The sequence below is a fragment of the Staurois parvus genome, unplaced genomic scaffold, assembly GCF_062004578.1.
Source record: "Staurois parvus isolate SC_StPar_1 unplaced genomic scaffold, SC_StPar_1.0 ptg000061l, whole genome shotgun sequence".
Taxonomy (NCBI): domain Eukaryota; kingdom Metazoa; phylum Chordata; class Amphibia; order Anura; family Ranidae; genus Staurois; species Staurois parvus.
The window spans coordinates 649643-721731 of NW_028317857.1; the positions used below are offsets into that span (position 1 = coordinate 649643).

General features: G+C 43.0%; 1 protein-coding gene across 1 annotated transcript; it reads right to left on the bottom strand.

Annotated features, from left to right (window-relative positions):
* Positions 1–2860: 2860 nt before the first annotated feature.
* Positions 2861–59767, bottom strand: MAP3K8 (mitogen-activated protein kinase kinase kinase 8). Its single transcript, XM_089668656.1, has 8 exons — positions 59496–59767; positions 43174–43529; positions 34803–34970; positions 22815–23076; positions 19678–19784; positions 16967–17119; positions 13319–13562; positions 2861–5695 (listed from the first exon to the last, which is right to left on the bottom strand). Exons 1-8 carry the CDS (start codon positions 59518–59520, stop codon positions 5562–5564), a joined length of 1449 nt encoding a protein of 482 aa, XP_089524782.1. The 5' UTR covers positions 59521–59767; the 3' UTR covers positions 2861–5561.
* Between the last annotated feature and the right edge of the window lie 12322 nt (positions 59768–72089).

The window sequence follows — 72089 nt, forward strand, 5'->3', positions numbered from 1 at the left end:
AAAAACCTCCTCTTTGCCTACATTTGTTTTATACTTTGTATATGGGGCGCACTCCACTGGCTGATGAGGCTATTCACTAGAAACTTTGCTGAGCTTACTACCAACATCATGGATGAATCAGAGGCTGCCATCTGCTGTATTTTATGAGTAATGCCATTCCTTCAGCTGCTAAATGTAAGTGCATTTATATTTCCCTCTTTGCACTACTGTTTTCACTAATACTACACTGAAAGGTTGTCCTCCTTTTTTTCCTTTTATATCCATCTGAAAACCCAAGATATTGTGTCCATTGATACTGTGAAATACTGAAGTATGAGTTTGCACCTGACGAAGTCATCACAGAATATCTATTGAGATGCCATATACTCCTACCATTTATGTGAGTGCAGTACCTACTCTTTCAACACTCTCTAGGCGTTCCCTCACTATTTACTATGTTTAGACTGTGGTTTACTCTCTTCCTTTTTTTTATTGTTCCATGTCCAATACCTACCTTTCTGACATTTTTTTAACCTGTATCTTCACATATACTATTGCTAGACAGTGGCGCTCTCTCTCTTCCCCCCCCCCCCCTTTTTTCTGCCTTACATGTACTGGCGAGACGACTCCAGAGCTTGCATCAAAGAGAGACTGCGGCCGCTGTGGAGGTGTGTTCCTTTTCCAAACAAACACTTTATTTTCATGAGGACTTATTTTACCACTTTTCCCTAGTCTCTGATAGAGGAGCATTCATAGGCATGGACACAATGTGTACCAGATGTGCCTAGGCACACCCTAATCACACATAGTTACCAACTGTCCCAGATGACATGCACATTTTCGAGAGAGTTGTGTATATTATGCATATACACAAGTTTGAGGTTTGGGGTGCACACCCTAATGTAAAAGGCTGCTCACACCAATGGGAACATTATACTAGTTTTTTTACTCTGTTTTGTGCTGGGCTACATACACTACCCCTTCTAAGTCCTGTGTTTGTATATTGTATTCTGCTGGACAGTTTTGCAAGAACAGGGATGATTACAGTGAACTACTGACCAATTTTTATCAGCTGATCAAAGTGGGTCTATTATCTTCTAAAGAAAAAACGTGTTGTTGCTAACGCTACCTTTTTTATATGGAAATAAATCAGATTGTTGCTACCGCCATAAGTAAGTCGAGCTAATTGTAAAGGATTGAAATGCTGAGATTGTCTGTGAAAAATCACTGTTCGGTTACACCATGTACAGCTTTAAGGCATTACCAACGCATGCAATTTAAAGTTTGTATATTTTCAACATTCCCTTGAAGCTGCATTAAAAGTCCCTCTTCTCACTGTACACTTTTTTGGCATTAGCAAACGTCCCCATGGCAGTGCTCAGCTTCCGATTTTTTTTTCTTCTTTTTTTAAAAAAGTAGTTTGCCTAAATCGACAAATCCTTGGTTTACCAACCCAGGAAAATTGGCTCATCAATGCCAAGAAACTGAATGTTCTCTATAAAATGTAATCCCTAAAGGAGGCACCACAAGGACATATATCCATCATCCTCATTTAACCAGTTAATGGCCAAGTTACTATCCTATATGTTTTTAAAAAAAAAAGAAAATAATTTATATAATTATATATATAATATTTTTTTTTCTTATTTTGTCCTTAAACAGCACCCCAGTCTAGACCAGGGGTCTCCAAACTTTCTAAACAAAAATGGACAGTTTACTGTCCTTGAGACTTTAGGTGCGTCAGACTTTGGCTATTGGAAGTAGAAAAGGTGTTGACGTCAGTGGGAACAGACAATGTCCCATCTTTGGTGTCAGTGGAAGGAATTGCAGTCCATCATGGCTATCATTGCGAGGAATTGTGACCCATTATTGGTGTCATTGTAAGAAATTGCAATCCATTGTTGGAGTCAGTAGGAGGAATTGTGCCCCATCGTTGGTGTCATTGGGAGGAATTGTGACCCATCATTGGTGTCATTGGGAGGAATTGTGACCCATCATTGGTGTCATTGGGAGGAATTGTGACCCATCATTGGTGTCATTGGGAGGAATTGTGACCCATTGTTGGTGTAAGTGAGAGCAATAATGCATCATATCATTGGAGGAATTGTGCCCTATGAGCAGGATAAAGGATAACAAAGGGTCATATCATTGGGAGGAATTGTGCCTCATGACTGGTGTCATTGGGCCCGATCATTGGTGTTATTGGGTCAAATTGTGCCCCTTTATTGGTGTCAATGGGGAGAATTATGTTCCATTTTTAGTATCAGTGGATAAAATTGTGCTCCAAGGGCCGGACAAAACCAAGCAAAGGGCCGCAGTTTGGAGACCACTGGCCTAGACAATGGACATAAGTCTTTAAATATTTTTAACAAGAATATTAAATACTTTTAAGAATTAGTAGAAGAGCATTAAAGCAAGCACACACTGGCTTCAGTAGCTGCAGGCACTGTAAAGTAATTCATCCTCAAATGTCATAACAGTGATTCTGCAGTCAGGTTTGATTTCTTGCTGTTTACAGGACCTGCTGTTTGTTTACAATAGCAGGCTGCCATACAAAATTAAGGTCTTTTTTTGTTTATAGCACAAAAAATGAAGACGCACAGATGATCTAATACTACAGAAATATAGCTCTATTTGTGGGGAAAAAAGAACATACATTTCATTTCGGTGCAGCATTGTATGACTGCGCAATTGTCAGTTAAAGTAACGCACCACCGTATCGAAAAACATGGCCTGGTCAGGAAGGGGGGGGGGGGGGTAAATCCACTGGAGGGAAAGTGGTTAAAACCCACTTGCCGAGAGGCTGTATATATGTGTGTGTGGCTGGCTGGAAGTGGTTAATGCCCTGCAGATGTAACAACATCAGAATCAGAAACAGTACTGTTTTGTGATAGCATTTATTACTTTTTATCTTATACACCTACTGTAAGATACAGATCACAGTGGCACTCTAGAACGAATGCTAAATTGACAAGCCATCTAAGTCATCATGAAATGTCCCATTTATCATACACAGTATGATCTACTTAATCCATGGTGCATGTGAAACAAGCACTGTTAACCCTTTAGGTGGCAGAGGTGCGATCAACGCTCCATAGATCCAAGGGTTGCTTCGTCTTCTCTCTCATCCATCCATCAGGATGTACCAAATGTCTTGTCAAACATTAAGAGTCACATTATATATAACCATGAACTTTGCATTCCATAGGAATGTGCTCTTTATCTACAAAAACATTTTTTTTGTTAATTTTAAATACAAAACATCTGCACACAGAATTTATAATACAAGACAGTGCTAATGATTATTTGTGCAACTATTTCATCAATAAATATAGGGTGAATCAGGATTTGTGGAAAACTGTAACAAAGATAATAAACACGTAACACTTAAAAATTACATTCACCCAAAACTGAAATGTTAATTTTGGGTAAGGCATATTAGATAAATAGATCACTTGCTAGCAACATTTAGGATATCAGCAGTGAGACTTCGGCACCAGAGTCCATAGATCTGACTATGCAGACAGCTATTATGCTGAGTGCATAGAAAAGCTGTGGAGATTCCCTTATTTTCTAGAAGGAAAATGCAGCAGAAAAAGGGAGACACATATAAACACAGTAGCATGGTGTAGTAGTGGGGACCTGGCAGGGAAAGTTCACAAGGGAACCTAGCTGCTCCTGCAGTCTCCGACAGCTATAAGAGACCCTTGGGTTAAATTGGGCCACCCAGTTCTGATGCTGATGGACCGCAACCATTCCGAGGAGAAAAACTCAAGTACTGACGGGGAGGCAGTGCACCCTCCATCTCGATATTCATTGTTCTAATTTAATTGGAGTGTTCCTTTAAGATATGTAAATAATCAAAGGGATGAATTGACCACTCAGAAGCCCATGAGTAAAATATCAGTTTTTGGGTGGGATGACCCATTTAAGCTAGACCTACCAAAAATCTGTTTGAATTAAAACTGGATGTAGCTGTTGGGGGCTTTTTATCTCTCAAAATCTCTCCCTTTTGTAAATCCTGACTTTCATGCTGAAACTATGCAAAGCTGCTGTAAAATAAAGAAGCAAATGCCTCATCCAGGGGCAATGTTGTGAGATCCTTCAGGGTGCAGACACCGCAATCATGGCTGGTATATCTTCCCTCTGGTGAGTGATTCAATCTAATAGTCTAACCAAAACTGATATATTGGTTTCTTTCAAGTTAGATATTAATTAGTTGAAGTAATACCTTAAAAATTGACCCTTCATCACAGATTACTACTGTTTAAACCCAAAACAGCCTTTAAAGAATATGTAAACCCTCAACTTGTAAAACAACCCATTCAGTTTAAAACAGAAATAAAAGGCAAAAAAAAATTTGTGTACACATCTAAAAATAAGGGTGTGTGGAAGGTATTTATAATATTTTTAGAAGTGATCACATACCCTCATTTTTCAGCTGCATAAGGCCCCTTGTAGCTGGGGTGGATCCATCAACATGATCTGCCTGATCATCGGGGGAATCTCTCCACTGAGCAGGTGGATTACAGGTTTCTGTCCACTCTGCTGCTGCAGAGCAGACACAGACCCTGCCTGTTGATTTCAATGGGACAGTTGGATGGAAACGGACTGCCTGTTCGTTTCCACTCGATTGTCATCTGATCCGATCCGCTGGACAGATTGGGAACGGATCCCCATCTGTCTGTTTTTGGCGTACAGGATCAGATCAGATGCCGGCAGGTGGCAGTGGACTATTGTCCGCCGACACCTGACAGTCCATTGAAATCTATGCATGGACTGATTGGGTCTGCCTGAAAAACAGACAGGCGGACCTCATCGGTCCGTTCTTGTGAAAGGGGCCAAAGAATTGGGGCAGAAGAAACAGCAGCTCCCACAGCTAGAGAACTGACCATGCTGTGCTCTTCTGCCTAGAGTGGTCAGTTTTAAAAATGAAAGCAGCGTTACTGGCAGGTTCACTAGGGATTTCATACAAAGGAAGCAATACAAAGAGAACATGATACTTTTTCATACAAGTACATGGTACAGCAGGTACATATCATTTATATGAATTGTTAGACTTACATATTATTTAAAACAGGTTCCATTGATCCTTAACCACCACGATCAATGAGGCAAACAACTATTTCCCTGCACTTCTTTATACATATACTTGTTGGGATTGTTCCCTATACCTTGAGTGCTAGTTGCTTTAATATTTTTCACTAGCGCTCGCCTGTATACTTTCTATACAACTATTTCCCTACTTACTGAGTTTTGAATGTCTGTGTAAACACCATCAAATGTGACAGTCAAACAGAAAAGGAGAACAATAATTTAGTCGATTATGCGATATAAGCAATAAGCTTCCACCTAATTCAAGAGGCAACTTTGTAAATGTAAAAGGTGATCTGTATCTTTGTAGAGAATGATGTTAAAAAGAAACATCAAATGTGAAGTATACACTGTGCAGTTCATATCACTGCTATATACTGTACATGTCCTTCAGAAATTTCAGGTACGGTTTGTTTTTCCTTCTTCAAAGTAGCTTTTCTCAACTGTCTTCTAATGATACAGAAGTCCATTGTGCGCTTTACCGAATACTATTCGCATTCATATTCCCCAGTTGGAGGGCCTCGGACCAGGTTGAAGTAGCCAGCAAGGGCACCAAGATCAATCGAAAGTGTCCGCTGTCTCTTCTGCATCTCAGACTCCTCACTGGTGTACAACGAAGAATCTAAAAGGGAACAAAGGGTGTCAGATGGTGTCTTATTTTCAGTTTTGTTTAGTAGGACAAAGAGCAATAGGAAAAGTACATTTAAATATCAGAAATCAGCTTTCATTATTATGACTAAGGAAAGATTTAATCTGACTCCTCAAAATGGGTTACCTCACTTTCCAGATCATCACTGCCTAACTGCAGAACTAAATTGATACCGTGTATTAGCCCCCTATGGAAGATTTTAAAAACAAAAATATTTGCATGCGGCCTCAGCAAAATTCACATGTACTGGTGTACCTCGGTTTACAAACGCCTTGGTTAACGTGATTTTCAGTTTCCGAATTAAAATCCATTGAAAATAATGCCTCGGTTTACAATATTTTTTCGCTATACAAAGTGTATGTTGGTGCCAATTTGTAAAAGCAATTTTCTCTTCACTATAGCTCACAGAATTAGCTGTCACTTTCCCCGGAACTAAAGGATACTTTGTTTCTTGAGATAAAAGAAACAAACTAAAAGGAAATATTGTTTCTTTTAACTCAGAAATAAACTAAAAGGAAACTCTTTCTTTTAGCTGGGGGGAAAGTGACAGCTGATTCTCTGAGCTATAGTAAAGAAAAAAATAAAAGCCGGTAATTACATTTAAAATCCGACAATGACCTATAGTGACAGCGACTTCTTTTTTTAAACTTTTTTCTGACCTACAGAACAGATTAATTGGTTTTCAGTGCATTCCTATGGAAAACCGCGTTTCGATTTACAAATTTTTCGCAATACGAAACGTCCCAGAGAACGCATTAAATTTGTAAACTGCGGTACACCTGTATAACCACGTAGGTCTGATTCAGGAAAAAGACTCTGCTCCCTTGTTGCTCTAGAAATTTCTCCTAATATGATCTTTTTCTTCACGAGGGAAGAAATAGGTTTTCAGCCATGACCGGTGCACACTTCTGAAAATGCTAGTTACATCCATTATCTCCTGCGCTCAAAGACTCAGATCAAACGGGCATTAGTAACAACCAGCGTGTTCATCCACTGGTGATCAGAGGCTGTGCAGCTCCATCATGAAGCTGGGGAAGCTTGACAAAACTATAGAAGGAGATGAAAGAAAAAGCGCACAAACTTTGCGCATTACCTCAATAAATAGTGACTAATAAATTAAAATAAAATTAGTCACTATTTATTGAGGTAATGCGCAAGGTTTGTCTAATGCTAGTTACAAGCCTGTCGTGCTGATTCAGTAGGGTGGATTTGCTAAAAACAAAGAGTGTGCACTTTGCAAGTGCAGTTGCTCCAGAGCTTAGTAAATGAGGTAAAGCTTTACTTTGCAAAGAATACTCAATCACATGCAAAAAAAAAAAAAAAAACACACAATTTTGCTTGCACATGATTGGATGATGGAGGTCAGCAGAGTTTGCTCTCATGTATTAAGCTTTGGAGCATATACCTCATTACTTGCCATTAGTAAATCAACCCCAATGGCTTCAATACTATCTGAATCAGTGACCAAGCATGCAGGTCAGATTTTTTTTTTTTTTTTTTTTTTTTTTTTTTTTTTAAGTGAACTGCTGTAGTGTTTTGAGTCACTGGATAATTGTTTTCAAGCCATTGGACCAGCATGGCAGCAAATATAGAAGAGTGACAGCAGAAAAAAGACCAAGTGGTCCATCGAGTCTATCAAATTCTTCAAACTTTCTCGTCTGAGTATAGATTTATGTTTGAACCAAGCATGTTTGAATCCACTTACTGTTGACTGTCTTTACTACCTCTACTGGAAGTCTATTTCAAGCATTAACTACTCTCTTGGTAAAAATACTTTTTGTGATCGACCCAACTGGAACAGGGTCTCTTTTTGGAGGGGACTGCAGGTTAGCCTTTTGCCTACCGATTATGGGCCCTGGTGTTTTGAGGGGGCTCTATTCTTTGGGAAGCGTATGCCTGGGGGATCTTTTGGAGTAATTTTACTTTGGATTCAAGTCCATGTCTCTCCAAAACACAGACTCTGGGAACTGGAGGACCTGGATACAGATTTGGGGCTTCTGTGCCAAAACTAGCATTGACTACTTCAACCCCCTCCTGGACTTAGGGACTCAGAGTAGATGTTTAACCAATAGCCGCCCGGCGGCGGCAAAATGCTGTAGATTTCTGGGTGGACGCCATATGGCGTCCTCCCGGGCATGCGCACTTTTCGCGCTTGCAGACACGGCCGATGACAGATCTGAGTACCGGCCCCCGTTGCCGGTACCATGTGACCTGCTGTGACCAATCACAGCAGATGATATGAAAGTTGTATACAATGGATGGCTTCATTCATGCCATCCATTGTATACTAGTGTCTAGCTGTAAATGGTCACAGCTATCACATGCACATGTCATGTGATTAGCTGTGGCCAAATCACAGCTAAGCACAAAAAAAAAAAAAAACCTGAATGAATCGATGTCATTCAGGTAAATGCTTTCTTATAGCAAAGTAATTCTTTGCTATAAGCAAATTGTGTAGAAAAAAAAAAATACCCATCACTTCCCCAAAGTAGTACAATGTTACTACGGTAACATTGTACTACTTTGGACATGGTGAAATATGAAAAAAAAAATCTTAAAAAAAAAAAGAAAAGAAAAGTAATACAAAATTAAAAATAAAAAAAAATATTTTTTTTTATTTTCATACTGTCACCAGTCAGTGTCCCTGATTACCGCCATGCCAGTTATATGATGACGCTGTACTGCACTGGTGACAGTATGTAAAAAAAAAAAAAATAAATAGTGATTCATTTCATTTTCCAAAAAATGACAAAAAAAAAATACAACTTCAAAAAACTCACCATGCCGCTTATGAAGTACGTCGGACTGTCTACTTTGCAAAAAAGGGTCATTTGTGGGATATCTGTACTGTTCTGACATTCTTGGAGCTCAAGAAATTAGATTGGCTGTCAGTACTTCAGGATTGATCAATATTCAGATCTATACCATAGTTTGTGAACTCTATAACTTTCCTACAAACTAAAAAATACATCCTAATTTGGGTTATTTTCACCAAAGACATGTAGTAGAATACATCTTGGCCTAAATTTATGAAGAACAATTATTTATTTGCAAACCTTTATAAACAGAAACAAAGAAAAATGTGGGTTTTTTTTTTCGAAATTTTCGGTCTTTTTTTGTTAATTTAGCAAAAAATAAAAACAACGGCAGTGATTAGATATCACCAAAAGAAAGCTCTAGTTGTGTGAAGAAAATGATAAAATTTTAATTTGGGTACAATGTTGTATGACCACGCAATTGTCATTCAAAGTGTGAGAGCGCTGAAAGCTGAAAAATGGCCTGGTATGGAAAAGGTTAACCCTCTTGTATTGAACTGTATTGTTGCTGTATTGTCTCCCTTTATATTGTAAAGCACTGAGCAAACTGTTGGCGCTATATAAATCCTGTATAATAATAATAATAATGTTAATATAATCAGCTCAAAACAACCAGATGCTGAGGCCTCCTGCTGTAATGTGTTAATTATGGTGTTGTGTTTACTGTTGTGTCTTTCTCCCATTGTTAATAGAATTAATTGAGTCACCTATTGTTGCTGTCTGTTGGCTAATCCTCCTGGAGGTTTCTACATGATAGGATTATTCTTGTGTCAACTTTACCTCAATGTGTAATGTTTGTTTTCATTGTTCATGTGGGGACTGCCTCTATTTTTGAAGTGTATAAAGACCTGTATTTCTATTCAATAAGACAGTTCCTGTTTGCACCTAAGCTAGTGTCGTCTAGTTCTTGGGTGCAATTCACAGCTATAATACCTTGTTCCTGTGTTCGAGGCATGGAAGCAGTTCTCTGACGGAAGCACCTAGGTGGGGTGCCAGGCGGTCCGTCACACTATCCAAGATTAGTTTTGAACTTTCCTTCTGCAAATTGGAGGTAGGGATGCACAGATACCCGTTTTCCACCGACGAGTACGAGTACCAATACTTGTGCTCAAGTACTCGCCAATTACCGATACTTTTGCAATGTGAGCTCATACAAAATGAATGGACTCAAATCGCTCTGCAAAAATTTACATATGATCTGAACATGAAAGCGGTGCTATTCCTGTTCAAATCAAATGCCATTTCCCACACTGCAAGAGAGGAGAGGGAGAGAGAGGTGCTAAGCCGCCAATAGTGTAGCAATGTTTATCCAGTAAAAGGGTTAAAATGAGACCGTATTGTGCTCGCTAGGTATCGGGGGATTTGCCCAGATACAAGTACTCATGGAAGTGCTTAGTATAGGATACTGGTATCGGTATCTGTGCAACTCTAGTTGGAGATTGTTTTCGATCTTAGCTTTATATTGAAAATACTGCCCTTGATGTACTTATAGTGCTTTCATCAAGACTGTACATATCAAGATCCTGAAATCTCCCAGATATGCTTTATCACCCAGACCTTTCACCATTTTTGTTTCCTGTCTTTGGACTGGTTGCATCTTATTAATACTTTTATGTAAGATAGGTTATCAGAGCTAAGCACAGTATTCTAAGGCAAGCCATAGATTGTACAATTTTCTTTCCTTTCATCATGAGAGGAAGGAAAGAAATTGTTTGATTCCTCCACCACAGTGAGGGGGAATCCCTCACACAGCGCTTTTGTGTTCTGCTGGCGGGAAGCCTTCCCGGACGGCAGAACATAATGATCACTGCTGACAGCTAGAACTGTCAACAGTGATCGCATGCAAAAAATCCGACAGGATTGTACTGAGGTTGATCTGAAGTCGATGAATCAGCTCCAGTACAACCAGCTTGCCCAATAGATGAATTATATTTAGGCCGGCCCCTGCTGAACCAGATGAGATTCAATTCATATATGAATGGCTTAAAAGGATAAGTTCACCTTTGTAAACATGTTATACACACACATTTAGGGTGTAACATGTTCAGCATTTACCTCCTCTCCCCCTGAGCCCCCACTCCTGTGACAGCAGGTCAGGGAGATCCTCTGAAAAACAGCGTGGCTGTGCAGGGCATCACCCACACGGCGGCCATGCCATTCATTCACAGAGTTCTGTGAATGAATGCCTACAAGTACCGTCTTACTGATGGCTTGTACTGTAGTTCCCAGTGAACTGCCAGTGCTCCGTCATTCATTAACTGCCAGCCTGTATTTGAAGTATGGGCAGACAGCTACACAGTCTACCGGAGTTTTGACACTGCACCAGCAGAAAAATGCAAAAAAGTGCATTTATTATTTTTCTTAAAAAGGTAAACTCATCCTTTAAATGAGGTCTAACTAAAGATCTATATAGGGGAATCAGGACCTTCTGTTGGTGGTCCCCCACTAGTAATAAGAGAGATACATACATAAGATATACACCTGTGTGTATATATATATATATATATATATATATATATATATATATATATATATCTCTATCTCAAACATATCTGAAACTTCTGTGTCATCAGCAAAAAAGACGTACCTTATCACCCAAAGCTTTTGTTATATCACTTACAAACAGAATAATTAGAACAGGACCTAGCCCAGAGACTTATGGTACACCACTAGTGACTGGTCACTGTTCCGAATAAACAGCCACACTGATATCCTGCCCTTAGCCTTCTAGCAGGGGTGGACTGACAACTCATGGGGCCCCCGGACAATAGGGGATAATGGGGCCCCTGTGTCCTTGCCCAAACTCAAAAAAAGCCTATGAAAAAGGTACCAGGGACATCTCATGGGGCCCCCTACTGACCCTGGGCCTTCGGGCAGAGCCCGAGTTTCCAAATGGTCAGTCCGCCCCTGCCTTCTAGCATTTTCAAAAGAAGGTCTGAAATAACAGCTTACACATTTATCTCAAAAAAGTTTTCTTTAGATCAATATTGTCAGCATTGTAGTGAAGTGGGCAGACACTTCACTGTAAAACAGCACAAAGCTTTTTCCCTGAGTTTTCTTGTAAATAGATCTATTAATCTTTGTAATGTTTCCCTTGAAGCTGTTGCTATCTAATTTTAGCCCCAATGAACATGAATGGAAAAAGATGCCCTAGACATAAGGGCAGAGGAAGTTGCATATTGTAACTTCCCTTTTTTGTTCAACGCAAATTCCACCCGCAGTTCTCGTTCCATAGTGGTAAGAGAACAGAAAAAAAAAAAGACTCCCGGGATAATCTATTCATTTTATTGACATTGAAAAGAGCGATGGTTATGTGGAAACAAGTACCTGTAGTGACCAATCAGAATTCACCTCTTACCTGGACTCGACTTTAGTATTATTTATTTATTTCAGGTACTTATATAGAGCCGTCAATTTACGCAGCGCTTTACATATATATTATACATTCACATCAGTCCCTAACCCTCAAGGGGTGTACAATCTAAGGTCCCTAACTCACATTCATATATATACTAGTGCCAATTTGGACAGGAACCAATTCACCTACCAGCATGTCTTTTGGAGTGTGAGAGGAAACCGGAGTAGCCGGAGGAAACCCATGCAAACTCCAGGCAGATGGTGCCATGGTTGGGATTTGAACCAACGACCCTAGTACTGCCTAGTAAATGCTAACCATTTAGCCACTGTGCTGCCCATAGTAAACAGAGATCCATTTTTCATCTAAAGTCAGTCTAAAAGGCATTTAGCACTGGTGCACACTGCTGCAATTTGCCATGTGACTTGCGACACAGCCACATGACAAGTGAAAATTGATTTAAATGGCGGCAGTTCCAAAGAATGCGACTCAAGTCACAGCGACTTTTTAAAAGGTTCCTGCATGACTTTGAAGCATCTTCGAAGGAACTTCGAGTCCTGTGGACTCGGATCTCACATGAAAGTCGCACGACAATGGGGTCGAAGCAATGTGAACCAAGGAACTTTATCACCAATTCAAAAACTGATACCAGCACACCCTGCATGCAGAACGTTTGGTGTGCTTTCACAAAGTACAACAAGACTGTAGGACATACTAAAAAAAAAAAGTTTATGGCAAAGTGCAGCTAACCCGCACTGGCCACAGCGCAGTGGGGGCAATGTAAAAGCACCCTTACTTGTCTGCCAAACCAAACTCATTGAAGCGAGTTTCTCATTTCAGTGACTTTTGGATTCCATTTTCCCCCATTTCACTCTGTGGTTCCATCTGCAACCACTATGCTGTTGCAGGATAAAAGTAATAATGCAGTAGCAATGTAGGGGCCAATGAAGGAAAAGAAAAGGGTCACAGAGAGTGGGGGGTTCAGATATCCAGCACAGCCGGAAGGGTGCTAAATGTTGATGCTCTTTCAGCAAGCTTCTCTTTTCAATGCAGCATTGTTCAGCAGTGCAGGCCAAGTAAGAATTAACTGTTTGCCTTGCACGGAGCTTCTGATTTCAGCTTTGGAAAATAGAGACAGTTGCTTTATAGGAAACCCATCAGAAATGAAATATGGAGGACTGCCACTGAAATATGGAGGTTGCCGTCATCCTCACCCATCCTGCTCTACGTAGTAAGTCACTGACATGGAAGGTGCATTAGCCAGTGTTGGGCCACCTGAAATGCACATTCCCCGGGTCAGCAAAAACAAAAAGGGCCAGAATCATAACATGGCAGCCAGCACCTTCATAAGCCAGTCTGCTATGGTAGCTCCAATAATTGTATCTCAGCGGTTTGTTTTTTGTTTTTTTTTTAATGCAGACATACCTGCAATGTTTTCAGGAAGCTCGAATTCCTTTTTCATTTGTTTCTTGCGCTCCAGAAGTGCTGTGTCCAGGCTCTGGCAGCGTGGCTGGTCCTCTGGGGGAGGGTTGAGGGCCTCGTGTTTCAGAAGCTCTGCTGCAGAAGGACGCTGGTTTGGGTTCTTGTCCAATACTGAGACCAGCAGATCTCTCATGATGGGACTACAATCTTCTGCAATGTCTTCTAGTGGAGGTGCTTGCTTGTGTATCTATGGGACAAGAAGGTTTGTTTTTGGTAACACAATTATTGTAGACTGTTGTTAGAGGATTTTAATAGGCAAGACTACATTTTTAACAATCACCTAACTTTTCTACTATGCTTACATCTGGTGCACACCTTTCACATTTGCAGTATTGTTAGAGTAAGGCTAGCCATACACACTTTGATTTCTCTTGTTCAGCCCACAGAAATCGGTTGATAATGCTGAACCATGCTACACAGCATGAATGGAGGAAATCTCAGCTGCCAGCTAATGTATGCAGACAGCCACAAGACCTGCAGCTGCCTGAATTCACAAACAATGGCTGCGTTTGACCTGGTTTCCTTGATATAGAAGTCACCTTCCATTGAGTCAAATGGAAGGTTTCAACAGAACTGCCCACAGCTCAAATTTTGGCCAATTCAACAAGAATCGGCCAAAATGCAAGCTATGTATGGCCAGCTTTAAAGTGGTAGTAAAGTTAAACAAAAAAAAAAAAGAAATATCCTCATGCAAGGTAAAAGGCATAATGTGCCAGTATGCATTGCCACTAAAAATAAAATAGAGTTTACTACCACTTTAATGCTTAGGAATAGGTTTATAGGTAATTGTAGAACATCGCTGTAGTATGGGTTTCACAGAATATAAAAGCTGCCTGTTACAAGAACAACATTTTGTTTCAATGTCCTAGGGCCGTATGTGTGCTGTCATTGTAGGAGAGTACAAACATTATACCTGTTATTGATACAATCAGAGCACCATAATGCCTCTGTTTTACACATATGGTACGTGTGACATTCTGTAGAACAAGCAGTTCTTTTTAGTATTTTTTTTTTTCTTTTAGCGTGCTGTACCCTTAATGCAGAAGTTTGAATCACCTGTGTGTTTTCATATGTTTAACACTTGTTTAAAACACATTTAAAACTCATGATACACTATGTAACATTTAAAAAAATGAACTATTCTCATCTGCATGCTTTTTTTGCAATTTGCAAAAATGTTGTTAAAGCAACATTAAACTCAAAAGCAAACATTATATTGCAGCTTACCAATTCTTAGATGTGATTGGCTGCATTAAGTTTTTTCTTTTTAGTAGGCTTTTTTCCTTTATTTTCACCTGGAGATCTTGCCAGTAAGTCTGTTTTTCAACAGAACAAGCTCCTGCAGATGTTGCAGGGTTGAGAAAAACCATTTACAATGTGCTACTGACAGGGGTGCTTACTTAGAACAACTTATGTAAAACCTTTATTCCAAACGGAAAAAAACGGTTTCTGTAACTGATTATAAAGTGTTTGCTGGAATTTGGCTTCAATTTACTAGTGTGTGCAGATCTGCTAGTACATCTAACGCTCCCCTGCCCCCGACTGACAATGCTGCTGTGTAGCTCCGCTACTTCATTGTGTGTGTGTGTGTACACATATATGTATATAAAACACACACACGTGTTACTGGCCAGGTCACCAGGTGAAAACAAAGGGAAAAAAGCCTTAAAAAGAAAATTGAACGCAGCCACCACATCTACTGATTGACAAGCTGCAATATATTACATTTCTGGCTTTGGGTTTATTATCACTTTAATAGTACTATACATATGTTTTTATCTAAAACTGCATTACATAGAAATGAATGGCTTTGCATGTAAAATACAAGTAATGCACTGGGATAGAAAACACAAACTAAATTTAAAAAAGAAAATGACTTTACAAAAACCAGGGATTCACTTTAAAAATACAGCACGGGAAAAAGATTGCTAAAAATACAATAAAAATCACATCACAGGCACATCAATGACACATGTAAAAAGAACATGCAAACGTGTTTAATCGCACATATTTTCAAGCTCACAGGTGTGCATACACTCCGAAACCAACATGCAAACTTTAAACCTGTAAAAAGGAAAAGAGAAAAACAGGCCCTCAACCTTCGTTCCTGTTAAATACCACTATTCCTATAGTCAATAAGGCCTGCAATAGTGCTTCCTAATGAACGTGAAATACCTTGACAAAAAAGCACTGTATGGAAGCTCTGCTAATTAGTCTCAGGTAAACCTATGAATGCAGCATCCCTTGTAAGGTGCAAAGATACAATGCTGCTGAATAACCAGAGGGGGGCGCTCCAGGATTATATTCCCAATCAAAGTTTAAAAGCGCTACTAAACCCACAACAGTAAAATCAGTCTTTATATGCAGTAAGCAGGGGTAGGCAACCTTTGAGAGGTAGAGATCTACCTGAACAACACGAAAGATCAAAGATCACCGAGGTTCAGCTCCATTAAAAAATAATAAAAATAATAACTAGCAAGGCCTAACTAAATAGTAAGAAAAATGTAGAAACATGTAATAAAACAAATGTCACTGTAAAAATACAAACTTAGCCTACCCTAAAAATGTCAGTCAGTAGAGCAGTGGATGGTGTCAGTGAAGCAGCGGACAGTGTCAGTAGGGCAGCAGATGGTGTCAGTAGTTTTTATTTTTACATTTTTATTTTTTAAATATATTTCACAATTTCTTTAGGAGCCCTGTTGAAAAGGGGAGAACTTGGGGGAAGGGCCAGACAGCAGAAAAAAGGAGGAACAAGGACAGGAGGGACAGCGGGGGAGGCGTTTTCTAGAACCGATCTCCTAAATTTTCCTCCTGCAGCAGCTGTACGCTATTGGGAGGGCGAGGAGGAGATACTAGCTTTCAGCTGCTCCAGGAAGACAAAGGGGATTGGGATTTTTCTGCCCCCCAGCTACCCTGGTGCCCTAAGACTGCTGCCTAAGCAGCCGTATGCTGGGTACCAGCATAAGTCTGCTTGGGCAGCTGCCTTAGGGCACCAGGGTAGGGGTGGGCAGAAAAATCCCGATCCCCAGCCACCTGCTGGGAATTCAGATTGTAAAAATAACTGTCCATGGGAGGGAAGGGGGGGGGGGGTGTAATAGATACTGCAGGTGGGGGGAAAGGGGGCCAGAGGTCACTGCAATGAGGGTGGCCCTGCCCATAGCAGTGTCCTCTGCACATCACCTCCCCCCCAGTAGTGTCTTCTGCCCCCCCTTTCCCCCATAACAGTGACCTCTTGCCCCCCCAAGCAATGTCTCTCCCCCCCCCCCTTCCCCCAGCCTCCTCCACTGCTGCTGTCATCCTCGGTGCACAGCAAAGAGCGGAAGGCAGCACGGCTCAGGATGGAGGGCGGGAGGAGGAGCTGGCCAAATGAACTTTTCAACAAACTTTAACTAGTAATCAGCTGGACACTGATAGAAGTCACAAGACCCCTATATACTGCTGATGAGAAACAATGTTTAGCAGTTTATATTTACTAAAATGCATTGCCATGTTCTGTGTACTGTGGGAGACTGTATATAGTGAATGCAGGGTCCTGGGTTGAGTAACAATTTAAAGCTGGCATTTCTGCAATACAAAAGTAAACTAACTTACAATGTAGAGGTAAGAGGGATATGCTGATCGCGGGTATCTTTTCACCCAGGGTGGATTCCCAGTCTGCATGTGAATGATGGTGGCACCCATACTGTATATATCTGCCTTTGTAGAGTGTCCTCTGCACAGAACCACTTCTGGGCTCATGTAGATCTGTCAAAAAGCACATAGAGAAATGGTTTATTGTACCAATATTTAGCAGCACAGTGCTTGTATTTTGTAATAATTCACCTTACTGCACAGTCAACATGAAGAACAGTTTAAGCTGAAGTTTAATTTGCTTATATCTTGCCTTCCCTGGTTCCTCATTTCCCCTATCAACATGCTGATGAAAAAATAAAAAAAAAACAAAACACAATTTTCATTACATCCCTTTTTTTAAACCCAGCAATGTCATCACTAACTCTCTGTGCTTCTCTGTGCAATGCAGGTAGATCATGGCTGGTGGGAGGGGTCAGCAGGGTGCTGTACATAACTTTCTGAAAACATCACAGCACCTTGCCTCAGTACTCTGCTAAAGAGTCCTCAACCCTGATGCAAAACGTGGCTCGGCACCTAAATGCAGTTATGCAAATATCAAAGTTCCTTGATGGATCAATTCAGTCAATCTGGAGGAGTCGGCATTCCACTGCATGCTGAGCTCTCAGGATTGTGGACTGTGTCCATACAGCTGCTGCTTCCCAACAGACATAATAGCCACCATCTCTCTCACCCCACACACCCAAGTCCTGGGGGTCACCCTGGACTCCCACCTCTCCTTCCTACCCCACATCCAACTGCTATCTAGATCATTCAGACTCCACCTCCGCCACATCTCCAAGATACGCACATTCCTCACCCCAGACACCACCAAAACAACTCGTACACTTCCTCATCATCTCACGCCTGGACTATTGCAACTCCCTTCTCACTGGCCTACCCAAACGAATGCTATCCCCACTCCAGTCGATCCTAAACTCAGCGGCTAGACTCATCCACCTCACCAACAGCTCCACATCCGCCACCCCCCTCTGCCAATCCAAACTACATAACTGACCTGATACCCAAATACTACCCTACCCGTGCCCTCCGCTCCTCACAGGACCTCCTACTCTCTAGCTCCCTGGTCTCCTCCTCCCACGCCTGATTGCAGGACTTCTCCAGGACTTCCCCCATCCTCTGGAACTCCCTACCCCAATCCATCAGACTGTCGCCTACCCTCCTCACCTTCAGGCGCACCCTGAAAACCCTCCTCTTCAGGGGAGCCTACCCCAACCTCACCTAACACCCCACCTCACCTAACAACTAACCTCCTCCACTCCTCCTGCCACTTCTTCCCCCACAGCCATCTCCTCCTGTGCAACCTTCCCCTCCCTCCTAGATTGTAGGCTTGAAAGAGCAGGGCCCTCGAACCCCTCTTGTATTGTATTGTTACTGTTTTGTCTCATGTTCTGTCCCCCTTGCTACTGTACAGCGCTGAGCATACCCTTTGGCGCTACATAAATAGTGTATAATAATAATAGGACTGCCTGCACAGAGATGTACAGAAGACCTCTGCATCCCCCTGCAGGAAAACACAGCCCTCGTGGGGGTGCATGCTGTGGTACTCTCGTGTGAATAAGGCCTTAGGCTGTCCATATATTATACAATTTTCTTGAGAATTTTGCTTTAGATTTACCAAAAACCATATAATAATGAGGTCGAGCCTAAACAACGCTTTTAATTGTATCCAATTAGGCAGGCCCTTGTACTACAAAATTGAAGGTAAATCTAAAGGAAATTGGGCAGAAAATTGTGAGAAAATTTGTATAGTGTATGGCCAGTCTTAGTCTTGCAGCCAAAGGAGGAAGTGCAGAATGGACATGTGCGGTTCGTTTTTGTTCCGGATCGCATTTTGGACTAATTTTTTCGTTATTCGGAGATTTGGATGTATCCGAATAACGAATTACAAAAATAACGAATTTAAACAAACCCGAAATAATGAAACGAAATTCAATTTGAATTCAAATTCAAAAAGAAAAATCGAAAACAAGTGCATAAACAAAAAAAAAAAAAGTGAACAAACATGCGAAAACAAATTAAAAGCGAAGCTCCACCCAAAAGGTGGAAGTTCCTCTTTAAGGACTGGTCCTCTACTCCCCGTTATTTTTCACATTGTCGAATTCGGGTGAAATCTTTTCAATTTCGAACGACATTTGGAATTTTGTTGAATCAATTTCGAATACAAACGATTTTTCGTATTTGGGCGAAATGTGTTCGAATACGAATTACTGAAAGGAATCCTGAAAACGAATTTACCGAATCCAACTACACGAAATTTGTTAGATTTTGAAACAAAACAAATTATTTGCACATGTCTAGTGCAGAAAGTCTGAATCAGGTCATAACTCTGGTGCTAAGAAAATGCTAAAGCCACCGGATCAGAGTGACAATCCAGCAACTAGCATCCTCAGCATGACACACCATCAGGACAAATGGAAATAAATGGCTTGTTTTTCAGATGAGGAAGTGAGACAGCGGTGTGTATTTTCACAACTTTTTTCTATCATTCTCAGTTACAAAAGGAACCAACTCACTGCAAAGCTAGAAAAGAGGAAGACAGGAGCGGCCTGAAGGAGCAGACATTCCTTCCCTCGTTCCACAATGTGACTCCAGGTCTGCGGATTATTGATAGGCCTCATCTATGAACAGGCCGAGTGTTCCCAGCCACAGGACAAGGCCCAGCCAATTACCTCAGTTCCCCTCAAGTCCTTCGGATAATACAGGTCACCCGTCATCTGACTGCTGAGGCCGAAATCCACCAGGACGGCTTTTGTGGACATGAAGACAATGTTGCTCGCTGCAATAAAGAAGAGCAATAAGCAGAAGTTACACATTATACCAGGTCAATGTGCACAGCATTACTCAGCAACAGGTAACCTACAAAGTGCCAACCTACAACAACCAACTTACCTCAAGAGCAACAAATACAGAAAAGCCAGGAGGCCATCCTAAAATGTATTAAAGTCTGATTTTCAATGACCACTGATCAGGTGTTGGGGTTTACTGAATGTTATTATGTACTCTCTACAACACAAGCCTGAACATATACAGCAGCAGTCGCTAAATGGCAAACCGCGGTCCAGGAGCGGCCCCAGCAGTGTCCCCTTCTGGGCCGCCAGCCCACAACGACAGATCCGCCGCTGAGCAGGGCGGTCGTCACGTCAATATGACATCACGTGTGTCGTCCCCCCCCTTGCAGCTCACCGACTCTCTGGCTCCCGCTCCCTGCCTGTACACAAGCATCCTTCAGCAAGGATCCCAGCACAGCTCCTGTCTGCCCTCAAGGTAGGGTGTAGTCTTACAGGGGCACTCTGATGGGCACATCACATTGAATGTTAAGGGGTCATGACAGCGGCTAAATGGTTAGCACTTCCGCCTGGCAGTACTAGGGTCATTGGTTCGAATCCCAACCACGGCACCGCCTGTGTAGGTTTCCTCCGGGTACTCCGGTTTCCTACCACACTCCAAAGACATGCTGGTAGGTGAATTGGATCCTGTCTAAATTGTCCCTAGTATGTGTATGTATGAATGTGAGTTAGGGACCTTAGATTGTACCCCCCTTGAGGGTTAGGGACTGATGTGAATGCACAATATATATGTAAAGCACTGCGTAAATTGACAGCGCTATACAAGTACCTAAAATAAATAAATGATGATGGGCCCATTTTATGTTAAGGGGCACTCTGACGGGCCCATTTTATATGTTAAAGCGGAATTCCATTCACTCTGTAAAAAAAATAAAAGTCACCAGCTACAAAAACTGTAGCTGCTGACTTTTAAAAAACAACCACTCACCTGTCCCACGATCCCGTGTTGCTGCCGCCGCAGCCCGTTTCACCGGCCATCCTGTATTTCAGGTTTCGGCATCTTCAGTGTGGGCACCCAACTGTGACAGCTGGGGGCTTCACAGCCGGGTGCCCACTACGCATGCGCGAGTAGCGCTGTGGTTCCTGAATGGGGCCTGTCACGTGTCCCACAAGACTACGGGGAGGGAGGGTAGGAGGACAACTTCCGCTTCTGATCGCTTAGGCGATTGCAGCGAAAGTGGGAATCTGTCAATTTCGGGTACCCGCTCCCCAAAGGTGCCAATCCTTAATGGAGAGCGGGAGACCAATCATTAAAGCAGAACTTCCCCTTTTGGGTGGAACTCCGCTTTAAGGGGCACTCTGACAGGCCCATTTTATGTTACGGAGGCACTCTGATGGGCACATGTTATGTTAAGGGGGCACAAATGGGCACATACTGTGGAAAGGGGCACTCTGATGGGCACATGTGATGGAAAGGGGCAGTCTGATGGGGAAATATGATAGAAATGGGCACTTTGAGTACAAGGGAGCACTCTGACAGGAATACCTGATGTAAGGTGGCAATGTGATGGGGATACCTGGTGTAAAGGGCACTCTGCTGGGGACAACTGATGTAAAGGGAATACATGATGTAAAGTTGCACTCTGATGGCGACACCTAATGTTAGGTTAGTAAGAAAACGTTAAGTGTCCGGACCTCCTTGAATTTCAATTCAATACCCGATATACAGTATACAAAAGCACTGGATAGGGCAGCACAGTAGTTAAGTGGTTAGCACTCCTGCTTAACAGCACTAGGATCATTTGTTCGAATCCCAACCACAGCACTACCTGCACGGAGTTTGCATGTTCTCCCGTGCCTGCGTGGGTTTTCTCCAGGTACTCCAGTTTCCTCCCACACTCCAAAGACATGCTGGTAGGTGAATTGGATCCTGTATAAATTGGCCCTATTATGTGTATATATGAATGCGAGTTAGGGACCTTAGATTGTACGCTCCTTGAGGGTTAGTGACTGATGTGAATTGAAAACAATATATATGTATATTTCTGGATTCCCCCTCCATTGCTGTTGCTTCTCCGTGTACCACCATAGAATGCTGCTTGCTATGATGGCGCATCTGCGGGCTCATTCCCGAGCCAGGCTGTGTGCATCTATTGACTCACAGTGTGGCTCAGCCCCCTTCCCTGTTCACTGCTCACAGGATTTGATTGTTCTGTGAGCAGAGAGAGAGGAAAGAGCCGATGCAGACAGGCACAGCTCTGGATCGGGATATGCAAGTAGTAAAGGGGGGTGAGGGGGTGATACAAATTGGGGAACATTTCTTACCAACTTGCTACCAAGCACAACACGCACAGTTCTCGAGTACTGTATTTAAGGGGTTAAAACAGGCAGTGAGCAGGTGATATGGTGCCTCCTACTGTGTGTTGTCTGACAAGCAATAGGGATCATGCTTCGAACAGCAAAGCAACTCGAAACAAGCCCTAGGAAACAATTTCATGAAAAATAGCTGACAGGGCTATTAAAGTGGATGTAAAGGCATACTGAAGGTAAAAAACCTTCAGTATGCAGCTCCCCCCAATACTTGCCTGATCCAGCAATATGCATGAGACTGGCTGCTGTCCTGGCTCTCTGCCTCCTCATTGGCTCAGAGACAATGGCTCCTGTTGCTGTCAGTCACAGCCAGTGAGGAGGGAGCGAGGGCGGGGCTGAGCCCTGTTCTTATAGACATACAGAACAGGGCTCAGGAGCGAGCATGAACAAGTGCCCCTTTGCAAGCTGCTTGCTATGGGGGCACTCAGCAGAGGGAAGGAGCCCAAAGCACTGGTGGGGGAAAAAAGAAGAGCAGGATTGGGGCTGCTCTGTGCAAAACCCTTGCACGGAGCAGGTGAGTATAACATGTCTGTTATTTAAAAAACAAAAAAGCCTTTAGCATCACTTTAAGTACTGGACATTTGTGGATTATTTTTGGAGAATCACTTTAAAACATTCCAAGCAGCGGATTCAAAGGATGACACACTTACGTTTGATGTCATGGTGGATGACATTTTTGGAGTGTAGAAAGTCGAGCCCTTTAAGAATATGTTTGGTCACCCAAATAATTTCGAACTCCCGCAAAGGGCCACAGCTCTCCAGCTTCTCCAGGACGGACCCTCCTTCCCCAGCCTCCATATACAGGTGAACCATGTTGTTACATAACACGGCTCCATATAACTCAGCGATGTTCTCGTGCTGAAACTGCACCTGAAACTCCACATCAGCTGGTTTGAACTGTTCCACCGGGATCTTTGGCAGAGAGAGAGAGAGAGGACAGATATATGAGTGCTGAAAATGGCATGTGATGAAGACAGGTGGGCATTGCTCATTGCTGGATTAATCACGTATCATCCACCCTGCTTTTCAGGTGTGGTTATCTCTTACAAGGAACACCTATCGGGCTCATATCATTACACAGTACTCACAGCTCTGTTACATAACTCCTTACAATAACAACAATCCTCAACAGGTGAACATACAGTACATAGAAATGGAATATATCATATCAACGCATTAGCCTTTACTCATCCAGAGAAATATCCCGTAATCTATAGCAGCATGAAAGAGGATTCTGCTTAAAGAAGATGTAAACTCCTGATATGTGCCTGCTGTACCATGTACTTGCATGAAAAAAGTATCCTGTTCTCTGTGTTTTACATCCTTTGTGTGAAATCCCTGGTGTTCCTGCCAGTCCCTCTGCTTTCCTGTTAAAAACTGACCATTCTAGGCAGGAGAACACAGCATGGTCAGTCATCTAGTTATGCTTGAAACTCAGCAAGCTCTCCTCCAGTGAGCAGATTTGTCCTTGCACACCTCCCTGCATAGTCGTTCACTGGGAAGACCAGTGTGTTGCCACTTCTCCTACCCCAGTTATTATGCAGTGGAGAACAGAGGGAAAGTGATCACTTATTCATAAATGAAAGGCATAAAAAAAAAAAAAAAAAAAAAAAAGGGTTTTTAATGTTTTTCATATCTATACACAAATGTTTTGAATAAAACAAAGGAATGCGCTAAATAATAAACATTAAAAAAAAAAATAAATAATAATAATAATAATAATAATGAAAACTTAATGTCCGTGATTATTTAAGTCCATCCACCATCACAAGTGAAAATTGATTCTGCAATCTTGTAATCAAACACCGTGCAAAAATCCACCACCGAATGAAATGGGTAAACATTAGTGAGTTTACCAATTTCATTCGGTGGTGGATTTTTGTTTGATTACAAGATTGCAGAATCAATTTTCACTTGTGATGGTGGATGGACTTATATAATCACGGACATGGTTTCCAAATAATCACGGACATTAAGTTTTCATTATTATTATTTAGTTTTTTTATGTTTATTATTTAGTGCATTCCTTTGTTTTATTTATATTATCTACCTGCTTTTTGGTTAGGAGTGCAGCTCTTTTTTTCTTCTTTTTTGATTGTTGGCGCTGTTTCTGTTGTCATTTCTACACAAATGTTTTGCCTTTCATTTGTATTTTAAACTGAATAGGTTGTTTTACAAAAAGGTAAGGATTTACAATAACTTCAGCTGTACCCCCCACTTTCCCTACTACCATGTCTGAACTGAGATCTTTGGAGCACCTCTCATCTTGAACCCTACTCTTCCATGTCTCCATGCCTGTGTATGTGTATAGATCTATGTACTCAATATACTGTGCAAAGTGTTACATAATCTGTAGGTGCTAATTAAATTCTGGAAACAAAGATAGCTCAGGTTTTTATTACCATCTGAATGTCTGCTGCTTACCCATTGACTGGTCATAAAGAGGTTCAATACATAGATAAACACAAACACACACTTTGTAAATATTTTATTCTATCTTTCCATGTGACAACACTGAAGAAATTACACTTTGCTACAATGTGACGTAGTGAGTGTACAGCTTGTATAAATAACAGTGTAAATTTGCTGTCCCCTCAAAATAACTCAACACACAGCCATTAATGTCTAAACTGCTGGCAACAAAAGTGAGTACACCCCTAAGTGAAAATGTCCAAATTGGGCTCAAAGTGTCAATATTTTGTGTGGCCACCATTATTTTGCAGCACTGCCTTGACCCTTTTGGGCATGGAGTTCACCAGAGCTTCACAGGTTGCCACTATGAACCGGAGCCAGGCGCTGTGTAGTTTTGTGATAGAAATAATACACCTTGTATGGAGGTGTGCCTGGAGACTTGACAAAGCGCATGCGCGCGAAACATGTTGTCCCAGCAACCGGCCTCTTCCTTCTAAAGCTGCGGCTCCAGCAAGAGTTCCCCCCCTCCGTCTCTCCACATCGTGGTGACGTCATCCAGGACGCTGGGACGTCGGGTAAACGTGGTCCCTGCACTGACAGGCATTCTACTCCACTGCTTCCCTCTGAGCGGACGGGCCGTCCATCTTGGAACCTGGCTTCCTTAAGCCACAGGCTGGTTATTTATTATTGTTTTACCATATGACTTATTAAAGGTACACCTCCATACAAGGTGTATTATTTCTATCACAAAACTACACAGCGCCTGGCTCCTGTTCATACCTCCCACAAACCGATGTGTTTTTACCATGGCAGCAGTGAGTTTTTTCCCCACCAATCATAGTTGACATATACCATTCACTTATTTCCTTTGGGACACATCTGTGCGCTTTTATCCAGACCGTTCTTACAGGTTGCCACTAGAGTCCTCTTCCACTCCTCCATGACGACATCACGGAGCTGGTGGATGTTGGAGACCTTGCGCTCCTCCACCTTCTGTTTGAGGATGGCCCACAGATGTTCAATAGGGTTTAGGTCTGGAGACATGCTTGGCAAGTCCATCACTTTTACCCTCAGCTTCTTTAGCAAGGCAGTGGTGGTCTTGGAGGTGTGTTTGGGGTTATGTTGGCATAGTGCCCTGCGGCCCAGTCTCCGAAGGGAGGGGGATCATGCTCTGCTTCAGTATGTCACAGTACATGTTGGCATTCATGGTTCCCTCAATGAACTGAGCTCCCCAGTGCCGGCAGCGCTTATGCAGCCCCAGACCATGACACTCCCACCACCATGCTTGACTGTAGGCAAGACATGCTTGTCTTTGTACTCCTCACCTGGTTGCCGCCACACACGCTTGACACCATCTGAACCAAATCAGTTTATTGGTGGCATCAGACCATAGGACATGGTTCCAGTAAACCATGTCCTTAGTATGCTTGTCTTCAGCAAACTGTTTTGCGGGCTTTCTTGTGCATCATCTTTAGAAGAGGCTTCCTTCTGGGATGACAGTCATGCAGACCAAATTGATGCAGAGTGTGGCATATGGACTGAGCACTGACAGGCTGACCTCCCCCCCCCTTCAACCTCTGCAGCAATGCTGGCAGCACTCATACATCTATTTCCCAAAGACAACTTCTGGATATGATGCGGAGCACGTGCACTCAACTTCTTCGGTCGACCATGGCGAGGCCTCTTCTGAGTGGAATCTGTCCTGTTAAACCGCTGTATGGTCTTGGCCACTGTGCTGCAGCTCAGTTTCAGGGTCTTGGTAATCGTCTTATAGCCTAGGCCAGCTTTATGTAGAGCAACAATTCTTTTTTTCAGATGCTCAGAGAGTTCTTTGCCATGAGGTGCCATGTTGAATTTCCAGTGACCAGTATGAGAGAGTGAGAGTGATAACACTCAATTTAACACACCTGTTCCCCATTCACACCAGACCTTGTAACACTTACGAGTCACATGACAGCGGGGTGGGAAAATGGCTAATTGGGCCCATTTTGGACATTTTCACTTAGGGGTGTACTCACTTTTGTTGCCAGCGGTTTAGACATTAATGGCTGTGTGTTGAGTTATTTTGAGGGGACAGCAAATTTACACTGTTATACAAGCTGTACACTCATTACTTTACATTGTAGCAAAGTGTCATTTCTTCAGTGTTGTCACATGAAAAGATAGAATAAAAAATTTACAAAAATGTAAGGGGTGTACTTACTTCTGAGAGATACTGTATACATATAAAAACACACACTTATTTATATTATAAACAGATACAGTGATTCCAAAAAGTATTCACAGCACTTATCTTTTGCCACATTTTGTTATGTTACAGCCTTATTCCAAAATGGATTAAATTAATTTTTTTCCTGACCAATCTACAAACAATACCCCATAATGCAATAACTATAAGTCAGCACACAAAAAAATACAATATAATACCCATTAAAGCCGTGTCACAATCCTTCCCCTGAAGTACCAATATCATATATCAACCGACTTAAAATATACTCAAAGTCCAAATAAATGTCCCAAATCTTGAAAAACTCTGAAAAGTTGTCCAAATTGCATCCAGATCTTGACAAATAGGTACCCACTCGTACACAATGAAGATGAATCCCAGATGCTTTTCAAATACCTCAAAAAAAGAAAAATCTAGACATAGTGTATTATCTTAGGTCTTAGAGACAGTGCCACACATGCAGCATGCAAACACTACAGTGCCACAGCAATCGTGTAAACATACTCAATATACACCACTGCAAACCATATAGTAAGAATGCATAATTACCCTAAATTCAATATAATCAAACATATAATCCAAAATTATAGGCATGGAGTATCCTCAGATAGAAATCCTCTTCTCCAGACACTTCCCTTAAACCTCACAAACAGACCAGAGATCAGCGTGTGAATCAAATAACATACACATTTTATTGTAGCCACTTACATTGTAGACTGATAAAAACAGCTTCCTGGTCCTGACTATGTATATACAGCCATATTGTGGTATCAAACAGCACCCTGGTAATAGGTATATACTGTCACAGTCCTTCTCAAAACTGACACTTCAGCCCCAGAAGGATGCCAGGAGTGGACTGAGAGTCTCAGGAATACAGACCACCATGCGCTCCAGAATCCAAAATGGCCGCCGCGGCACTTCCGGGAACGTCAATACGTCACTATGTCACGTGCCAATTACAGCTTCAAATTGCTTTGAGTATGATGCTACAAGCTTGGCACACCTATTTTTGGGCAATTTCTCCCATTCTTCTTTGGAGTACCTCTCAAGCTTCCTCAGGTTGGATGGGGAACGTTGGTGCACAGCTATTTTCAGATCTCTCCAGAGATGTTCAATCGGGTTCAAGTCTGGGCCACTCGAGGACATTCACAGAGTTAGCCCATAGCCACTCCTGTGTTATGTGGGCTGTGTACTTAGGATCATTGTCCTGTTGAAAGATGAACAGTCGCCCCAGTGTAAGGTCCAGAGTGCTCTGGAACAGGTTTTCATCAAGGATGTCTCTGTACATTGCTGCATTCATCTTTCCTTTGATCCTGACTAGTCTCCTAGTTCCTGTCACTGAAAAACATCCCCACAACCATGCTTCACTGTAGGGATGATATTGGCCAGGTGGTGAGCTGTGCCTGGTTTCCTCAAGACATAATGCTTTGCATTCAGGCCAAAGAGTTCAATCTTTGTTTCTTCAGACCAGAGAGTTCTGTTTCTCATGGTCTGAAAGTCCCTCAGGTGCCTTTTGGCAAACTCCAGGTGGGCTGCCATTTACCTTTTACTGAGGAGTGGCTTATATTTGGCCACAATACCATACAGACCTGATTGGTGGAGTGCTGCAGAGATGGTTGTTCTAGAAGGTTCTCCTCTCTCCACAGATAAACGCTGGACCGTTTTCAGAGTGATCATCGGGTGCTTGGTTACCTCCCTGGCTAAGGCCCTTCTCCCTCGATCACTCATTTTGACCGGGCGGCCCGCTCTAGGAAGATTCCTGGTGGTTCCAAACTTCTTCCATTTACGGATGATGGAGGCCACTGTGCTCATTGGGACCTTCAATGCTACAGCAATTTTTCTGTACCCTTCCCCAGATCTGTGCCTTGATACAATGCTGTCTCAGAGGTCTACAGACAATTCCTTGGACTTCATGGCTTGGTTTGTGCTCTGACGTGCACTGTTAACTGTGGGATCTTATATAGACAGGTTTATGCCTTTCCTAATCATGTCCAATCAACTGAATTTTCCTCAGATGGATGCCCATCAAGTTTTAGTGGGAACAGGATGCACTAGAGCTCAATTCTGAGTGTCATGGCAAAGGCTGTGAATACTTTTGTACATGTGTTTTTTTTTCTATTTTTAATAAATTGCAAAGATTTCAAAACAAACTTCTTTCACGTTGCCACTATGGGGTATTGTTTGTAGATTGGTCAGGAAAAAAATGAATTTAATTCATTTTGGAATAAGGCTGTAACAAAACAAAATGTGGCAAAAGTTAAGCGCTGTGAATACTTTCTGGATGCACTGTACACACACACCTGTATGTATTATATATAGGAGGTTTTATACGCAGTGTATACAGTCACTTGACAATAATTATTGGCAGGATTAGGCATCAATCATCTCATATCCCTGAGCTTCTAAAGTTGGGATATTAAATGAATGTGCTGCATCAATGTTTTTTGTATTTCATGTGCATTTACATATTACTAATTTGTCACCTATTTTCTGAACACTCATCTTCAGGAACATATATGGCCATGCAAGTAGAGGTAGAGAGTTAGGCCCCTTTCACACGAGTCGGACTTGAGATCCTCTTGCTTGAGATCCTCTTGCTCAGCGGTGGATCCCCCACTAAGCAGGCGGATGACAGGTCTGTGTCTGTTCGGCTTATGCAGCACGGACACAACCCGCTCTGCTCTATGGGCAGGTGGATGTAAACAGACCGGCTGTGTGTTTACACTCAACTGCCCTCTGATCCACACAGACAAAGAAGATCCCCTTCCATTTGTTTTTGACATATCAGATTAGAGGTAAGCAGGTGTAGGTCACTGCTCCATAGAGCAGAATGAAGGCTCTGATTGGGTCTGCCTGAAAAATGGCTAGGCAGTCCCGATCGGAACTCTCATGTGAAAGGGGCCTAATAGTGGTCGGAAGTAATAAATATAATAATAACCTATGAAATTTCACCCTTTTAATATAAAACTGAACTCCAGACAAAACAACTCTCAATTAAATATATTCCTCAATAGCCACAAATGATATAAATTTACTTTGTGTGCACCAAATGTTATTACCTTGTAAAAACAGTGATGATACCATCACTATGCAATACATAGCCTGTACAGAGAGAGAAGCTGTGGGTGGAATCAAGCAGGCTCCACCCACTACAGGCTGCCTGCAGAAAACTACAGGAGTGGGCAGAGACAAGACCAGTCACCCTGCACAAGGAGAGAGAGCAACAGTGACTGGTCTTTATTACAGGAAGCTCCTGCACAGAGGTAAAGTTTCACACTGGATTACTGCACAGATCTGGAAGAAACATACAAAGCATAAAAAGATTCAAGTAAGAAGATGCAATCTTTGTTCAGCTTTAAACCAATCACAGCTATTACAGACAGCTGGCAATTGATTTATATGTTGTGTTGCCACAATGGAAAGAACTTTGTATAAAAGCAATCATAGGATGAGGAAGTTTGTAGCAGACAAACTTCCTTGTACTCAAAAGGTCAACAATAAAATACAGTATTATTTTTTTTAAGTCGCATGAAGGGAAAGAAGACAAGGAAATAAAAAAACTGAATATGAAAAACATTGATATGCTCTCAGGAAAGTTGTGGTATTTTGGGCTACAGCATATTATATATATATATATTTAGTTATATTAGTAGCTTGTGCTTCTAGAAATATAGACTTTCCATAAGCTTCCTTCAAGGCATTTTAACAATGTGGACATAACATCTGACTCAGGATTTTAGAAAATAAGTCAGGTATCTCTGTAACAATTAACTGTTTATTACTAAACAGACTTAACCTTCTAAATTCACTGCTATCTGCAAGGTAACTATAGGACATTAGAAAACCACATCTAAGAAGCCTGCATTCTCACCTGAGCAGAGCCTATCCCCATGATTTTGAAATGCTATTTTCAGGCGTATTACAGGCAATTTTACATGTGTATCAAGCTTCAGTCATTTATTTGCTTCACTGTGCAAGGGAAGGGGAGCAGCTCTATAGAAGAGTAAGGATACGTTCACACTAGCCTTGTTAGCAAGCGGCAGACAGGCGTTTGGGAAGCGTTTTTACCGTTTCCCAAACGCCTGGGAAAATTCTGCACATTGCAGCACATGGTGCTAATGGGAGTGTTAGCGTTTCGTTGCGTCACGTCAAAACGGACGCCTCTGTTCGAGTCAGGAGGAGTTGAAGCCTCCTATTCAAGTCTATGGTGCCGCTCCGCAAACGCCCGGCCGTCGTTTGCGGTGCGGTTGCAACGCGGTTGCGGGGCCTTTGCAGAGCGTTAACACCATTCAAACTTCATTGTAGGCGTTTGTGGGGCGTTTTTAATGCTTGGCAAACGCCTAGCAACCGCCGCTAAACCACGCATGCGGCGTTTGCGGAGCGTTAAAACCGCTCCGCAAATGCCAGACTAACGCTTGTCAAATGCTATAGGGGTATTTGGCAAGAGTTAGAAAAACAGTCAAGTGTGAATGAGCCCTTATTCCATCTGCATTCTTACTATAACAATCACGTGATTTAGCACACAAAAAACGCAAGCTGTGCTTGAAGTGCCTTTCATTGTTAGGCTCCATGTACACTGCAGCTGATAAATTCATGTTTAGGAGCTGTTCAGCGTTTTTTTTCAGCAGCCCCTGAACTCTCCCTAATGTTTTCCTATGTGTCCATGTACACATCGTCATTTACAGGCAGTTGAATTTACAGTCGTTTTTTTGAACGCACATGTGAGCAGGGACAATTAGAGAGAATGGGATTCTGCATGTTGAGTGCAGTCAGGCATAGAGAAACAAGAAGAAAAAAGTTCAGTTGTGAATGGGGGCTTAGGGAAGGGGATCCTGTATAGCCATAAAGCGCTTGGGGTAAAGCTGGCCATATACCAGTAGACTTACGTTCGCATATTCATAGAGAAAATCAGAAAAATAGTTTTTTACAGCAGTATTATTTAATGCTCTGGCACTTTTACTTCTTACTAACTGATACATGGCTGCTGTCCTTCTCTGCCAATCTCTTCACTGGCTTCCAGTAGCCTAAATTCACCAACCTCATCTGCAGATATTGCCAAAATTATCCTCTCTGCGCCTCCCAAGACATCTTGCTCTCTATAGCTCACTTGTTACCTCCTCCCTCACTCACTCGCCTGCAGGACTTCTCCAGAGCCTGTCCCATCCAATGGAACTCCCCACCACAGTATGTCCGGTCAGGTCCTGCCCTGTCCGCCTTTAGGTGATCCTTAAAAACTAATTTATTCAGGGAAGCCTACTTTACGTCCACCTAAAAACTGTACTTTAGTCACCTCTACCAGATCATCCCCTGCAGCTTCTACCTTTTGTACCACCTCCCCTTTCCTTTAGATCAGGGGACTCCAAAGTTTTCAAACAAAGGGCCAGATTATGGTCTTTAAGACTTTAGGGGGGCAGGTCGTGGCCAATGGGGGGTAGAGAATGTCCTGGGCCCAGCATCAGTGAGAATAAAGATTGCCTCAGGAATAGTAGTCAGTTACACAGTGCTTGTGGTCAGTAGGAGAAATAGTGCCCCATCACTGGTGTTACTGGGAGGAATAATATCCTGCCATTGGTATCAATGGAAGAAATAGTGCCCCATCATTGACATTAGTGGGCGGAATAGTGCCCCATCATTGACATTAGTGAAAGGAGTAGTGCCCCATCATTGATATTAATGTGAGGAGTAGTGCCCCATCATTGACATTAGTGGGCGGAATAGTGCCCCATCATTGACATTAGTGGGCGGAATAGTGTCCCATCATTGACATTAGTGGGTGGAATAGTGCCCCATCATTGACATTAGTGGGTGGAATAGTGCCCCATCATTGACATTAGTGGGCGGAGTAGTGCCCCATCATTGACATTAGTGGGTGGAATAGTATCCCATCATTGACATTAGTGGGTGGAGTAGTGTCCCATCATTGACATTAGTGGGTGGAGTAGTGTCCCATCATTGATATTAGTGGGAGGAGTAGGGCCCCATCACTGATATTAGTGGGAGGAGTAGTGTCCCATCATTGACATTAGTGGGTGGAATAGTGTCCCATCATTGACATTAGTGGGTGGAATAGTGCCCCATCATTGACATTAGTGGGTGGAGTAGTGCCCCATCATTGACATTAGTGGGTGGAATAGTGTCCCATCATTGACATTAGTGGGTGGAATAGTGTCCCATCATTGACATTAGTGGGTGGAGTAGTGTCCCATCATTGATATTAGTGGGAGGAGTAGGGCCCCATCACTGACATTAGTGGGAGGAGTAGTGTCCCATCATTGACATTAGTGGGTGGAATAGTGTCCCATCATTGACATTAGTGGGAGGAGTAGTGCCCTATCACTGATATTAGTGGGAGGAGTAGTGCCCCATCATTGATATTAGTGGGAGGAGTAGTGCCCCATCACTGATATTAGTGGGAGGAGTAGTGCCCCATCATTGATATTAGTGGGAGGAGTAGTGCCCCATCATTGATATTAGTGGGAGGAGTAGTGCCCCATCATTGATATTAGTGGGAGGAGTAGTGCCCCATCATTGATATTAGTGGGAGGAGTAGTGCCCCATCATTGATAGTAGTGGGAGGAGTAGTGCCCCATCATTGATATTAGTGGGAGGAGTAGTGCCCCATCATTGATTTTAGTGGGAGAGTAGTGCCCCATCATTGATTTTAGTGGGAGGAGTAGTGCCCCATCATTGATTTTAGTGGGAGGAGTAGTGCCCCATCATTGATTTTAGTGGGAGGAGTAGTGCCCCATCATTGATTTTAGTGGGAGGAGTAGTGCCCCATCATTGATATTAGTGGGAGCAGTAGTGCCCCATCATTGATATTAGTGGGAGCAGTGGTGCCCCATCATTGATATTAGTGGGAGCAGTAGTGCCCCATCATTGATATTAGTGGGAGCAATAGTGCCCCATCATTGATATTAGTGGGAGGAATAGTGCCCCATCATTGATATTAGTGGGAGCAATAGTGCCCCATCATTAGTGTCAGTGGCAGGAATTATGCCCCACTGTGTTGGTGTCAGTGAAAGAAATATCAGTAGGAGAAATAGTTCTTCAAGGGACAGATAAAGGCTAGTAAGGGGCGGAGTTTGGAGACCACTGCTTTAGACTGTAAGCCTCATGAGCAGGACCATTCTATTCCTTCTGTATTGAACTGTGTTGTAATTGTACTCTCCGCCTTTATATTCTAAAAGCCTGCACAAATAATAATAATAATAATCATAATACAGACAAATTTTATTAAAAAAACCCAACTTGATCGCCATACTAGTGTTTTGAATCCTACATTTGATTTTTTTTGCTATGCATAACAATAGGTATGGCTGAACCACAATCACAAGTAGAATTCCATTCTTTTGAAAAAAACTTTCCATCCCTCTTCAATTTTCCTCATCGTTGCAGTCAAAAACAATCACCAATGTGACCCCAATTAATGATTCCAAAAACTATTTCTTTCTAACAAAATTCTACAGGTTTTATGGCTAGTTTCTGCCAGCAGGTGTGAAAATGGGCCCCCAGCAAGCACACTGTGTGTGGGCTTGGTGTGATGATGTTCTACACCAAAAGCACACAGGAGAGGGTGACAACACTATCACAGTAACAGACGCCTGTGATTAGTGTCCTCATAGGGACCACAAAAACTGGCAGGATCACCAGGTAATTACTATAGCTGCAAAAAGGCATTCACTACTGCATTCAAATGCTTCAAAAAAGGAACTATTTATGGAGAAACATTTGTTGTTGTACAAAACGTGCTATGAAATGTTTGCCTCTAGCATTAAAAACACCTAAATTTTTTTCTCTGGTGGTATCAGTTACTGTATGAAACTTCATTTTAACTTAATATATGCTAAGGCAGCTAGATCTATCCAGCTCTAAGTACAGTTTTAGTTAGTGTTTTGCCACTTGAGCTTTAAGTTAAATCTTTTTTTTTTTTTTTTTAAAGAAAAAAAAAAAGAAAAAAGACATTGGGTTTGATGAAAACATAATTGCAGCAACCTACCAGTTTGCACGCCATCCGCTTTCTGGTTGCTGTATCTTGTGCCAAGTGGACTTTCCCAAAAGCACCCCTGGGGATAAACTCTGAGCCATGACTCCGGTATGTCATTTTCCATGGAAACAGCAGCACATCAGTGTCTGTCTGGTATCGCCCGTCCTTGATGGTGAGCATCTAAGAGAGAAATATGAAATACTCATTCCAGCCTCTTACCTATTCATCTTTGGTAATATACTGTATGTAACACCTACCGTGCATACTACTCTATTAGAACTGAGGAAGACACTTGATACATAAAAGTATAAAAATACTATCATAGTAACAATTACAATTAAAAATGCACAACTAAAAAAGGACAACCACTGGAGTGATTTTTTTTTTTCAATTTGTAATTTTTTTGTAATTTGTCAAGATAAAAGAAATTACCAATACCGCATACATATTGGTACACGAGTAATATGTATAGAGGTATACAAGTCCCACAAGGGGGTTCTTTAAATAAATTTGTTATTTGATAAAACATTCCAATCGGAACTTGCCTAACAGACTGTCAATCAGAACAAAGGCCAAATTTAGAAAGAGCCAATTCAATGACCGAGTCATCTTCAAGTGCAGCTGTGGCCAGATCACGCATACTAAAGTATTGACCTCATCTGAACAATCAGTAAAAATAATTTAAAGCTGAATTCCAGGCATGGATTTTATAGCATAGTTATATTGGCCCAGGTTGGACCATTGTAAGTATGCATACGCTGTACCCAGCTGATCCCTGTGGAGTCTCTGTTACTACAGTAAAAACTCTCTTCTAGGTCCCATGCCAAGTGGCTGCCCGGCTCCATCATGAACCCAGGGGGCTGCTTGCTTGGCACAAGCGCCATTCACTGACCACTTTGCATTTTTTTTAGTGAATTCAAGGCGCTCTCAGATGGGACTAGATGAAGCTCATTACATCACCGCCCCACCCCTACACCTTGTTCAGTCATGGAATGCCTTGCACTCTTGAGATAGATCCTAAGCATTCTTTGAATGGCGCCTATGCTGAGCAAGCAACCTCCTTTGGTTACTTTGCAGCTTTACAGCCACTCAGCATGAGACACGGGTTATAGGAGAGACTACTACAGTGAATTCCAGCTACCACAAGGATCCCAAAGGTATGGAAAATGAAGCCAGACCAATGCATATCCATATCTGAAATTCAGCTTTAAAACATGCTCTCATTCACCTCTGTAGCTGTAGACATTTTACAGTAATTCATCTGCAAACGTCACTACATAGGCAATAAAATCACAGGTTTTTTGGTTATAAACCAACTGAAACTACTGTTATATTCTTTGCGGAGATCCTTGAGCATCTTTGACAATGAATTACTTCACAGTACAAGCAGCTAGAGAAGTCAGGAAGGTCTTCATATCAAGCGCTTTTACTGCTTCTTAAAGCTTCAGTTTAACCAGTTGCAGTTCGCATATATGTGGCAGCATGGTGGTGGGCTTTAAATATTCATACAGCCAGCACCACTGTTTTGTGCTAAGGATGTGTTGCCACCAACAGCTCATTGTCTCTGTTTACAAATCAGGAGCTGGTAGGACAGACTCTTGATGACATGATCACTGTGACAGCCTATCACAGTGATCACATGATCCATCCGACAGGAGCTCAATCAGTAAAATACATTCTAGGAGCATCAAAAAAAAAAAAAAAAAGTGTTCAATGTCTTGCAGTTCAGTTTCTTTCTAAAGCAGCAACAGCCTTAGTAGAAAGATTTTGCCAGCAGCTGTAGTGTGGAACCCTTACCCTCAACAGGGGTATGTTGGACTTCTGCAGTAAGACCACTGCTTCTCTGCAAAGAGCAATGATCTCACTCTGGATCTGCTGCCAGAGGACAGTTTTTTTTACTCAAATCGTATCAGCTTTGTAAAAAAGAACTGTAGGACTTTTTATTTTGATTCAGCAGATTTAAAAACTGAAGGTGTGACTGAGCTTTAAAGTGATTGTAAAAGCTGCAGGTTTTACCTTGCATGCTATACACGAAGGTAAAAAAACCTTTGGTACTCAGTCCCGAAGTCCCCCAATACTTTTTTTTTCCTCGATCCAGTGGTGTGCACAAGAGCAGCATCTCACCTGGCTCTCTCCCTCCTCATTGGCTCAGAGACAGCAGTAGGAGCTACCACTGCTGTCAATCACAGCCACTGAGGAGGAAGTAGGGCTCAGGAGCAATCAAACATGTGTGCCCCCATAGCAAGAGGTTTGCTATGGGGGCACTCAGCTGGGGAGGGGGGGAACAAAAGCACCAGCAAGGGACATGAGGGGGATCATGGCAACCACTGTACAGAGCAGATAAGTATGATATTTGTTATTTTTTTTTAAATGTACCTTTAATATCACTTTCAGAAAATGTAAATACATTATCGCATATAATCTGGGTACAGGTGCACTTTAAAGCCAATCATTTCTAAAACCTAAGTCAAGTATCAGTCATGTGATTATAAGCAATGTACTAATATTCAACAGGTGCATTGCACATGATCGAGCCATTTCTGGCTAGACCGTTTTATAGTTGAAAAGTCAGGTTGAAAAAGACACTTCAACCAATAGAATAGTGTCTATGGCTCTCTTTAAATCCCAACAGACACTTGAAATCTTGAGGGAAAATCGCCAGAATGGATGTTTATCAGCCATTTTCTTCATCACTTCCACCTGAATTTTCAGAATGTGACAATTATTGGATCTTGGTTACAAGCCTGTACCCAAGGATCAACCCCTCCTTTAACCTCTTTGTACTGGCTCCTCCCAGCCCTTTAAAGGGGTTTTAGATGCAGGGTGCGGTTTGTGATCATGTGACTACCACAATTGGCTGTCACAGTGGTCACATGATCAGAAAGCACCAAGAGGCCATATATATGTGTGCGGCCAGTGGTAAGGAGTTAAAGTGATTTTAAACTTCAGACATGAAATATGAACAAAACATATCCCTCTATAGTGTGTGGACTTGTCTCAATTAGGAGCACTAAGTGTCATTTTTGTCTGTTGATTCATTCATCTGCTATCTGCATGAATCACTTCTGACAAGTTTTCCTGACACCATGAGAAAAATGGTGACAGGGGAGGGATCTCAAGCAGATTGACAGCCTCAGCCTCTGTTCCTTTGAGCTGTATGGAGGGGGGCGGGTGTATCTCTCCCCTCCAATCAGCTCTCACTAAGCTCTGGAGTGTTTCATTTCAGCTCTCCGCCCCCTGTTTTCTGAACTCTGACAAACTTTATAAGTTTAGGACTTTGAACGGATGTAGAAAAGAGAAGACTACAGACAAACAGGTACAACTTATGTAGGAGGATTGTTTTATCTCTGTGTATCACCTGAGGCCAGTCACTTCATTGGGTATATGTAAGGGTTTACGACCACTTTAAAGATAGAATTTTGGCAACTAAAGCTGGCATTGAGTACATAGTCCCTTCAGGTATATTGTGGGGCAGAGTTTTCCATTGCAGGCCTTCTGAGAATGTTAATTGCCTGGTGGCCTCAAAGTAACTTCACCTTAAACTTCCTATACGTAGGGTTCAATATGGTTTATGTCAAGAGACTGAGAGGTTAAGTCATAGGGAAGCTAACTGGCTAATTATGATGTAACGCGAGAATAAACACGCTTAGTCTAATCATCGTGTGAGGATCATTAGCATTGACGCATCAAACCGCCAGCAGATGAGGTGAGATGTGCCATATGAAGCAACAAACAAGAATCCTAGTACTAGGTGTGGTTATCTTCTATTTAGCCCACGGCAAGACAGCGATTTCCGATTGTAAACACCGTTCTGCGGGTTGTCACTCTTTCAACAGAAAGCTCAGTGCAACTTCACTACAGTAGGTGTTATTTATCAGTGCAACTATTGGTTCTAAAAGTAGGACAGCTAGGTTAAAATGGAGATTACATCAGTAGGGGCTTCAGGGGACGAATGTTTGCACTACTACATTTCTAAGAATTTGAGCTACTGAAGTGTGACATGTTTTTCTACTAATTGGGGCAAACATGAGCTTCTAATGTGTAATTTCCAAGAGCCCCTGTGACTGCAAAATTAACAGTGGGACAAGAGCACAGATTCACGAGGATATAACTGAATTCAAGAATTTATCCGTGCAATCTATTTAAGTGGCTTGACCACTTCTTGTCCAAAATCTGTCCCCTAAATTGACACTAAGGGGGAGATTTGCTAAAACTGAAGAGAGCAAAATCTAGAGCAGCTCTGCATAGAAACCAATCAGCTTCCAGGTTTTATTGTCATAGTTTAACCACTTTCCGTCCACCCTATAGCAGTAATACTGCTACAGGGCAGCACGGGTATATATACGTGATTTTGCATTTCCAGGTAGAGGGCGCGCATGTCCTACCCACACCGCTGTTCGTGGCCTCGGCTGTCAATCACGGCTGGTGATTACTCGCCGGCACCCAGTGATCAAGGAATATTACCAACGGAGGGAGAGAACTGTAAGTAAGCAATACAGTGCTCTCTCTCTTGTCAGTTCCTGCACACTGCTATGCATGGCTTTGCATAGCAGAGCCATGCAAAGCAGTGTGCTTACAGTGAAGCACACACACACAGCTTACATTAAAACAGCACACAGTTAATCCTTTGATTGCCCCACATGGTAACCCCTTCTTGCCCAGTGCCATTAGTACAGTGTCAGTGCTTTTTATTAGTCAGTCAGTTCCCCCCAGTGTCAGAATGCCCGCCGCAGTACTGCTATAAGTCACTGATTGCCACCATTACTAGTAAAAATTAAAAAAAAAAAAAAAAAATTCCAGTGTGAGTGTATGTATGTATATATATATATATATATATATATATATATATATATATATATATAGCCATTTGTAAATGCTATAACTTTCACATAAATCAATTAATTTACAGGTATTGGGTTTTTTTCTTTTTAGCAAAGACATGTAGCAGAATACATTTTGGCCCAAATTTATGACGAAATTTGATTTTTTACATTTTTTTTTTACTGGACATGCTTAAAGCGGAGTTTCACCCAAAAGGGGAAGTTCCGCTTTAATGCTTTGTCCCCCACTCCCCTTTAAGGATTGTCACCTTCGGAGAGCGGGTACCCAAATTTGACAGGTACCCGCTCCCACTTCTGCTGCGATCGCCTAGGTGATCGGAAGCGGAAGTTGTCCTCCGCTCCCCGTAGTCTTCTGGGACACATGACAGATCCCAGAAGACTACAGGGCCATTCGCACAGCGCTTCTCACGCATGCGCAGTGGGCACCCAGCCGTGAAGCCACAAGCTGTCACAGCAAGGTGCCCACACTAAAGACGCCGGCGCAAGGGAGAGAAGACGGCCGGTGAAACAAGTGGTGGTGAGGACACTGCTGGACCGAGGGAGAGGTAAGTGGCTGTATTTTAAAAGTCAGCAGCTACAGTTTTTGTAGCTGCTGACGTTTTGTTTTTTTCATCTGGAACTCCGCTTTAATAGCAAAAATTCAAAAATATTGTTTGTTTTATTTTTTTGTGCTATATAAAAAAAAAAAAAAAACACAGGTGATTAAATACCACCGAAAGAAAGCTCAATTCGTGGGGATAAAAAAAAAGGACGTAAATTTCACTTGGGTGCAGAGTTGCATGACCGCAACCTGTGTTGAAGTAACACAGCACCGTAAAACAAAAAATGGCCTGGTCAGGAAGGGGGGTAAATCCTCTGGAGGGCAAGTGGTTAATTAAACATCTAAAGTTAGAATCTGATTGGCTACCATGCACAGCTGCACCAGATTCTGAGTGGTCCAGTTAGGCTTGGTACACACCTATGCAGTTTGCTTTTGATCCATTTCTGCAGTGAATTTTTGCACACAGGTTTTTGACACTTTACGTGTTTTTTAGGCCTGGATCACACCATAGCATTGTTTTGTGCTTTATGCATTTTGCAGAAAAGCACTGTAGTCCACTTAACATGGTTTCCTATGGGACATGTTCGCATCTATGCGTTTTCAGCAGCTGCATTTTTGGTAAGGGTCAGGAACCTTTTTTTTTTTTTTTTTTTTTAACCACAACAGATTGCAGCACCCATAGCTGTAAACCAAGCCTTATGCTTTTTTGGCCAATTTTTGTTGGGCAGATTAAAAAAAAAAAAAGCATCGAAAATGCACTACAGGCCTTTCTGAAGTGTCTCCATTGAAATCTATTGAACCACAAAAACGCACCATTTTGAGTTTAAAAAATTCCCTGATTCTTTCCAAAAACACAGCAGTTGAAAAAAGCATAGACGTGAACATGTCCCATAGGAAATCATGTTAAATGGACTTTTAGTGCTTTTCTACCTTAACCTACCCCTACGTGATGTAAGAACATACCCAAGTCCATGGCACCGCTCCAAACCTCCTCCTCTTTTATAATAAACTGATCTCCTGTGTGCGGACTCCTGTAGCTCATCTCCACTTCAACATGGAAACCTAAGATATGAGCAGCACTGCAAACGAAGCATTGGTCTGTCTGGGAAGGTTAGTCACAACCCGTGCTGAGTCAGACCTATAGTTCTACAACTCGGAAACCCTCATACATTCTGCTGATTGGACAGCTCTAGCTCTGACCCAGTAGGGGGAGTGTCAAACCTCTGTAGAGAGACCTCTGCTTCCCCAAGTGCAAAATCCTTCTCTGCAGCATGGTAGCAGGGGCCAGGCTTTTTTACATGGACTGTGGCTGCTTTCTTAAGAAAAATTAACTGTTGCACCCCGGTCACACCGGGTGCAATTTGCCATGCCATACGAGTTGTAAATCGCACGGCAAGTTGCACCCTATTATTCACAATTAAAGCGGTCATATCGGTGCGATTCTGATTTGGTCGGAGTTGCACCAATTTCTAAAATAGTGCATACACTACTTCAGGTGCGACTTACATAGGCATCCATCTTTTAAGAAACAGATGTCTTTCAAGTCGCACCTCAAGTCGGAATACCTTCCAACTTTAAAATTGTACAACTTCACTGGAAGTCGCACAATTTCAAAGTCGGATCAGTGTGACCGGGGTGTAAGGGTTCGTTCACAGGAGCACTATTTGGCAGTCTCAACGCACAAGATAGGACAAGGCACTCTGCCATGTGTGTTGTTGCTGCAACTCAAACAAATGCGCTATGTAGGACAAGGCATTGTTGTGCAGCACAGCACATTCTGAAACACTACAATACATCTCAATGGACAACTGCACATTTAGTTAAATAGTAATTGTAAACAGTAATTGCAAATAGTATTGTAACAATGGATCGCCACGCATGCTCAAAGCTCACACCAGTGGGCAGGCGCAATGCGTACACAGCTTTTGATTTGATGCATTTGTAAGGTGTTTAATTGATTGAAACTGAAAGAGGCTCCCAGCCTGACTGCACAGTGATGGAGAAGCAGCAGACTGCTCCTCCTCTCCTTTTTGCCTTCTTCATGTTCCTCATCAGCATATGTGAGTAAAGGACACCTGACTGGCCCTTATTGCCACTCCCCCAGCATGTAGCTTACCAGCAGTGTGTGTGTCTATGGACATATGCAGCCTGGCTTAGAAGCAAGTGCACACAGGTGTCTCCCTAGCACCCAGAGAGGTGAGGACTGCCTAACAGGAGGTAAGGGGCAAGTAATTATAAATTTATTTTTTATTTTTTTTTAACAACCTTTAATATTTTGAAGTGGAAATATACTCACCTTGAATCCAGAGATGTGCTGTCCATGCAACTCCCCGCCGGCCGATGACCTCTTCGGGCATCCAGCTTCTGGGTCTTGGTCGCCGGCTGATATCATTGGCTGGGCCGAGATGACATCACCCCCTTGCATGCGCAGGAGTTCCGCCAGCTTCAGCACTGCCGAATTTGTGCAGTGAGCTGCACTTGCGAAGGCTTACTGTACAGGGGCAGACAGCCAGTTAGGTAGCTTTTAATGCAGACGAGACATGCTTTGTCCTGCCTGTCCGCCCCTTTTCATTGTATAGCCTAAAGTTCCACATTAAGTAGAGGCAGCACAGTGGCTAAATGGTTAGCACTTCCACCTGGCAGTACTAGGGTCGTTGGTTCGAATCACAGCCACGGCACCTCCTGCCTAGAGTTTGCATGTTCTCCCTGTGCCTGCGTGGGTTTCCTCCAGGTACTCTGGTTTCCTTCCACACTCCAAAGACATGCTGTCTAAATTGGCCCTAGTATATGTATGTATGAATGCAAGCTAGGGACCTTAGATTGTACACCCCTTGAGGGTTAGGGACTGATATGAATGTACAATATATATGTAAAGCGCTGCGTAAATTCACGGCGCTATATAAGTACCTGAAATAAATAATAAGTACAAAACTGCATTCATTAGCATTTAGTTTACCATCTGCCCAGAGTTCAGCAATAAGAGGTAGGTACGTTGTCTTACCTTGTTCAGTATGATTCCACATTCCTGCTGCAAACATTGGTGTAAATGCTTCGCATCTGCCAACTGATTGGCAAATCTGAGTAACTCTTTAGTAGTTCCATATCTAACAGAAGACAGCAGAGAGGTTTCCTGCCCACTGAGGAATAAAGAGTCTGTTCTCTCCTCGTAGTAAGTCTCTTGACTTGCTTTTACCGCACTCTTGCCCACGGCACATACTTCCCCATCTCGATAGAGGTTTTCCATTATAGTGACCACATCAGACACATTGAAATAGGGGAGCAACAGCTCCATTTCCTCCTTCTGGTCACTGTTTGTGTTCATAAAATCCATGACGGCACTGCTTTCCAGAGCAATACCTAAAAAAAAATAAATAAAATATAATCACATCTGCTTTAATGTGTATTGGGCAGATACCTGGTTTCCTTCAGCTCAAAGATATAGAAACATATTCTGGTGCAGTAATGTGCATTGTGAATAGTACACAAAATGTATAAAATAATGTCATACAGACATACATCATCACAATATCAAACAGCAGTGCTGTGTTAAAGGGGGTTTCCGCTTTCAATTGTATCACTGGATTTGTAGAATGCAATAGCCTGCAATGAAGGAAAGCGAGATGGGTACACTGACCAAAAGGGCTGCCATTAGTGGCCTCCACCTGGAAATGCCAATTGCCCGTCTCTGGCTATTTTCTGACCTGGAACAAGCATTCAGCCAGTAAGGTTTAAATCACAACTCGCCTTTGTATTTGGTATGTGCAATTGTGGAAGAGTTATTTGCCATCTATACAGATGATCACTCATCAGCCGTGTTCTGTAGGCTCCATTTCGTCTTTGTTTGTCAACAGAAGTTGCTGAAACCTTTGGGATTGCACAGGCTGATTGTTGTAGGAACACCTGGGGGGGTTGCCCACTCTGCACTGACACCATTCCCATTCATAGATCGCCTTAATTTTTTAAATTAATGCAACCTGCTCTCCTTTTGGATGATGTGAAGAGGAAGGGTGGTGATGTCACAATCTCCACCTAATCCAATCAGAAAAGTCTTTGTATTCATTGATTAAAAATAAATAAATACAACACATTTTATGAATGATGGCATCGTTGAGAGAGCAACCCACGTGGCCCATCAAACTTGCTTACTCATCATATACAGGCCCATCATACTCAGTAGGGTCTCTTGTCATGAAAGTCTTGCTTGTCTATTTTTTTTTGGTTCAATTCTGCTTTAAAGTGGAAGAAACGCCTAAGTCTAATAATTCTTAAAAATGGCCCCTCTTCCCTCCTCCTACCTAACCTGTATAAATAAAATAAGAAAAATTATGTGTGTGTACCTATATTTTATTCTAGTCTGGTCCAGTCACATGATCCAGCAGCACCCCCTGTGTACTGAGAGGAGGTAGAACCAACAATGGCTGGGCTGTGGGAGCCTATGGGTGATGTCATGGCTCCTGGAATTCTCAATTGCTGACAAGCACTCCCTGAGCTGGAGCTGAAGGATTAGGTGAGCAGATTAAAAATAGGTAAGTGTACAGGCTAGGCAGGCTAGATAGCAGAATGGGGAGGGAATATTTTTAAGAATAGTTGGAATTAGGCTGCTTTTACACTGCTCCATAGCAAAAACATGTTGAAAACACGGATGGATGTTTTTTCTGCATTTTAGATGCGTTTCCGGTGCGTTTTCTGATTGCTTGCACCTGTGAAAAATGGACCTGTCACTCAAATGCGCCAAAAATGCAAATGCAGTGCGTTTGTGCTGCGATTTCCATTTAATTCAATGGGGAGCTGCGTTTTGAAAACTGCATCAAAGATGCAGCACTTTTCGAATCATACCGCACCTGCAGCAGTGATGTGAACAGTCCCATAGGATTCAAAGGGAAGTTGTTCTTGCAAAATAAAAACGTAGGAAAAATAGTGTGAAAGCAGTCTTAGGCTCTTCTTCTACGTTAAAGGGATACTAAACTGAGGACCCTGCATTCACTATATCTGCCTTCCTACAGTACACAGAACTTGGAAATGCAAGTATTTTAGTAAATATAAACTGCTAAATACCTTTTCTCATCGGCAGTATATAGCAGGCTTGTGACTTCTATTAGTGTCCAGATGAGCACTGGTTAATGCTTATAGGAGGAGTTTTCATTCTCCTTAAACTGTCCTATGAGGCTGTGATAAAAAGTGCAACGCTGAGCAAGTAATTAATCAATAAATACATATAAAGAGGAACATCCAAGTGCAACGTATATAAAACTTCCAATAATTACATTTATATATGGAATAAAAATGAAAATGGGTGGAACAGTCAAGTACAACATATAAGAGCTCTTAAAAGAGCCAACGGACTGGTAATTCAAGTGAGGTATTAATATCCATTAGTAATTAGGCAAATTAGCCACAAATATAAAGTATCAGATAATCGCTGTCAAATGAGTGAGAGAATAGAAATAAACTGGTGAAGTCTAAAAAATATATTAGTGTCCGTAGGTGCAGGTTAAACCGTAGATACAAAGCAAGTGAAGGGGTCCACCACCTCTGTCAGATGTAAACTCACCAGAAAGCTACTGGTTAATAGCATGTATGTATGTATATCACATCTGCAGATCCAGAGGCAGCCAGGGATTCTAATGCGAACTGCTCCGCTCCAGAAAGAAGGAAAGGGCCCTTCCCTAGGGGAAATGGCTCACCACAGGAGCCCAGAAATTGGTATATAGTGTAGTATTTTATTTCAGTAAGATAAAACATCCCATAAAAATTATTGGACGTTTTTATATACGTTGCACTTGGATGTTCCTCTTTATATGTATTTATTAATTACTTGCTCAGCGCTGCACTTTATATCACGTTTTTCTAGAAGTTGTTACCTTTTCCTTTTGTGCAAGCTGCTTCATATTTATTTCCAGCGCTCGCCTATATACATTATTCTGTTCTATGAGGCTGCATAACCCCTGACCCTCTGTCTGGACAGTGCCGATTGGCCCGTGTTGATCACATGCACCCTCCCAAAGAAAAGAAAAACCTCTCTAGTCATACACACTAAACTGAACATGTGCAGAGTGAGTCCTAGAGCTCTGTACTATCAGCAGATGGATTGGGGACAGTAGAAGGGGAGGATCAAATAGCCTTTTTACACAATGTGGGGGATTAACCCCTTAGGTTCCACAGTGAATATAACAAGCATGCTTTACTGCATATACAGACTGATTTTACTGTTGTGGGTTAAGTAACATTTTAAGCTTTGTACCGAGTGAAAAGTGAGAAAAGGTAGGAGATGCAGATGGCGATAGCTTTGTCAAAGCACTGAACGGATCGATAAAATCTTTGCTATGGCTCTTATAATGGAAAGCAGTTCATTTTCCTTCTTTCAAAGGAATGATGAGGGTAGCGGACGGATAGAGGGCCTGCGCTCATTTGTCAGAAGTGCTGGGTCTTCTCCTGTGCATTCAGGGTAGTGGATTTTTAACCGTGTATATCTACAAAATTAAATGTAGAATCTCTGTCACCATTAAAGGTTAAACTGGTTCTGAAATTCGCTGAAATGCTTTCATGTATTTTGCTTCCCCTTCGACACGCCCTTACCTGGAACAACAGACAATTATTTTATTCCAAGTCAGCCGGGTTTCTTCCTAGCTGAAACAAAGCACAGAGCAGTTGTCATCATTAGCTGCAGCTGGGGCTTTACAGGAACCCGACTGTTCAGTTTGTCACTTTCCTACGCTTGTGACATTGAGGAAGTGGTCACAATTTGCAAAAAATAAGTGGTGCAACCAAAGGCTTTCCTAAAGCACTAACTGAAACCATGCAGAATGGGGCTGGGCAGCTGGAAGGTCTATCATGCTTGGCAGAGAACCCTGGGACTTACAGCTGCTGCAGGGCAACTACGAAGGATGGATGATTAAATACATAGAATCATGGAGGCCTGGTGTGTTTCTACAGAATCCAAATCATATTAGGCTAGGTCCCCACCATAAAGGTTCAAAGGAGCATGCGTGCATTCCTGCACACCTTTCATTTCAATGGGCTGCCCTATGTGGGAGAAGCAAGCAAAAGAAGTCCTTGATCCTTTTTCAAATTTGCACTGCAGCACAAAAGTGAAGATGCCATTAACAATTAATGGGACCACCATCTGCTAAAGGGCGGCGCATTTCTGAGCATGTTGTGCAATTTTGGTTACATTCCAGACATGCACTTGAGAAGGTGTAGGGGAAAAGGACGTTACTACTCTCATGCTGGCCCAATCTAATCTAGATGATCATGATCATTTTAGGCCTCAAGCACACTGGGAGCAGGTTGTGAACCTAATAAGTTGGGGGGGAGGGAATGTTACTACTCTCATGCTGGTCCAATATAACCCAGATGATCATGATCATTTTAGGCCTCAAGCACACTGGGCCAGGTTGTGAACCTAAGAAGTTGGGGGGGAATGTTACGAAGTTGGGGGGAAATGTTACTACTCTCATGCTGGCCCAATATAACCCAGACCAGATGATCATGTTCATTTTAGGCCTCAAGCACACTGGGACCAGGTTGTGAACTTAAGAAGTTGAAGGTGGGGAGCGGAAGATGCTACTACTCTCATGCTGGTCCAATCTAACCCAGATGATCATAACCTCAAGCACACTGGGACCAGGTTGTGCACCTAAGAAGTGGGGGGGAGGGGGATGATACTACTCTCACGCTGGCCCAATCTAACCCAGATGATCATGATCATTTTAGGCCTCAAGCACACTGGGAGCAGGTTGTGAACCTAAGAAGTTGGGGGGGGGAGATGTTACTACTCTCATGCTGGCCCAATATAACCCAAACCAGATGACATGATCATTTTAGGCCTCAAGCACACTGGGAGCAGGTTGTGAACCCAAGACGTTGAAGGTGGGGGGAGGGCGGGAGATGTTACTACTCTCATGCTGGCCCAATCTAACCCAGATGATCATTTTAGGCCTCAAGCACACTGGGCCAGGTTGTGAACCTAAGAAGTTGGGGGGAAATGTTACTAATCTGATGCTGGCCCAATATAACCCAGACCAGATGATCATGTTCATTTTAGGCCTCAAGCACACTGGGGACAGGTTGTGAACCTAAGAAGTTGAAGGTGGGGGGCGGAAGATGCTACTACTCTCATGCTGGTCCAATCTAACCCAGATGATCATGACCTCAAGCACACTGGGACCAGGTTGTGCACCTAAGAAGGTGGGGGGAGGGGTTTGATACTACTCTCATGCTGGCCCAATATAACCCAGACCAGATGGCATGATCATTTTAGGCCTCAAGCACACTGGGAGCAGGTTGTGAACCCAAAGACATTGAAGGTAGGGGAGCGGGAGATGTTACTACTCTCACGCTGGCCCAATCTAACCCAGATGATCATGATCATTTTAGGCCTCAAGCACACTGGGAGCAGGTTGTGAACCTAATAAGTTTGGGGGCGGGGGAGATGTTACTACTCCCATGCTGGCCCAATATAACCCAAACCAGATGACATGATCATTTTAGGCCTCAAGCACACTGGGAGCAGGTTGTGAACCCAAGACATTGAAGGTGGGGGGGCGGGAGATGTTACTACTCTCATGCTGGCCCAATCTAACCCAGATGATCATTTTAGGCCTCAAGCACACTGGGCCCAAGTTGTGAACCTAAGAAGTTGGAGGGGCGGGGGGAGATGTTACTACTCTTATGCTGGCCCAATATAACCCAGATGATCATGATCATTTTAGGTCTCCTGCTCCCTGAGCCCAGCTCTCCTGAATGCCTTTCTCCTGGCAGAAGAAAAGCATCATCACCGCGTATAAGTGTGTTTAGACGCATCAAGTGCTTGGGCGTGAATTCATTTTATTGGCCAGAATATTCATTCCAGCCATTCAAAATGCATTAACACTCAAGCACCAAACACACTCAGCATTAACGTGCGTTTAGACATGTTTACATGCCTTGCACGTTTTGCCTTAATTAAATTAACCCCCTTATATCCTGAAACCTAACATGGTTGACGTGCCAAGCACTGATAGGTCACAACTGGCATCTCTGGGGCAAGGACCTTCAAAAACAAGTCGAAAATGGCAGCTCTCTTATTTCTACATTGATAAAATTCCTTTAAAAGGTCGCAAGAGTTCCAAAACTAAACTTGTAGGTTTACTTTCACTTTCCTTTTACTGCAAAGAATGCAAAGTCAGAAACGGAACAAAAACCTCTGAAAATGAGAACTTCAGATATTAGGTGAAACTTTGTGAGTGAATAAATACATCAGTGGTTCATATAGTGAACTCGGTGTAGAGTTATTCACCTTGAGGTCATCACAGAGGACAAGGGGGCACTCTTTACGTCTGGAGGAAAAGAAATGTAATTTCCAAACACGGAAAGGTTTCTTCACAGTGAGAGCTGTGAAAATGTGGAATAGACTCCTTCAAGTGTTGGTTCTGGCCAGCTCAGTGGATTGCTTTAAAAAAAGTCCTGGATTCTTTCTTGGATACACAGAATATAACTGGATACTAACAATTATAGGTAAAGTTGATCCAGGGAATATTATTATTATAATACAGGATTTATATAGCGCCAGCAGTTTGCGCAGCGCTTTACAAAATGAAGGCAGACATTACAGTTACAATACAATTTGGTACAAGAGGAAACAGAGGGCCTTGCTTGTTAGAGTTTACAATCTAGGAATATCCGATTGCCTTCCTCTGGATCGACTGTGGGTAAAGGGTTATAATTTTTTTTTTTTTAAATGGTTGAACTGGATGGACTCTTTTTTCAGCCAGACTAACTAAGTAACTATGTAAAATATTCTGTACTTTCTGCACATCCAATGATGTGTCATCTGTATATAAAACAGAGAATTGGCTCACAAATCCACCCAGAGAAAATTAAATGAAATTAATCATGGACTTGCAGTGACATCAATGTATGGCTAAGTATGAGGCTATAGAACAAGGTAATTGTTTTTATTTTATGTTGATATGACCTTTTATTTTGAGGTTTGGGGAGCTCAAAGTGGAGCATTCACTTGTTACAGACCTGTTCTTGGAGCTGCCTTTTGTTTGCAACATGCTGCATAGTTTGAAAGAAAAAAAAAATAGGTGCAAGAACAGTAATGATATTACATTCATCGAACCACGCTATCCCGACAGATGAAATAAAAGTTAGGCAAATACCTAGTAGATCTGTTGTTCCTGATTAAAACTGCCGTGCTGCCGGCCAATTTTACATTGCTATATCACAATATCATCTAGAGCCCAGGGCGAACACGCAATTGCGCCCCCTCAAGATGTATGAGCATTATGTGTCAGTGAACATCCCCCCCAAACAAATGAGCATTAATCTGCATGCTTACCCCAAAAGCAGTACACATCACCCCCCCCCCCCCCCCGCTGAAATCCCTCCCAAAAAAAGCCTCCCCCAGCACAAATCTTCTCCCCCCCACTCCAAATCCCCTCTTCCAGCAAAAAAATCCCTTTCTCCAATCCCCCGTCCTAGCACAAATCCCCTCCCCCCACACACACACACAAATTTACCCTCCTAGCAAAATACCCCCAATCATCCTACCAGCACAGATTCCCCCCACCAAAAAAAAAAAATTACCCTCCTACTATCACAAATCCCCTCTCCATCATATTACTTTTACAGTACAACTCCCTCCCCATTTCCCCCCTCCTAGCACAAATCTTCTTCCCCCATCCCCTTCACAACACAAATCCCCCCAAGTCACCATGCCTAGTACACCTCCCCAAATTTCCTCTCCTACGCCAGTTGTTACTCTCTGCCACCCCCCAAATACCTCGAACACAAATCCCCTTCCACTAATCTCCTTGTGGTGCTCCCCCCACCTCAGATGATACCAGTACCCAGGACAGCCGCCCCTCCTGCCCACCCCTTGTCCCGGCTTTGCTATATCCTCTGAGGTATCTTAATTCTTGTATTAAAGCCCTGTGCTCTATGAGGTTGATTTACTAAAGGCTAATAGACTGTTCACGTTGCAAAGGAAGTTGCGATTCTTCCCAGAGCTTAGTGAATGAGAGGTGAAGCTCTGCTGACTTCCATCATCCTATTATTTTCAAATGATAGGGTATTCTTTGCAAAGTGAAATTTCCCCACTATCACCAAGTTCTGGGGTAAATTCCCATGCAAAGCGCAACTTCCCTTACAAAGCAAACTGCCTTTTTGCCTTTAATAAATCAACGCCCTTTTTCGGCCAAATCTCCCTCACCAACACTAAGCTCCTGAACGGTCTTGTAGAGGTGTCTATCCTTGCTATTTAAAATTGTGCTGCTGGACACTTTTACACTGATTTACCATCTGTGGTCTTTAATTCTTGTAGTAAAACACCTGCCTGTACTATTTCTCTTGTTCATTTTGGCCAATTCTCCCCTATTAACTGCTTGCCCGCTGCCCTATAGTAGAACTATGGCTACAGGGCGGCAGTGCTTTGCATTTCCGGGTAGGAGGCGCATGCGTGCCCCCCTATCCACGCTGCCATTGGCAGCTAAGCATGTCACCCGGCAATCACCGTGCAAAGCTGACAGTAGAGAGACCTGTGTGTAAACACAGGTCTCTCTCCTGCCAGCAAGGACATGCTGCTTTGTAATTCTGTGTATAGCACAGAAATACAAAGCAGCATGCCTCCCTAGCAAAACACACACAGTAAAACACACACAGCACACAGTTAACCCTTTGATCACTCAAAAGTTAACCCCTTCCTGCCCACTGTCATTAGTACAGTGTCAGTGCTTTTTATTAGCACTGATCACTCTATTAGTGTCACTGGGGGTGTAAGTGGCAATTAGTCAGTTCCTACCCACTGTCAGAATACCCGCCACAGTCCCACTATAAATCGCTGATTGCCACCATTACTGGTGTAAAAAAAATTAAAAATACAAATTTCAGTATATACACCGCCATTTGTAGATGCTATGACTTTCATGTAAACCAATTAATTTACATGTATTGCCATTTTTTTTTATTAGCAAAGACATGTAGCAGAATACATTTTGGTCTAAATTTGACAAAATTTGATTTTTCAAAAAAATTTTATGGGATATGTTTTAGCAAAAAGTCAAAAATATATGGGTTTTTTCAAAAAATTGTTGGTCTTTTTTTGTTTATAACGCAAAATTATAAAAAACGCAGAGGTGATTAAATACCACCGAAAGAAAGCTCTATTGGTGGGGAAAAGGACGTAAATTTCATTCCACTTTTCCCTATTATCTTAGGTGATCCTTTGACACATCACACTATTACATGATCCACATCTAATACCAATCACTTTGTCTTCCTAAAGACCTGTATACTTCAACTTCTTTTGAAAAAGTATTAAAGATATAAAAAAAAAACATTTTTTTATATATATCATCTATCTCAACGAAAAAAGCTAGCAGATATATGGAAAAGTACAAAAGGATATGAAAACCTATTATTTAAAGTAAAAAAAAATCACTGTGTTTGGCAAGTATTGAATATTGCACAATGCTCCTAGCCTTGCTATGCCCGTAAGGTTTTTTTTGCATAGTTGTAAAAATTACTCTGACAAAAGGTCAAGAGGGAAAGTCCCATCGCAAAGAGAAAAAAAAAAGGCTGGTTATCCCCTACTGCAGAATTTCTAAATGAGCTGAAAACAAACTCTGATAGATATATTTCTAATTTGAAACTGTGCTGATTTGTAGTAACAAATACAAGAAAAAGCAGAGGGACTAAGGGCTCATGTACACAGGGTGTTTAGCCGCTTTTGCATACTGCTTTTATTCTCATTTAGCCACATTTATGCGCGTTTGCGTTTTAGAAGCGTTTTTAAAAGATAACCCTCCCAAATGCCCAGAATGCACTGAAAAATAGTAAATAAATAACTATTTCAGACATTTTGAGAGAAATAGAGAGAGCAGAAGCAGAGAGAGCAGTATGTGTTGAGATGACCTGTCTTTTCTGGTTGTATTCACTATGGATCCCATCATGAGAATATTGTAGCACGTTCTACCATTTTTTTCATCACGCAAAACCTGGAACTGACTGCACTGGTGTACTAGGTCCATTTGAATACATGAATAACGCTTTGCATGCTTTTTTGATGAAGAAAAAAGGCTCTGGACAGTATCTGGATATGGACCTGTCAAAAACGCGTCTAAACGCAAACGCCTGTAAACGCGGTTAACAGCCGGTAAAATCTACTCCTGAACGCAATTTTGGTGCGTTCAAGAAAACGACTGTAAACTCAACTGCCTGTAAATGACTATGTGTACATGGACACGTAGGAAAACATAAAAGGAGAGTTCAGGGGCTGCTGAAAAAAACGCTCAACAGGTCCTGAGCGTCAGTTTAGCAGCTGCAGTGTACATGAGCTCTAAGCATGGTAGTCTGTCTGCTTGCTGCAAGTGGTAATTGTGAATCCCAACTGAATGTTCAGTTTAAGCTGGTGGTAAACCTCAGAGATGAATATGAACAAAGCATATCCCTCTCTAGTGTATGCTTGTCTCAATTAAAAGCACTTAGTCTCACAATGGTGTGACTTGTCATGCGATAGTGATAGTTGTCATGTGATAGTGATCCCAAAAGGGGAAGTTCCGCTTTAAGGACTGCTCCCCCGCTCCCCATTATGGATTTGCACCTTTGGGGAGCAGGGGGGAGCGGGTACCAGAATTTGACAGGTACCTGCTCCCACTTCCGGTCTGATTGCCTAGGCGATCGGAAACGGAAGGTGTCCTTACTCCCTCCATGTGGTCTTTTGGGACACGTGTCATAGAAGACTACAGGACCATTCATGAAGCGCAGCACTACTCGCGCATGCGCAGTGGGTATCCGGCTGTGAAGCTGCAAGCTATCACGGCCAGGTGTCCACAGTGAAGATGCTGGCCTCCTGGAATACAGGACGGCTGGTGAAACTAGCTACAGGGGGCCACACCATGGGACCGAAGGACAGGTATGTGGCTGTTTTTCAAAAGTCAGCAGGTACAGTTTTATTTTTTGATAGGTCGAGTGGAACTCTGCTTTAATGTGTCTTTTGCCTCCTATGTAAAGTCCTCTGTGAGATCCCGAACCTCTTCTTTCTCCCCTCACTTCCATTTGTTTGGAATCTGCAGTGCACATTAGTTGTGGTCATCTGCACTTCTCTACGCACACTACAAATCCCATAGTCCATCCTGGGAAGTGAGCAAGAGGAGCCGGCTCTGTGCCTACATACAGTAATACCATGGAGAACGAATGAAGCCACCCTCCAACAGGAAGTCAGATTACAGTAGCAAAAAAAGCCCCCAAAAAAACAAAAAAAAACCCTGAGATTTGGGGGAGGCTGAGAGCCGTAGAAGGTACCTTTTTGAGTTAAGAACACATACTTGAATAGTCTTTTCTTTTTTTTTTAACCAGAGTTTAGTGTCACTATAAATACATTGAAGATGTACAAAGTCAGTATAACGCCAGGACACCGGTTATGAACGTACTTGGTCCAGGTCATAAGCTCACCATGTAGTAAAGGAAGAATTCATTCACCTCCGAAGCCAGATCAGAAATGGCAGCCATCATATCTACCTTATGTCCTCACAAGGTCCTTTGTAAACACATCTCCTCAAGTCTCATTATTCTGCAGATATCTTATCTCATGACACTAGGTGATTGGAATGTAGCTGTTATTCAGTTCGGATTGTTTGCAGGACAACACCAGGATACCGGGTGATCTCATAGATTCATCCATGGCTCTGCATTCCCAGCCAAGGAATCCCAGAAATGTGATTGTCCATATATGGTCATTAGTAGACTGGGTGATCTGGACCACCTTGCAGCCACCAGGTCCTGAACGTCATGTTTCGTACCATGGCTCGGATATTTATGCCAACCGCTCCATAATTACTATCCGAGTGTCTCCATCTGACAACAACACCCCGACTGGCTCTGCATTAAATAGCAGCATCAAGGGGGTTGATGTGGTTTCCTAGGTGACAGACCTCCCCAGACGCAGCGGCCTGGTCCTCCGGGATCATATACAAAGTGCGGCCACCTCCGACACGCTGGGAATTCATTCATATTAAAATAAACTTTCCATACATTCCCTGCCAGAGCTGAACATGTGTAAACTATACAATCAGCCCGCAGTCCTTTCATCAGCAAGCGCGCACATTCACTTTACAGCAGAGAAGCAGACGTGGAGTCTAATCTACAAGCTAGCAAGCACGTTCTTCAGTCTTGGGAAAATGTTTGATGAAATGTATCCACTTCCAGACCAAGCCTTTTCCGGTACTTCTTGTTTACATGTAACAATCAGTACTTTTTGCAAGAAAATTACTTAGAACCCCCTAACATTTTATTTTTTTATTTTTTTTCAAGCAGAGGCCCTAAAGAATAAATGTAAATGGGGGGTTTTGCAATTTTTTACGTCACACGGTACTTGCGCAGTTGATTTTCAAACACAATTTTTTTGGGAAAAATTTAATTTTTTAAAATGTTAATGCAAACGGCGACATACGCCATAAACTAGCCATAGGAGAAGCTTTAAAAACCTTTCCAGGTTACCACTTTAGATTTACAGAGGAGGTTTGGTGCTAGAATTACTGCCCATGATCTGACATTTGCAATGATACCTCGCATGTGGACGATCGCTGTTTGCATGCGTACAGGACTGATACGTACGTTCGCCTTTGCATGCGAGCAAGGGTGGCACTTTAATTTTTAATTATTACATTTATTTTTTTACACTGTTGCTTTATTTTTTTTTGTTATCACTTTTATTTGATAAGACCCCAAATCCCTCCTCTGCCCTTAAAAGCATTCAAAACCTCAAGATCGATGTTTTCAAATGCTTTTGATTTTTAACCGCCTCCCGCCCGCCATAAAAGGAAATGACAGGCGCAAGGCGGTTCTCTTGTTCTGGGAGGACGTCATATGACACAGCGGATCACCGGTCAACGGAGAGAGCCAAAGACATCGGTTCTGTCATGTGATCAGCTGTGTCCAATCACAGCTGATCGCATATAAATAAGGGAATGCCAGTTATCGGCATTCCTCTCCTCACGAGCTCTCATGCTGACAGCTCGTGAGGAGAGGAGAGCCGGTAATCGGCATTATTCAGAGGGGACATGTACACTGATCATCAGGGCACTGATGATTAGTGTGCCCTGATGATCAGTGTAGCCCCATCAATGCCACCTGCCAGTGCCCATCAATGCCACATATCAGTGCCTACCAGTGCACATCAATGACACATATCAGTGCCCATCTGAGCTGCCTTTCAGTGCCGCCTATCAGTGCCATATATGAGTGCTGCCTTTCAGTGCCCATCAGTGATGCCTGTCAATGCCCATCAGTGCCACCTACCAGTGCCTCCTCATCAGTGCCCATCACTGCAGCCTCATTAGCGCACATCAGTGAAGGAGAAAAATCACTTATTTACAAAATTTTATAACAGAAACTAGGAAAAAAACTTTTTTTCAAAATTTTCAGTTGTTTTTGGTTTGTTTAGCAAAAAATTTAAAACTCAGAGGTGATTAAATACCACCAAAAAAAAGTTCTTTCTCAAAAAAAGATACAAATTTCATATGAATACAATGTTGTATGACCACGCAATTGTCAAAGTGCGACAGCACTGAAAGCTGAAAATTGGCCTGGGTAGGAAGGGGGTACAAGTACCCTGTAGGCAAGTGGTTAAATAGCGCTGTTGACATCCGGGTAAACTGGAAGTGATGTCAGGTCATTGCTTCCAGGTTACCATAGCGGAGAGCCCACACAAGGCCAATCCTGGCTTTGTTCAGCTCTTTGACCAGCCATTGGAAGTGCCAGCTGGTTGCTTGGGTCTCCTGGTGGGAAGGGAGAGCTCAAGCAAGTCGCGGAAGGTGGCGGGGGGGCTTCCCCTCGGCTTGTAATAGCAATCGAGCAGCTAATTAGCTGCTCGGATTGCTATTACAAGAGAGCTGACTGCCAGCTCTAGAAATACAGGAATGCAGTAGGCATCATCCTGGTACAACCAGCCAAAGTCCAGCTACGTACGGGTACGTCGCTGGTTTGGAAGTGAATATACTATCTTCTAATCTAAAAGGGAACCAGTCAAGACCGGGCCATATGGAATTTTATTAACGTTTAGGCCCCATTTAGATGTGCAGCTCGAGGGGAGTATAAAAATGCATCTAGGATCTGTGACTAGTGGTCAGATGTCCAAGACTTGTAGGGAAAGTCTTCATTTTCCCCAAAAATATTTCTGGTTATCCGCAATGACCACTCAACACACAAAATACCTCTTCTCTGCGTTAGGAATTGGTTGTTCGGTGACAATCTGGGCTTTTCGGTTACAGTTTTATTGACTACCAGCTTTTCAAAATGATAAAGCACTTCTATCCCATTTTAATAAACTCGGCACGACACATCATACGTTCTTTGGATATTAAAAATACAGAAAAAGGGCTGACAGATGTTGGTTTACACCGGGATGGCCCATTTCCATTTTGCTCCACTACCGGTTAGATAAGGTTCACAATACAGGACCTTCATAGGTATTGTTCCTGGTTATACCACGCAATATTAATACTGATAACACTGTTATCTGAATGCTGAAAGCACGTTTCCAGCTCTGCATCTACACGACTCTTTCATTTACCTTTAAAATGCATTTAATAATGAGTCACTGTGCATTTTGCAGACTTTCAGTGCATTTGAACATCGAAGCAAGCAGGATTTTCTTGAATAAGCACAGTACAAAACATATAGGCAAAAACACTACTAGAAGACACGGGGGTTTACGAAAAGGGTAGAGCCTCTTCACTAAGGCTCACCATACATGTTACAATCTAAGCATACAATCTCTGTGCAATCTACCAAAATCATATAATATGGGGACCTGTCCGAAATATACAATCAATTTGCAAACAATCAGAAAGGCTTTTGCACTACATGTTTACTGGCAGATCTAGAGAAGATTGTACAATCAAACCTGGTAACAGGTTTGTGGTGAGCTTCAGTAAAATGAATGTTTACTCTGCAAACAGACCGTTAATAAAAGACGAACCTTAGTTCACTTTGAATACCGAAGTTATGTGCAGGGAGAAAAACTAAAAAAAAGTAAAAAATAAAATGACATATATGCATGTATGTAAAAGCAGAAATCATGTTGTAATGGCCAACTCCGACCCCCATCTCCTGCTCCTTGACTGGCAGGAGGTCTCTTACTACATACCTTTACTGGCAGGTGTTCCCAGTCCCCCCCCCAAACACATAACTGGCAGGTCTCCCCCCCCCCAAGCTCTTTGATTGGCAGGGGTCTCCTCCCCACTCCCTGACAGGCAGAGGGTCACCCCCCCAAAACTCCTTTAACTGGCAGGTGTCCTCCCCCCCCACACTCCTGGACTGGCAGTGGTACCCCCACAACACTCCTTGACTGTCAAGTGTCCCCTGCACACTTCTCATTTGGCAGGCGGTCTTCCTCCCCACACTCGGTGACTGGCAAGGGACCCCCATCCCTATTCCTTGACTGGCAGGGGTCTTCTTGCTCAGATCCCATCCAACTCAGAAGTCTGACAGCAATAAAAGACCAAGTTGTCCACTCTTATTTTTTAAAGCATTTGGTCTAAGTATAGATCTCTGCTTATCCCGAGTATGTTTAGGTTCACTTACTGTTTATTGATTCTCTACGTCTGCTGGAAGTCTGTTTCCAGCATCCACTACTCCTTCAGTAAAATATCATTTCTATTGACCATCTTTTCCCATCGTTGCCAGTTCTGTCCTGACCCTTGGTTGGGGGTATACTCTACAGCTTCCCACTTTCTACCCTCAATACGACGGTATGATCCTAAATATGTGGGCAGCACAGTGGCTAAATGGTCAGCACTTTTGCATTGCAGCCCTAGGGTCATTGGTTCGAATCCCAACCACAGCAGCACCTGCCTGGAGTTTGCATCTTCTCACTGTGTGAGTGGGTTTCCTCTGGGTACTCTGGTTTCCTCCCACACTCCAAAGACATGCTGGTAGGTTAATTGGATTCTGTCTAAATTGTCCCCAGTATGTATGAATGTGAGTTAGGGACCTTAGATTGTATGCCGCTTGAAGGTTAGGGACTGATGTGAGTGTACACTATATATGTAAATTAATGGTGCTATATAAGGACCTGTAATAAATAAAATAGAATCACTTTTACGATCATCACCAGTTGGACGACATTGCTCTGGATAGATGTTCCATGCGTACTAAATGGAGACGCCAAGTCTGCCACAAGTAGAGTCCTCTTCTCCGGCAAGTTAGAATAGTTCACCAATAGAATAAAAATAAAAGAACAGCTCCTTCAAAAAAAAAAAACCTATTGTGCAGAATGGTTCTGGTTACATTTACAAAAAAAAAGGATTGTAAGCTCTCCGTGTCAGGGCTGCATCTTACCTGCACACTCCATCATTCCAGGCATGGCTGGGGCAGTGTGGGGTCACTTGCTGCCCATGGGGAGACCAGGATAGGCAGCGCAGTCAGCTCCCATGTCCTGCGCTGTATGCTGCTCCCTGCAGATCAATGCTGGAAAGTCCCAGACAGGAAGTTTTTCTCAAGAAGCAGGCTGGACTCTTTCAGGAAATGATGAGAACGAAGCAGCAGGACATGCGATTAACCCTTCAAGCCCCAATGAAGGTGGAAGAGGCGAAACACGGCATGCTCATCCTACAAGACACAAGGCAGCTCTGATCAGCGGCACTAGACAGTCAGAAGTAAACCCCCCTCTTCTCATGACATAGGCAGGGGGAGGGCCTTCCCAGGATACATATTCATACAGCCAGAACACATGATGAAAGGAAACTAGAGCCACAGGAAAGGGTATTTCTGCGATTATTTGTCACAAGGAGTGACCTGACTTGTGAGTGACTAAAAGATGACATCATTTCATCATAGAATCGTAAACGGGGCTAAAGGTTAGCAGCATGTATGTTACAAAGAAAGAGTTAAAGCCATATGAACCAAAAATGTCATGTATGTGTATGTATGAATGTGACTTAGGGACCTTGGATTGTACGCCCCTTGAGGGTTAGGGACCTTAGATTGTACGCCCCTTGAGGGTTAGGGACCTTGGATTGTACGCCCCTTGAGGGTTAGGGACCTTAGATTGTACTCCCCTTGAGGGATAGGGACCTTAGATTGTACTCCCCTTGAGGGATAGGGACCTTAGATTGTACGCCCCTTGAGGGTTAGGGACCTTAGATTGTACGCCCCTTGAGGGATAGGGACCTTAGATTGTACGCCCCTTGAGGGTTAGGGACCTTAGATTGTACGCCCCTTGAGGGTTAGGGACCTTAGATTGTACGCCCCTTGAGGGTTAGGTACCTTAGATTGTACGCCCCTTGAGGGATAGGGACTGATGTGAATGTACGATATATATGTAAAGAGCTGCGTACATTGACGGTGTTATATAAGTACCTGAAATAATGAATATATTGCAGCTTACCAATCATTAAATGTGGTCTGGGCAGGGGCGGACTGACCATTTGGAAACTCGGGCACTGCCCGAGGGCCCGGGGTCAGTAGGGGGCCCCATGAGATGTCCCTGGTACCTTTTTCATAGGCTTTTTTGAGTTTGGGCAAGGACACAGGGGCCCCATGATCCCCTATTGCCCGGGGGCCCCATAAGTTGTCAGTCCGCCCCTGGGTCTGGGTAATAACATATTTATTTCAGGTACTTGTATAGCGCCGTCACTTTTTACATATATATTATACATTCACATCAGTCCCTAACCCTCAAGAGGTGTACAATCTAAGGTCCCTAACTCACATTCATACATACACATACTAGGGACAATTTAGACAGGATCCAATTAACCTACCAGCATGTCTTTGGAGTGTGGGAGGAAACCAGAGTACCCGGAGGAAACCCACGCAAGCACAGGGAGAACATGCAAACTCAAGACAGGTGGTGCCATGGTTGGGATTTGAACAAGTGACCCTAGTACTGCCAGGCGGAAATGCTAACCATTTAGCCACTGTGCTGCCCACTTCCTGTATTAATGTGCCTTCACTCTGGATGAAGGTGCATGGGAGGCACAGCGGACAGCAGCATTGTCAGTCTGGAGGGAGGGGAATGTTAGATGGACTAGCAGACTTATGCCGGCCATAGACGGGTCGCTAATCGGCCGATTTTTCGGCCGAAAAAAAAAATCAGCCGATTTTCACAGTGGATTAATTGTTTGGCCGTTTTTCGGGTTTTGTGCACAGTTTTTCTATCAGTCATGTTGGAAAATTTGCGGGCGATTTTGACGATCGGCCGATTTTCCTGCCAATGATGGGCAAATCGGCCGATTGTTATACCGATAAAAAATCCGCACATGAGCCGTGACCTGCAAGGGACAGAAGTTATGGGGTGAACTTTATGATTTTGTCGGCCGTTTTTTTTTTACCGTTGGTGGTAAGGTTGGCCAAGCGAACAACCGATTTTTCAGGGGTTTTTTTTTTTCCAAAAATTGGCCTGCATAATGCCCAGTACACACGATAAGAAAATCGTACTCAAAATTTTGTGGAACCACTGATCGAACGATTTTCTCTTCGTTGATGAGCAGGATGTTTTAACCGATTAACGATATTGTGAATGAAAAAATCCGGTTGAACAACAGTGAAAAATGTTGTCGTTTTGCATACGAAGGACCGATTTTCTATGTGGTGGTATGACGGTTGTAGGAAAAAAATCTATCAAGCGCTATCACGCATGAGCGGAAACAAGATGACACGGATGTTTATGTCCAAGGAATCTTCGTAAACACGAACGAAAAATCCAAATGTTAAAAGTAGATTGGCCTAATGAGATAATGAAACCAGAATTCAACCGTCATACCACAATTGGTCATTTGTATGTGAAACGACAAAATTTTAAACTGTTGTTCAACCAGATTTTTTTCCTACAACCGTCATACCACCACATAGAAAATCGGTCCTTCGTATGCAAAACGACAACATTTTTCACTGTTGTTCAACCGGATTTTTTCATTCACAATATCGTTATCGGTTAAAACATCCTGCTCATCAACGAAGAGAAAATCGTTCAATCAGTGGTTCTGCTAAATTTTTCATACAATTTTCTTATCGTGTACGGGGCATAAGTCACCAGTCATGATTTAAAACTGCACGATTTTTTGTTCAATTTCAGTGCAATTTCTGAAGACTTTATTGCTGCTTGTGAAGATTTTCAATGACTTCTTGCAATTTGCAGTTATATTCTATGCATGTGAAATCGCAACAAAGCTGCAGAAAAAGCAATGCAAGAACTACTTTAGAAATCACGCAGAAAATTGTAAATGTTAAGCCACTGACATTCATTAGATGCAATTTCAATTCCCAAATCGCACCAGTATGACCGGGCACTTAAGTACACTAACAAATTGAAGCTGAACTTTAGCTAACATGATATAAGCAGTTACATCAACAATTTTAGTAAATGGTTTGTCCCAACCCTCTAACTGCTACATCTGCAGGACAGCTTGTTCCATTAAAAAAAAAAAGAAGCAGACTTACTGACAAGATCACCAGGTGAAAAAGAAAAAAAAAGCCTAAAATAGAAATCTAATGCAGCCATCACATTATTATTATTATTATTATACAGTATTTATAAAGCGCCAATAGTTCGCTCAGCGCTGTACATTACAAAGGGGGACAGAACATGTGACAGAACAATACCAATACAATGCAAAACATGAGGGGATCGAGGGCCCTGCTCTTTCAAGCTTACAATCTAGGAGGGAGGGGATGGTGGCACAGGAGGAGATAGCTGTGGGGGATGGAGTGGTAGGAAGAGTGGAGGAGGTCTGCAAGTTAGCAGGGGGCGGGGTAGGCTTCCCTGAAGAGATGGGTTTTCAGGGTGCGCCTAAAGGAGAGGAGAGTAGGTGATAATCTGATGGGTTGGGGCAGGGAGTTCCAGAGGATGGGTGACACCCTGGAGAAGTCCTGGAGGCGGGCATGGGAGGAGGAGACCAGGGAACTAGAGAGAAGGAGGTCTTGTGAGGAGTGGAGTGTGCGTGTTGGGCGGTACTTGGATATTAGGTCAGTGATGTAGTTCGGGGCAGTATGGTGGACAGCTTTGTACGTCAGCGTTAGGATTTTGAATTTGATCCGTTGCGCAATCGGAAGCCAGTGGAGGGATTGGCAGAGGGGGGGTGGTGGAAACGGAGCGGTTGGAAAGGTGAATGAAAGGTTGGCAGCCGTATTCAGGATGGACTGAAGCGGGGATAGCCAGCGGCGAGGCAGGCAAGTGAGGAGGGAGTTGTAGTAGTCGAGTCGTGATATGATGAGGGAGTGGATGAGCTGTTTAGTGGTTTCTGGAGTTAGGAACGTGCAGATTTTGGCGATGTTGCGGAGGTGGAGTCTGCACGAGTTTGTTAAAGAGTGGACTTGGGGCTGGAAGGATAGGTTGGAGTCCAAAATGACACCAAGTACTCTGGCCTGCGGGGCGGGTTTGATGGTGGCTTTGTTGGACATGATGGAGAAGTCAATGGGGGGTGGTGTCCGGGCTGGAGGGAAGACAAGAAACTCGGTTTTGGAGAGGTTCAGTTTAAGGAAGTGGAGCGACATCCAGTCTGATATGTCGCTCAACAGGTGTGTGATTCGGGCGGAGACCGAGGGGGTGAGGTGGGGGGTTGAGAGATAGATGTGTGTGTCGTCGGCATAGAGGTGGTAGTTGAAGCCGTGAGAGTGTATGAGTTGGCCAAGGGAGGAGGTGTAGATGGAGAAGAGAAGGGGCCTGAGGACAGAGCCTTGAGGGACCCCAACAGAGAGGGGGAGTGAGAGGGAGGTGGTGGCATTATAGGTAACGCTGAAAGAGCGTTGTGACAGGTAGGATGAGAGCCAGGAGAGAGCAGAATCTCTGAGGCCGAGGAAGTGTAGTTTTTTGCGGAGGAGGGGGTGGTCGACTGTGTCAAAGGCCGCAGAGAGGTCAAGGAGTAGGAGCACTGAATAGTGGCCATTAGCTTTGGCAGTTAGCAAGTCGTTGGAGAGTTTGAGTAAGGCAGTTTCGGTGGAGTGTAGGGGACGGAAGCCGGACTGTAGGGGATCGAGGAGGTTGTTGTCGTTGAGGTGAGAGCATAGGCGGGCGTAGACTAGGCGCTCGAGGAGTTTAGATGTAAATGGGAGCAGGGAGATGGGTCTGAGGTTGTTCGGGTCATTGGGGTCCAGGGAGGGCTTTTTAAGTATGGGGGTGATGTGTGCATGTTTCAGAGGGGAAGGGAAAGTGCCGGAGGAGAGGGAGAGATTGAAGATGTGGGTGAGGGAGCGTAGGATGGAGGAGGAGGAAGGTTGTAGGAGTTGTGAGGGGATAGGGTCAAGGGGGCAGGTGGTGAGGCGGGCATCAGAGAGGATCTTGGAGACTTCTTCGATGGTAGTAAGGTCAAAGGTGCGGAGTGTTGGGGGAGCTTCAGTATGAGGAATGTAGGGTGGGGTGGGAGAGGAGGTCAGAGCAGTGGTGGGGCCGTGGGAGAGGGGTGTAGAGGGGGTAGCTGAGTGAGGGGGAAGGGGGTTGGAGGGAGTTTGAGCAGCGACTAGCAATCACATCTAGCAATTGGTAAGCTGCAACATAACAAATGGTTGCTTTTGGGTTTAATACCACTTTAAAGGGCATCTCCTCCCAAAATTGATATTTCAATGTTGTGCAGTTGATTGCATGTTCACTTGCATACTGGCTTCTTATGTCTGTCAACAGCTCTGGTCACAAGATATCACCTGCTGAATATTCAGGTTCAGCCAGCTGCTTCAGTCCTTACAAAACAGAGTGACAACCTTTTGTTATGATTCGCCAGGGTGGGGGTGGGGGGGGGGGGGTCAGGCGGAGACACAAACCTGAGCAGGAAACCCCTACACTTGAGTCTCCATGAGTTGGAACATTGCAGGTGGTTAAGACGGCCATACAATACTAGAATTTTGTATAAAATCCAAATTCCATTCGTTAGTGGGGTCAATTCAATGTTTGTTTTTGACCGCAGTGACGGAAAATACACTGGAGCATTCTCCAGTGAATTCATTTTTAACAGTGAATGTGGTTTTCGTTCAGGAAATGACATTTATACAAAAATGGAATGCTAAAAGCAAACAAAATTACAAAACTACTTTCACACGAGCATTCCATTTTGTTTCATCAGTTCTGTTGCATTTTTTCCAAGAAAATAACGGATCAGTTCACATCAGTTTTTCATCCGTTTACATTTTTTTATTTTTATTTTATTTATTTCATGTACTTATATAGCACCATCAATTTACACAGCGCTTTACATATATATATTGTACATTCACATCAGTCCCTAACCCTCAAGGGGCGTACAATCTAAGGTCCCTAACTCACATTCATACACAAGGGCCAATTTTAGACAGGATCCAATTAACCTACCAACATGTCTTTTGGAGTGTGGGAGTAAACCGGAGTACTCAGAGGAAACCCACGCAGACACAGGGAGAAAATGCAAACTCCAGGCAGGAGGTGCCGTGGCTGGGATTCAAACCAATGAACCTAGTACTGCCAGGTGGAAGTGCTAACCATTTAGCCACTGTGCTTCCCATCAGTTTACATCAGTTTTTCATCCGTTCACATCAGTTTTTCATCCGTTTACATCAGTTCTTCATCCATTTACATCTGTTCCATTTTTTTGTAACAGAAGAAAAATAGGGTTTTCTTCTGTTACAAAAAACAAATGTTAACAAATGTAGACATTAACCGCTTCCCCGCCACCGTATAGCGGATATACGTGCGCAAAATTACGTATATATACTGTAACGGGGTTAGCTCAGCAGCGGGTGTGTGTGACCCCCTGGATGGGTGCACAACACAAAAAGATAGGCACAGCACAACAACAGTGGAGGTGAAAACAAACAGGTGCAATTTATTTACAATATTTACAGAAAAATGGTAAACCAAAAAGAAACATCAAAATAAATCCTGACCAACTTGGCTACTTACTGCAACAACAGCTTTCCCTAGCTACCCACTAGGTACAGCCTGCTGCTATACCTAGTTGCTAATACTTGGAGGCTAGCCACACAGGCTTTGGTCTCTCTGCACACAGATAAGATGTCAGCTCCCCAGTCCGTTCAGACACAGATCTGGTTCCAGGTTGGAGCAACTCCCTAAGCACTCTGGAAAGCTTTATACAGGTCTTAATGAGCCCACTACCTTCAGCTGGGCTCATTACCTCAGTGCTGAAGGACTCAGCATTTCCCTCTAGTGCAGGGGTCTGCAACCTTTAAGACATAAAGAGCCACTTGGACCCGTTTCCGAGAGGGAAAAAAAGACTGGGAGCCGCAAAACCATTGCAACATTTAAAACAAATCCGACACTGCATATATTGCAAAAAGCGCTCTGGTCATGAAGGGGGTTTAAGGGCCCAGTAAGCAAAGGGTTAATCAGGGCCACAGTGTATCGTCATAATCACAATCATAGCCTTAGGTCAGTGGTGGGCAACCTTTTTTTTCAACTGAGCCAAATCTCGCCAAAACCACGATTTAAATTTATTTTGAGAGCCACATTTTTAAAACTGAAAATACATCCCCCATATAGTAATTCATCCCCCATAGTAATTCATCCCCCATATAGTAATTCATCCCCCCCATAGTAATTCATCCCCCATATAGTAATTCATCCCCCATAGTAATTCATCCCCCATATTGTAATTCATACCCCCTATAGTAATTCATCCCCCATATAGTAATTCATCCCCCATAGTAATTCATCCCCCATAGTAATTCATCCCCCCTATAGTAATTCATCCCCCCTATAGTAATTCATTCCCCATATTGTGTCAATTCACTTACCTTTGCTCCGCGCGTTCCTCTCGCCGTGTTCCCGCGCCGTTCCGGTCTTCAGGGCGGACTGTGAGAGGAGAGGAGTTCGTCACGCTGCCCCGCCTACATCCTGACAGCCAATGTTTGCCACGCTCTGCAGGCCAGATTAAAAGGTCCGCCGGGCCGTAGTTTGCCCATTGCTGGGCTAGCTGCAGAGTCCTGACTTTTGGGGCGGCCGCCCGAGAGGAGGGAGGGGAGCGGGCGCCCGGCACACAGAAGAGCTGCATTAAAAGAGCCGCGGCTTGCCGACCTCTGAGCTACGGCAACTCTATTGCCTGTCACCTGGTGGGCAGTGTGCTCCGGAGCCGCAGCAAAGGTGAAAAAGAGCCGCATGCGGCTCTGGAGCCGCGGGTTGCCGACACCCGCTCTAGTGGGACAAATCCCCATAAAGCCTGAACCTCAGACAAATGTATCGTCCATCCAGGACGCAACCAGGTGATTTCCTCTGCCTACTGTCACAATACGTGATTTCCGGGAAGGGGGCACACGCAAGCTGCACCGCCGTTTGCGGCCACGAATGTCAATCCCAGTTGGTAATTACACACCAGCACCCAGTGATTACCGACAATCACCAACGGGGAGTAAGACTGTTTTGTTTAGAAACAATCTTTTTCCCTGTCAGCTCAGGCACACTGCTTGGGATGGCTGTGCAAAGCACAGCCATCCCATTCAGTGTGCTTATAATGAAGAACACCCCCCACCCCCTAATAAAACACTCCTTGCACACAGTTAACCCTTTGATCGCCCCTCACATTAACCCCTTCCTTCCCAGTGCCATTAGTACAGTGTCAGTGCAGTTTTTTACCACTGGTCACTGTATTGGTGTCAATGGGGATGTCAGTGACACCAAGTTAGCCCCTCCCCCAGTGTCAGATTGCCCGCCACCGTCTCGCTAAAAGTCACTGATCGCTGCCATTACTAGTAGAAAAGAAAAAAATTCCAGTATATATACCGCCATTTGTAAACGCTATAACTTTCACGTAAACCAATTAATTTACACGTATTGGGATTCTTGTTTAGCAAAGACATGTCACAGAATACATTTTGGACTAAATTTATGATGAAATTAGATTTTTAAAATTTTTTTACTGGACATGTTTAATAGCAAAAAGTCCAATACCACCGAAAGAAAGCTCAACTAGTGGGAAAAAAAACGGCGTAAATTTTATCTGGGTGCGGCGTTGCATGACCGCGCATATGTCAGTTAAAATAACACAGCTCCGTAATGCAAAAACATGGCCTGGTCAGGAATGGGGGTAAATCCTCAGGAGGGCAAGTGGTTAATGGATGTAAACGGATGATCATCCGTTTACATCTGTTAGTCCATAGAAATACATAGGTGTCTGTTTTTCATTCGTAAACGGACAGATGAAACTCGGACATACGGAACGCCCGTGTGAAAGGGGCCTAAGAATTTTCACACAAATGTTCACTTGAATTTTTGTTCAAAAATCTGCTACTGTATGACCAGCTTTAGTCAGCCCACCTGTGCCCAGTGCCGGGTATATAAGGAGGCAAGAGGGTGAGTACGCCTGCCAGAAGGGGATTCCTGCTGTACAAAAATATAATAAATGCATAGTTTCTTTTATTAAATGTACCCTGGGAAACAACATTTTATCTGCAATATTATGTAAATGTTTATATTGAATCAGTCTTGAATGAACGTTTGTGGCTCAAGCAAACCACATATAGAGTACTTACACCTTTAGGTTCCATGCACACTAGCATTTTTTTAAGCTCCTAGAAACTAAATAGTGTTATCCTATGTGTCCATACACACTACTTAAGGCTACCTTCACACTGATCTGCCACAAAAATGCATTGGCATTTTTACCGCGCTCTTGCCACGCTTTCTGAGCGTTTTTAAAGGACATGTAACTTAAAAACCACATCAAAAACACTTCTCATAGGCGTTTTTGAAGCACTTTTTAGGTGCTTTTCAGGCATTTTCCATTGATTTCAATGGGAAGAGGAGTTTTTGGGGCGTTTTTTTTTTAACTCCCCAAAGATGCTGCAAGCAGGAGTTTTTACACCACTCTGCAAGCGCATACATAGACATACATTCACATACATAGGGAAGCGTTTTTCTTGAGCTTTTCAGGCGCTTTTTTTAATGCAAAAACGCTTCAAAGACTCCTCAGTGTGAAAGTAGCCTTAGGCTATTGGCATTTTTTAGAGCTTCAGCTTCTAGGAGCAAAAAAAAAAATAGTTTTTGGAGTGTTTTTCCAGCAGAAAAAAAATGCTAAACACTTCTAAACGCTACTAAAATGCTACTAATAGCTTTTTTTCTATCTTTTTCCTTTTTTTCTACATGTACTGTAAAAACACTAATAAAATGCTAACGCTCCTAAACGTTCCTAAACGCTACTAAAACACTATTACCAGCATTTTCTGAGCTTAAAAACACTTGTCTGCATGAAGCCTTAAAGTGGTTCTAAAGACTTTTTTACCTTAATGCATTCTCTGCATTTCAGGTGGACCCAATTGGACCATCCATTGCCTCTATGGCGTGGCGGATGTAAATGTACGTCTCTGTTTACACCCACCTGCATACGATCTGCTAAAAACAGACAAATGGGGATCTGCTGCACTTCCATTTAGCAGAATGAATGACCGTTGGATGTAAATGGATAAGCGGTCCGTTTACATCCGACTGGCCATAGAGGAAAGCACACTGTGTCCGTGTCTGCTCTGCATGAGTGGAGCGGACAAGGACCTGTTATGCGTCTGCTCAGTGGGGGCCAGGGGACAGATCCCCCGCTGAGCAGGTGGATCCGCTGGCGGAGTTCGCTTGTGTGAAAGGGGCCTAAAGGTAAAAACCTTCTGCTTGCAAATCCAATGACAAGTAAGTGTGTGGGGGGCAGGGGCGGACTGACCATTCGAGCACTCGGGCACTGCTCGAGGGCCCGGGGTCAGTAGGGGGCCCCATGAAATGCCCTTGGTACCTTTTTATAGGCTTTTTTGGGTGTGCTTTGAGTGTGGTCAAGGACACAGGGGCCCCATGATCTCCTATTGCCCGGGGGCCCCATGAGTTGTCAGTCCTCCCCTGGTGGGGGGGGGGAGAAGCATTACAGTGTGTGTGTCAGTAGACACACACAGCCCAGCTTGGGATTGAGCCTGCACATGTGCTACCATAGAATGTGGCTTCCTGTGATTGCACATGGAGTACAGGAGGAGTAGCCCAAAGCACTGGGGGGAAGCCAAGAAGAAGAGGATCAGGGCTGCTCTGTGCAAAACCAATGTACAGAGCAGGCAAGTATAACATGTTTGTTATTTGAAAAAAAAGAACCTTTATAGTCACAAAGAAGGTAGCCTAAAACTGTATGTGTGTAACCTTTAAATGATGATGTGTCATGTATTTCTAAAATGTGTAACTGTCATTAATTAACTACTTGCTTACTGGGCACTTCTAAACCCTTCTGCCCAAGCCAATAGTCAGCTTTCAGTGCTGTTGCACTTTGACAATTACGTGGTCATGCAACACTGTACCCATATGAAAATTTTACAATTTTTTTTCACACAAAAAGAGCTTTCTTTTGGTGGTATTTAATCGCCACTTGGCATTTTATTTTTTGTGCTATAAACAAAAAAAGGGCAAAAAATTTTTTTTGTTTCTATTATAAAATTTTGCAAACAGGTAATTTTTCTCCATGCCCTGATGATCAGTGCCGATTCCTTTTCTGACAATTGCCGGTTCTCTGCAGTACTTTCTTCACACTGTGACAGCATTAGTGCAGCCGCTAACTGGCAACTGTATTTGCCCAGTGATCTGCTGGGTCATTGGACACTGCTGATCATGTGGTAAAAGGTTGCTGAGATTAGCCGTCTACCGCATCACGTGATCAGCTGTGTCCGTAGGACACGGTGATCACTGGTGACGCCAGGGTCGTGCAGGGGGGCATGTTCTGCAATGTCATGGACGTCGTCCTAGAACTAGACAACCGCACTGTAGCTGTCCTTCGGCTATAGCATAGTTGGGAACTGGCTAAAAGAGAAGATCAGGAATGCGAAAAACACAGTCATACTGACCTAGGTGGATGCAGCATCGATCCCCCACCACCTCCAGGCCGAGAACTGAGAGATCAAAGACCACTGATCAGCCTTCAGTGAGCAGAGAGCTGTGACTGTCAGTCACTGGCTCTCTGCTCTTCTCCAGCGCTCACTGAGCCTGCTGCCAGTCAGGTATTTGGATGGATCCCAACATTGAAGTCAGGATCTTTCCAGAGCCTAGACCGGCTCAGAGATGTCAGCCGACAGCAGACTTTAGCCCACTGTTTGCTGAATACGGAGTGCAGAACAAAGTGTTCTCCTGTGATCCATAGCAGAAGTACGGCCAAAATACTCTATACATTGCCAAAAGTATTGGGCCAGCCCTTCCAATCATTGGATTCAGGTGCTCCAATCACCTCCATGGCCACAGGTGTATAAAATCAAACACCTAGGCATGCAGACTGCTTCTACAAACATTTGTGAAAGAATGGGTCACTCTCAGGAGCTCAGTGAATTCAAGCGTGAAATTTCCTTTCTTCTAAATATTCCCCGGTCAACTGTTATGCAGGCCATAGGCGGGGAGAAAAACGGCCGATTTTTCTTTAAAAAAATGAAAAATCGGTTGTTCAAGCAGCCGACGTTACCAGCAATGGTAAAAAAAATCGCCGATTTTCATCCCGTCTACAGCCGGCAAAAAGTGTCCCTGCAGAGAGCTCCGCTATTTCTTTGACAGTTCTTTGACATTTATAGCAGTTGCAACAATGTATCTATTTGTATCCATTTAGGATACAGATGTTTTTATTCGGAAACAAATAGATACAATGTTGCAACCGCTGTAAATGTCAAGGAACTGTCAAAGAAATAGCGGAGCTCTCTGCAGGGACACTTTTTGCCGGACTGGAATTCCTCTTATTTTTCATCCTCTTCTTCCTCTTCTTCTTCTTCTTCCTCTTCTTCTTCTTCATCCTCTTCTTCTTCATCCTCTTCTTCTTCTTCATCCTCTTCTTCTTCTTCATCCTCTTCTTCTTCTTCATCCTTTTCTTCATCTTCTTCAAACTCTTATTCTTCTTCTTCATCCTCTTCTTCTTCCTCTTCTTCTTCTTCCTCCTCCTCCTCCTCCTTCTTCCTCCTCCCTCCTCCTCCTCCTTCCTCCTCCTCCTCTTCTTCTTCATCTTCCTCCTTCTTCTTCTTCCTCCT

Excerpts from the sequence above, each read along its gene's own strand:
- MAP3K8 (XM_089668656.1), bottom strand. The coding sequence starts at position 59,520 with ATGCCTGGAATGATGGAGTGTGCAG. Across the intron at positions 19,785-22,814 it reads CATCCACCATGACATCAAAC|CGAGCAACATTGTCTTCATG; the intron begins GTAAGTGTGTCA and ends TCTTTATTGCAG. Across the intron at positions 5,696-13,318 it reads GCTTCCTGAAAACATTGCAG|ATTCTTCGTTGTACACCAGT; the intron begins GTATGTCTGCAT and ends GTTCCCTTTTAG.